Here is a 70,511-nt window from a genome sequence, read left to right as displayed (position 1 = left end):
TGACCAAAAAAAAAAAAAAAAAGAATTTGTAAGCCAGGTACTGGTGGCTCATGCCTGTAATCCTAGTTACTTAGGAGGCTGAGATCTGAGGATCACAGTTTGAAGCCAGCCTGGGCCGAAAAGTTTGTGAGACTCTTATCTCCAATATACTACCCAGAAAAAGACTGAACTGGTGCTGTGGCTCAAGTTGTGGAGTGTAAGCCTTGAGCACAAAGAAGCTCAAGAACAGCACCCAGGCCCTGAGTTTAAGTCCTGGGACCGGAGAAAAAAATGTGCACAATCTCAGTTGTTTCCAAACGACCTTTGATCCAAGAAGGTCTCCAGGAGACCTGGCTTCAAGCTGACTCATTCAGGGTTTTCCTAGATTACTGAGTTAAGACACAGATCACTGGGGCCCCGTTGTAACATTCTCATTCATCATGTTGGGAATGGGCGTGTGGGGCCTGAGAATCTGCATTCCTGGCAAGTTCTGAAGTTGTAAGTCCTCTGCCATAGATGAAGATGGCAGCTTGTCTGTAACCTTGTGCCTGCTGGAGGATTCGCTAGAGGATGTTTATAAAGTGTGTCCAGGGAGCGGGCGGACCCTAAAGGGTTAATGGGAAAGCTGAGCTGGAGCATTGGGTATGGGACCCTCCATGCTGGGGGGTCAGGGGGAGTGATGCTGGAGATTGAGGTTGGGGTCTCTGGTGGTGCCTGTGTTCTTTGAGGCCTCTGCACAGTCCAGAAAGCATGGCTGAGCAGCTGTCTGTGACTGCAGAATGAGTTGAATGCCTAGGCCTGGAGCTGGGACCAAAATGCATTTGGCAAGACAGATGAGGATGTGGGTGGTGGTTGTACTGACACGGACGTGTGTGTGTGTGTGTGTGTGTGTGTGTGTGTATGTGTGTATGTGTGTATGTGTGTATGACAATCACAGCACTCTGACTGTCTGGTAGCTGGGCCACAGGAGCACTGGGCTTCCTTGAACTAGAAGCATCAATTCTGCATTGAAGGGCTCAAAGCACAGCCAAGACTCCTCCAATCCCTGGGATGGTTTGTCCACCAGGCCCTGAGTGCTCTTCAGCCTCTGAGTATTTTTGTTTTATGCTTCTCTTCCTTCCTTTCTTCCTTCCTTCCTTCCTTCCTTCCTTCCTTCCTTCCTTCCTTCCTTCCTTCCTGCCTTCCTTCCTTCCTTCCTTTCTTCCTTCTTTTGTGATATTAATGTGTGAACTCTGGGCCTCAGAGCTCACGCTTGCTGTTATGTGCTCCATGTCTCGAGACATGCCTCAGTCTTTTTGTTGAGACTTTTGCCTTAGAGGCTGGCCTCACACCACGATCCTCCCACTTACAGGAAATCTGTGTGTGTTGGCCAGCCAAAGACCCCCAACCCTGTCCCTGTGCTGAGCTCAATCTCCTCCAGCTTTATCACTGCCCAACTCCAGCGTGGGGTCCTCAAAGGACTGAGCTTGGACAGGTACGTGACTCATACTTGTAATCTCAGCTATTTGGGAGACAGAGATAAGAGGATCATGGTGCTGAGGTCAGGTTGGGTAAAAAACAAAGGGACCTATTGGAAAAATAGCTCTAGCAAAAAGGGCTGGGGCATGGCCCAAGTGCTGGTATTCCTGCCTAGCAAATTCAGGGGCTCTGATATCAAGTCTCAGTGTTGCTCCCCTAAAGTGGGGGGGTCCCAAAATGTTTTGCCTCTGTGGTGTCCCTCTATGACCTTTGAGGATTCCACAGGCTCCCTGAAGTCAGGAGCTTGGCTTATTATGAATTCACGTTTCTATCACTTTTTTTTTTGGGTCGGTTGTGGGGCTTGAACTCTGGGCCTGGGTGCTGTCCCTTAGCTCTTCAGCTCAAGGCAAGCGCTCTACTGAGCCACAGGACCACTTCCGGTTTTCTAGTGGTTCATTGGAGCTAAGAGTCTCACGGACTTTCCTGCCCGGGCTGACTTTGAACCATGATCCTCAGATCTTAGCCTCCTGAGTAGCTAGGATTACAGGCGTGAGCCACTGGCGCCCGGCTCTATCACTTTCAAATACATATTATATATTCATCTATCAGCATCTGGCCCTGTTCCATAATTTGGTGTTGTGATTTCTGCCAGTGCCTCAGACAATCTTCACCCATAGATCAACCCCAACCCAGCTTGAGACTCAAAAGTTGGGTCCACGGTATATGACATAGAGTCAGTCAGCTTGACTAGGCAAAAGTAGAAGCTGCAAGTGACTTCTATGGTTTCTGGGATGCTGAGAAAGTCCACCAGCACCTCTCCCCTCTGAGCATGCTTCCCTTTCTTCCAAAAACCTGGATGATTCCGCGGTGGCTTGTTCCTCAGCTAAGACCCTACCCCCTTCTCACTGAAAAAATTCCTAGAAAGGGTAGCCCTGGCACAGCCCATCTGCAGACTTTGATAGAGATGGGGTCTTCGTCTGTTTTGGGTTACTTCGATGGAGTATCTGACACTGGGTACTTTATAAAGAAAAGGAAGATCTACGTTCTCACATTCCTAAAAGCTAGGAAGCCCACGATCAAGGGCCCAAATCTGGTGAGGATCTTTTCACTATGTCCTAACACAGTAGGAGGTATCACATGGCCACAAGGTACTTTCTACAAGCAAACTCCAGCCTTGTCTGGTGGTGTTTATCTAAAACACCAGCTACTTGGGAAGCAGCAGTAGGAAGATCATAGTCTAAGGCTAGGCCAGACAAAAAGCAAGGGATCTTATTAAAGATGAATGAATGGGTGGGAATGTGGCTTAGTGGTAGAGCACTTACCTAGCATGCTTGAAGCCCTGGGTTCCATTCCTCAGCATCACATAAACAGAAAAAGCTACAAGTGGCACTGTGGCTCAAGTGGTAGAGCACTAGCCTTGAGCAAAAGGAGCTCAGGGACAGCGCCCAGGCCCTGAGTTTAAGCCCCAGGACTAGGAAAACAAAAAAGAGAATTAAACATCAAGGGTAGGGAGGGCATGGCTAAAGCATGAAGCCCTGTGTTCAATTCCAGTTACTGCCAAATAAAATAAAAAGTGGTTTATGAGACTGTAAAGAATAAAAGGGGGGGGGCACTAATTCCATTTGGAAGCCCCACCCCCAGGACCTCATCTAACTTTAATTGCTTTCCAAAGACACCATCTCCACATACCATTAACATAGGAGTCTCCAACACATGATGAATTCCAGTCAAGTGGTATCTGAGTATGGCTCTGGTTTCCTAGAGCAGGTTCTAATAGAGGGTGCAAGGTACTGTGCTCTTGGGCTGCCAAGAAGGAGGTGTGCAAAATAGGAAGCCTGGAGAACTGAAGGAATGTTTATTAACTTGGCCTTGCTGTGTGTTGGCTGTGGCATCTACCAGGTTTGGCTTGAGCAGACCATCCTCTGGCCCTCCTCTCTCTGCGGGACAGGCCACACCCCACTCTACCCCTCACTCCGGCAGGGGTAGTTAAGTCTTTACCAACTATGTATTTATTAGCCAAGGTGAGGCCCTGTGGCTGTCCCAGGACAAGAAACAAGGGGTCCTGTTTAACTTTTCACTGGTCTATTCAGAGCACCTGGCTTTTGCTTGCAGAAAACAGAACAAAAAAACAGGGAAAAAGAAAACCAAAACACTGAACTCTGGATCAACAGGCATCTGTGTCTTTCATCCTCTGGGGAAACCCTTGGCCATCAAGGCTGGATGTGGTCACGTGACTTTCAGATGCTCCAAGAGGACAAAGAGAGCTGCTCTGGCCGGTAGAGTGAGCATGACCTTTGAGGGGAAGGTGAACACTCCATCTTAGCTCATCCTTATCCAAAACTGGTCCACATCGTCCCACAGAGATGCAGCTGTTCCCTCAGGTAGATGGTAAAATGACTCACAACAACTGCTTACTTACACACCACCCAGCCAAAAGGCACAGTTGTCTGAACCAGGATTTGAATTCAGAGTCTCTGATGGTTTGAATGAAAAGGGTCACTAATTGCTTTAGGGATCTGGGAACATGGACTCAGGTTGGTTTTTATCATATTTATTTTCACGTAATTCTGAAGTCCCTTCCCTTTCTGCTCCATTTTCCAGCCCGGGCTGGTCTAGAACTTGCTATTATCTAGCCTCGCTGCTCTGGCCTTACCTCCTGAATTCTGGGATTGGAGGATGACCTTCCATGCCTGGCTCATATTGAGTTTTAATGGACAGACAAGCGGTCCTGGGGCTTGAACTCAGGGCTAGGGTGTGTCCTGAAAGGCTAGCACTCTATCACAAGAGCCATAACTCCACTTCTGGCTTTTTTGGTAGTTTATTAGAGATAAGAGTCTCACAGACTTTCTTGCCCAGGCTGGCTTTGAACCGCAATCCTCAGATCTCAGTCTCCTGAGTGGCTAGGATTACAGGAGTGGGCCACCAGCACCTGTCTATATATATCTATATCTATATACCGATATAGATATATATAGAGAGAGGTTTTGTGGGATTTTTTTTGTTTTTTCAGATGTGGGGCTTGAACTCTAGGCCTGGGCTCTGTCCCTCAACTCTTGAGCTGAAGAGTGCTCTCCACTTGAGCCACAGCGCCACTTCTGGTTTTCTGGTGGTTAACTGGGAGTAAGAGTCTCACAGACTTTCCTGCCTGGGCTGGCTTTGAACCACATCCTCAGATTTTAGCCCCTTAAGTAGCTAAGATTACAGGCATGAGCCATGGGCGCCCAGCTTTTGTGTTTTGTTTCATTTTTTAACCATTCACATATACCCACAGAAAGCTCCTTTCCCAGTGTGTCCTGGGATTCCCTAAGTGTGAAGATTGCACACTCTGCTTGGAAGGCAAATGGAATGAGTGTGGCTCAGTGTGGGAGGCTGGAAAGCTGGTCAGGGCTGGGCAAGCGGGCAGGTGGCAGGGTCAGGCGGTCTACCTTGCTGTTCCCTGGAAGGGTAGGGCCTTGATGACATATCAACCCCAGCTTTTTGTCTGTTTCCCTAGGCAAAAACTTGACTTATAAAAGAAGATGGTGCTACTATGTACCTATGACCATATAAGATGATGCTAAGCGAAATGAACCCCAAAATAGGGACACAAGAAGTTTTTTCTTTGCCACTGTTGTTTTTTAATTTACTGTGTGTGTTTTTTTTTTTTGGTTTCTTTTGTTTGTTCTTCCCCCATGGTATAACCCCTGTTGTCACTGTCTTTGATTCCATGCTCTGCATCTTGTATATATATATTTCTAATTCAGGGAGGGAAGGGAAATAACAAAATGCTGAAACAAGGATACAGGTTGACCCAGTGTAACAATGAGATGTACAAGACACTATGTTGAAAACAAACTTTACAACTTGGAAGGGGGGGAGGAGGAGTTGGGGCTGTGGGGAGAGAAAGGATAGTCAGGGAAAATCAGAGGAGGGAGTAACAATGCTCGATAGGAAATGTACTCATTACTCATGTAACTGTAATCCCTCTGTACAGTATCTTCACAATAAAAAGTATTAAAAAAAAAAAAAAAAGAAGAAGATGGGGCTAGGTGTGGCTGGGAAGGTGGCTCAGTGGTAGAGCGCTTGCCTTGCATGCATGAGGCCCTGGGTTCGATTCCTCAGCACCACATATGCAGAAAAAGCCAGAAGTGGTGCTGTGGCTCAAGTGGTAGAGCGCTAGCCTTGAGCTGAAGAGCCGGACAGTGTCCAGGCCCAGAGTTCAAGCCCAGGACCGGCCATAAAAAAAAGAAAAAAGAAAAAAGAAAGAAGACAGGGCGAAGGACCCAAGGACTCAGCCTAGAAGGTTCCCCCATGTCCTGAGGACACCCACTCATTATCCTGCCAGTTCCTGTCCACATGCTTGGGCACCACGACAGCAAACCACCAGTGCCACAGACCTCCGGCCTGCCAGCCCTGAAGACCCTCCCAGAGACGAGGCCCCAGGCCCTCAGGTGAGGGGCGCAGTGGCTTTGGAACAGCCTAGACCTCGCTTGTATTTTAGAAGCTCTTTTGTTTGAGGCCTCAGATCTGTTTTAATCAGCTCTCAGGAATCTAATTCAAATACTCAAGACTGAAGCAGCTGCCAGGAGGTGGGTTTGGCCCTGATAGGAAAACAGGGAAAAGCTTAAAAGTTAATAAAGCTAGAAGAAAACAGCTTGTGTGTTAGCAGTCCAACTTCCAGAGCTCCCTGGCTGCCTTTAGGTTGTGGATGAGGACAAGACTCTCTTTGAATTGCAGAAGCCTAAGTTTTATAGAGAAAACAGCAAAAGGCACCAGGGGGTTCCTGTGAGATGCTGGAGTGGCTGACTCAGGGGTGGGTCACGTGCTTGTCACGTGCTTGTCACGTGCACTAGGGTAGGAAGGTCATTGTGCACATTATTGAGTCTCTGAACAACTATGGAGTCTGTGCCAGGCAGTGCCCTAGGCTCCAGGGACCAGGCAAGGACAAAGTCTGTTTCTGAACCTCTTATATTCCAAAAGATGATGGGAGCAGTAATAAAATAGATGATGAGTGGAGCTTGTACTAAGTGTCCCCCCCAAAAAACAAAAGGCATTAAGCTGAGAAGCAATCGTCTACCTGGTGCAGCCCTGGTCAAGGCTGATGCTTTACCACTTGAGCCACACCCTCACTTCTTTATTTTGATAAAGTCAGTTCAGAGAAGTGAGATAAAACTCCCTCCATTCCAACATTTTTTTTTTTCTTTTTCTGCAGCACTGGGAATAGAATGTTGGGTCTCTGTCTGTGCACATGTGCACACATACAAATGCATCATTTCATTTCTCTCTGTGTCTGTGTTTCTTTTCTGTGAACATTTTATACTTCATAGTTCTTATCTCTAACACTCAACGTAAGAAATTTGTGTGATCTTAAGTGTGTGTTTTGTTCATTTTTATGGCTTCTGCAATGAAGGTTGCTTTCTCAAGTATTAAGGCATTTTTTTTCCACTGTGAACTTCTATGGGCTGCACACAATCTGTTGAGATCCTGGAGGCCCAGATGATCAGTAATGCTTTCTTCCAGGAAGGATTTCTGTTTTTCTTCTCTCAGGAGCCACAGTCAGAACATGTGAGCTCCCTTCAAAGTGTGAGGATTTAGAGGCGGTGGCTCTGAGTCAGTTTCCTGTCTCAGAGAGCTCTGGGCTTGGTACTGAGTCCCAGGGCCCATCTTCCTTCGTATCCCACTCCACAGTTAATTCAGTATTCTCCTCCCATCCCTCACTGACCTTGGATGTTGTTCTTATTCCTGTAACTTTCCTAAGACCTAGTTATATCATGGCCATGTACCCGGAAGAGGAATTCCATGCGTTTTGTTCTTTGTGTTATATCAAGGTGAAAGTCTAAGTAATTTTTTTTTCAGTCCTAGGGGATGAAACCCAAGACCTTGTGCATGCTAAACAAGTGTCTACCACTGTCTAGAACCCTGGTCTTATTTTTTTATTTTATTATCTATGCCAGTACTTAGCTTGAACTCAGGACCTCACACTGTGTGTGTGTGTGTGTGTGTGTGTGTGTGTGTGTGTGTGTGTGTGTGTGTGTGTGTGTGTGTGTGTGTGTGTGAGAGAGAGAGAGTCATGGGGCTTAAACTCAGGGCCTGGGTGCTGTCCCTGAGCTCTTTCACTCAAGGATAGTGCTCTACCACTTGGGAGCCTCAGCGCCATTCCCTGTTTTTCTAGTGGTTAACTGGAGGTAAGAGTCTCACAGACTTTCCTGCCTGCGGTTGGCTTTGAACAGTGATCCTCAGATCTCAGCCTCCTGAGTAGCTAGGATGACAGGCGTGAGCCACCAGCACCCCGCAGCCTCACACTCTTTCTTGGCTTTTTTACTCAAGGCTGGGGCTATTCGACTTGAGCCACACCTCCACTTCCTGTTTTTGTTTATGTTAGTTGCTTTTCTGCCCATCTTGGGGCCTGAATTCAGGCTCTGGGTCCCCCCCCTCCGCCCCCATCCCTCCAGGTTCTCACACGCCCATCTTGGCGACTCCTCTTATCAGGGCACTTACTCCATCTATCATGGTGCCTCCCTCATTGATGTGGCTCCATCTCATCTCTGATGGAGACCCCGCCCATCGCGGCGGCCCCGCCCATCGCGGCGGCCCCGCCCATCGCGGCGGCCCCGCCCATCGCGGCGGCCCCGCCCATCTTCCTAGCGGCTAAGGAGGTGAATGGAAGAAAGCGCACCCATGCTTCAGGCCCATGCTCCGGCCTTTTGGAAGCAAATTGTTTGCAGGTTGTTGGTCGTCTTTCACACTGTTTATTTTGAGGACCTGGATAAAGCACGGTGGAGGTGAGCTCATTTCCAGAACCTGCTGTGGTCCAGTAACTACCTATTGAGCTTTTCTCTCCTTTTTTAAAGTCAACAGTTATTTTTATTTTGTGTATTTCAACAAACATTTACTGAACAGCCTCTGTGTGGACTTAAGAAGGCTGTGACTGACTGGCTCCCCGCCCACGGCCTCCCCTCCCTCCCCTCCCTCCTCCTCCCCTCTCTTGTGCCAGGAGGGGGGGGGGGCTGAACTTGAGCACATCTGTGGTGTGTGTGTAATTGGAGATAAACGTCTCTTGGACTCTTCTGCACAGGCTGGCTTTGAACCATGATCCTCAGATCTCAGACTCCTAAGCTAGAATTACAGGTGTGAGCCACGGGCACCCAGCTTCCACATCCCTCTTCTGCATCTGCTGTGTGACCCTGGGTGCGGTAAGATGGCCAGGGCTGACCTGCATATCCGTGAAGGGATGGCAAAGGTGCCTGGCACAGAGGGTTCTGCTGATCAAATGTGAGCTCATCTTTGGAGGAATTGGCACGTTGCTCAGTCCACGTTAGGCAACGTTGGAGGAAGAAGAGGAGGGTGGTATTGGCATGGGTCATGTACCATCGACTGCTTCTGGAGACACCAGTCAGCTGTGGCATGAAGTAATGGAACAGAGGGTTGACCGGAGCAAGCATGGTAGAATTAGATCTGTCCCTGGCATATGTTCAAGTGAGGGCAAAGTCTGCGTGCAGAAGGGGCAAAAGGATGATCTGGGCTGGGCAGTTGGGGACATTGCTCAGCCTGCCCAAGGCAGAAGGTCTTGCCTTCACGTGCCTTCTCCTATCATCGCGTATTATTCCCCCAACCCCATTATGACAGGTGACTACATTGTCTACTTCACAGAAGAAATGTTAAGAAGCCTCTAGTGGTTAGGCATAGGTCGCTCACAGCTGTAACTGCAGCTACTTGGGAAGTTGAGAACAGAAAACCACAGTCAAAGGCCAGCAGCCTGGACAGAAAGAGTTCACAAGAATGCACCCTCCCCCCCCCCCAAACAGACACCTGGGTGTGTTGGCACCCTTGCTCTCCAAGCATTGTAGGAGGCTGAGATCAGGAGGATCTCAGTTCCAGGTCAGCCCAGGCAGAAAAGGCCATGACACTACCTCCCCATAAAACAAAGCTGAATATGGTGGTGAATGCCTGTCATCCTTGCTATGACAGGAAACCCCAAACGGGCAGACTGTGGCCTAAGTGCATTGAGCAGGCAGGAATCAAAACACTTACCTCAAAAAGTAACCAGTCAGCAGGGTGCCAGTGGCTCATGCCTGTAATCCTAGCTATTCAGGAGGCGGAGATCTGAGGATTGTGGTTCAAAGCCAGCCCAGGCAGGAAAGTCCATGAGACTCTTATCTCCAATAAACCACTCAGAAAACTGGAAGTGGCACCATGGCTCAAGTGGTAGAGTGCTAGCCTTGAGCCGAAGAGCTGAGGGACAGTGCCAAGCCCAGAGTTCAAGCCCCACAACTAACAACAACAACAAAAAGTAACCAGTCCCAAGGCTGGAAATGTGGCTTAGTGGTAGAGTACTTACCTAGCTGGCATGAAGCTCTGAGTTCGAGTCATAAACAGAAAAAGCCAGAAGTGGTGCTGTGGCTCAAGCGGTAGAGTGCTAGCCTTGAGCATAATAAGGTTCAGGGACAGTGCCCAGGCCCTGAGTTCAAGTCCTAGGGCTGACAATAATAATAATAACCATTGAGTTCAAACCCCTAGTACTGTAATAAACTAATGAATTATAAAATGGAAGTCCTATGTGACCATGCAATTTGTGCCAAATCATTCCATACTTCAATTTCTTTTAAAGCTTTAAAGCTATGCTTTTGTTCTTTTTTAAACTTTTCTAGCATGGTGTATGCAGCTTCCAATATGGCACCCAGAAATCCTTGTCTGATGTCTTTGGGGGGCATATTTTGTGTGTGTGTGTGTGTGTGTGTGTGTGCGCGCATGCGTGTGTGTGTATGTGTGTGTGGTTGACATTGTTGTTAGATGGGAACACAGATGATAAGGTCCTTTCTGAGTTCTCTCTGTCTCTGTCTCTCTCAGAAGCAAATTGCAGACAGGCTGACCATTGGAGTGTACGCAGTTGACCTCCTTGGAGCTCTCGGCGGACCACACCTCTGGTTGGCTCCTAATCCGTACCATCTTGACATCGTACTTCCTTGTCTCCCAGCGAGTCCCCTCCCCAGTTCCCAGTCCTCAGAGTCTGTAAGATGAATAACATGTATTGTTGCTGTGGAAGCTCAGTTTGAATCCTGGCCCCCAACATTCCTTCTCCTAGTTCAGTGGTGAGGAAGTCATTCTCCCTCCATTCTGCCTCTCTAAGCCAGGGCCCCTTCCTTTAGATAATGTCTGCTTTGTAAAGCTGCAAGGAGTAAATGAAATAAAACATGTAAAGAAAACAGGCCAAATATCCCATCACGCACCAGCTACAATGTGAGTTTACCCCATCCTTATAATGAGTTTGTGCTGAAGGAGCTGGGTATGGTGGTGCATGCCTGTAATCTCATTACTCTGGAGGTGGAGATAGGATGATCAAGGTCTGAGGCTGGCCCAAGCAGAAGCTGAAAAGAAAACAAACACAACTAAAAGCAGGACTGGGGCACGGCACAAGGGGCACAGTGCTTGCCTAGAGAACAGGAAGCCATGAGTTCAATCCTCAGGACTTCCAAAATTGCAAATTTGTAATTGTCCTTTGAAAATCATCCTGAATCTTACTCCAAGCAGACCACAAAGTAGGCCCACAGGTGAGCTTGTCAATGCACACAGAAGCTTGTGACTGCATTGGAGGACATTTGGGACAACTTGTTCCTTTGCAGAGAGAGTCCTTTGTCGTTAATTCCTAGGAAGGATGGAGTCTGATTATTTTATCGAGTCCTCCCTAAGGGCTGTCTGTCTGACAGACATTCCGGCACTTGAACGTAAGCATAATGCCCCAGTGTGAAGTTCACTTGGCTAATTTTAAATCTCTGGGCATCCATCATGTATTTAGCTCCAAATTATATGTTGGATCTGGATTTTACTTAGGCCTCATCCCAAGCAGCTGGTAAACAGAACAGCCCTGTGAAGGGACCACCAGACAGGCTGGTAAAGGTTGTGTCTATACTTCCTCGGCCCATCTAGGACAGCTTGTCTTCCAGCTACTGTGCAATTTGGCAGACAAGCTAGGATAAAGAACAGACAGAGTTCGGGGAAGCCACCAGCCCCAGAAGTCTGCCATGTGGCTCGCCCATTCTTGAAGTTAAATCATTCATTGTCAAAACCAGCCTGTTCTTTCTTGAATCCTAGGAAATTAATGGCTTTGGGAGCGGTGGGTGACTTGTTACATTCATCTCTTGGCCACGAGGGGGCAGCAGAAGAACATTTGGCCCCGAGCTGGGACCACGGAGGAGGACAGGAAAGGTTTGGCATCTTTCTTCCTGTCCTCTCTCCCCTCCCCTCCCCTCCCCGCTCTCTCCCCCCTCCCTCCAGGATGACACCCAGAGACAGGACAAATATAGCGTAAACAATACTCAGAGCCTGCAATTTAGGTGCCACCGTCTCAGATGTCAGCGTCTTCTCTTTCTTTCTGTGACTTCTTTTTAAAAACATCTAATGAGAGGGAAAGGCTCCGAGTGTTTAGAAATAGACGTGTCTTACTTTTCTTTTCAGGTCAAGGTCTAGGCTCAGATTTACCCAGTTGGAATTGGGCTGGTTTTTTATTTTTTAAATTTTTTTCCTAACGTGAATGAATAAGTGTAATGTATTCATGCAACTCTGGCATAAATTAATAAGTATATTCATGCATTTGATGAGAATGGTTAAACACATAAAGCCAGGTGCCACTGACTTCATGGGCATCAGGGAGGACTAAGAATTCCCAGTGGAACTGGGGAGGTGGGTGCAGGTGAACTGCAGGGGGTAGGGGTAGGTAAGAGCTCCGGGGGTTAAGACAGTCTAGCTATGTAGCCCAGGCTGGCTTGGTACTCTTGATCCTCCTGTCTCAGCCTCCAGAGTGCTGGGATTACAGGTAGGCACTACCATGCCTGGCTAGAGCTAGAAAATGAGACTAAATCTGGGAGACAAATGTCCCAGATGCAAAGCCGCCTGCCCTTGGCTATGTTCACCTTCAGCTGAGCTGACTGCCCTCTGGCGCTAGAGCCTTTGAGTTGAGCACCGGAGCTTGGGACTGGAGGACAGTGGGAGATTCTGATGGGGAGAGCTGTGCTCCTCTGGGTCCTGGAGTCGCTGAGGGCTCTCCACTGCTGCCTCTAACCCCCACTGCAGTCCACAGCCTTTTGTTTTTTGTCCCTAGCAGGCCCCTGTTGACTCTCAGCAGGGACTGGGTCTGAAATCTGCAAACAGGCCATTTTGAATGTTTAATTCTAATCAATGAATTTGCCTGCATGGAGATTTAAGCTCAGGACCCTGTGCTAGCTGGGCCAGCACCCCCAGCCTGAAATAGAATAGGTCTCATGGGTGCTACACCACCCTGCTTGGCATCTGAAGGGTTTTGCTCTCAGGACAGGTGATGGCCATGGCTAGAACACATGGCTGCCAGTGTTTGTTTGGTCGGTTTTGGGGCTTGAACTCTGGGCCTGGGCGCTGACCCTCAGCTCTTCAGCTCAAGGCAAGCGCTCTACCACTTGAGCCACTGCGCCACTTCCGATTTTCTGGTTGTTTATTGGAGGTAAGAGTCTCACGGACTTTCCTGCTCAGGCTGGCTTTGAACTGTGATCCTCAGATCTCAGCCTCCTGAGTAGCTAAGATTACAGGTGTGAGCCACTGGTGCCAGACATGCCAGCGGTTTTGAGACCAGTGCATGCCAGTATGTGGTAGCGAGTGAGGAGGAAGCAAAGCTCCATTTTCCAAGCCATACCACTAGGCCTTAGCGGCTGCTCAGTTTCCGGGCTTGGGGGCGAGCTTTGATGGTTAGAACTTCTTTAGGACCATATGACTGGGCATTTTTCTTTCGCTCTTCCTTTGCTTTGCTTTTCCTTTCTTCTTCTCTTCCTCCTTCCCTCTCTCTTCCTTCTTCTTCTCTCTTTATCTGTCCCTCTCTAACTCTCATTACAATGTTTGTGTGTGTGTGTGTGCGCGCGCACCAGTCCTGGGGCTTGAACTCAGGGACTGGGCGTTGTCCCTGCCCTCCCGTGGCCTCTCCTCCCAAGTCTCCCCTCCTCCCTTTCTCCTCCTTCCCCTCCTCCTCTCTTTCTCTTGCCCCTGGAGTAGCTAAACAGGCCGGACTCTAACCTCCATTAATCGTGCTCAGCACCCGTGTGCAGGTCCATGCGGGACAGCTCTCCTCCCGTGCCAGCTCTGCCTGTGGGTCCTGGTATAGGGCACAGACCTTCCTGGCAGATGAGCAGTGAAATTCTAGACCAGAACCAGTGGAAACGAATTCCTCTCTGACGTCAGCAATGGATCCCAACCAGAGTCCCAAGGCCAGGAAGAAACAGGTGGAAATTTCTCTCCCTGTCAGAAGTGCAGTCCTAGAGACACCCTAAGGACTGTCCTTCTGTCCATCTGCCCATCCATCCATTTATCCATCTACCCACCCATCCATCCATCCATCCATCCATCCATCCATCCATCCATCCATCCATCCATCCATCCACCCGCCCACCCACCCATCCATCCACCCCTCCATCCACCCATCCATCCATTCAGGAAGGGCTTCTGGTAGCATGATTGAGTGAAGCCAGGCTCCTGGCGGGCAGCATCCTGGACGGAGCCCTGGCAGGGCATCTGGAACACATCTGCTGGGCTGGGCTGTGTGTTGCAGTAGATGAGGTTTCTTCTGACATTTATCCACGGTGGAAATCTTAATTAAGGCTATGGTTTCTGAAACAAATGGCTCAAATTGTATCACGCTGGGGAGTTCAGTTTAAATTATGATGTTGTTTTTGGTGTTCATGGTGCTTGTTCTCCATTTATAGAGACCCAGAAGCCAGAACTGACCCCAGGAGGACAAGGCAGCCTCTTATCAGATTAACTCAAGAAATGTCTACTGAGCCAGGTGCTGATGGCTCATGGCTGTAATCCTAGTTATGCAGGAGGCTGAGATCCAGAAGATGGCTGTTCAAAGCCTGCACAGGCAGAAAAGTCCGTGAGACTCTTATCACAATTAATCAGCTGAAAGCTGAGCTGGGGGTGAGGCTCAAGTGGTAGAGCACCAGCCTTGAGCAAAACAGGTGAGCAAGAGCATGAGGCCCTGAGTTCAAGCACAAGTACCGGCGCAAAATTATAAAAAGGAAGGAAGAAAGGAGAAAGGAAAAAAAGGAAGATCATTACTGACTGACCATTCACTTGGTAACAAGTTGAATCTGAGGTTCACCCAGCAGGACTGACGGAAGAGTAACTGCTGTTGTTTAGGCTCAGACGTTGACCTAAGTACAGGTTTTGTGTGAGCTCACTGTGTCCACCCCAACCCACAGAAGTGTTGTTATCATTCCTGTTTGATCGTGGGTGTGTCTGACTCCTAGACACAAGCCAAGGCACATGGTCCATCACCCAGTACTGTGTTCTGCCCACCAACTGTGCAGGCTTGGTCCATGGTGGTACTGGTAGGAAACTCTCCAGACATAGGGACTAAGGGCTGTGCATGTAGCTTAGCGGTAGAGCACTTGTCTAGCATACATGAGGTCCTAGGTTCCATCCCTGGCACTGTGAAAAAGCAACCATCCGCTCACAAAGCAACCAAATGAATTCAAGTGTGGTAATGTATGCCTGTAATCCCAGCATTTAGAAGACAGAGCCAGAAGGATGGCGAGTTTGAGGTTAGCTGGGCTTCATAGGGAGAACAAGTCTCTAAAAGCAAACACAAAGGAGGGGGGATTTTCACAATAGAAAAACTTAATAATAATAATAAAAGAAGCAGAGCCTAATGAGAGGTCTTTATGTCATTGGGGTCTATACCCTTGGAAAGAACTTGTGGGTTTTATAGGACTCCTGAATTTGTCCCTTTTAAAACTTTTTTATTTTATTGTAAAGATGCCATGCAGAAGGGTGACAGTTGCATGAGTGAGGCAACAAGGACATTTCTTGCCGGGCATTGTTACCCCTTCCCTTGTTGCTCTCCCATTATCCCTTCCCTCCCCCTCATCCTTTTATTTTATTTTTTAAATTTTGTCAGTCCTGGGGCTTGAACTCAGAGCCTGGGTACTGTCCCTGAACCTCTTTTTGTTCAAGGCTAGCATTCTACCACTTTAGCTATAGCACCACTTCCGGCCTTTTCTGAGTAGTTTATTTGGAGATAAAAGTCTTACAGACTGGGGCTGGGAAGGTGGCTCAGTGGTAGAGCGCTTGCCTTGCACGCCTGAGGCCCTGGGTTCGATTCCTCAGCACCACATAAGCCAAAAGAAAAAAAAAAGCCAGAAGTGGTGCTGTGGCTCAAGTGGTAGAGTGCTAGCCTTGAGCTGAAGAGCTGAGGGACAGCGCCCAGGCCCAGAGTTCAGGCCCCACGACTGGACCCCAAAAAAAGAAAAAGTCTTACAGACTTTCCTGCCAGGTTGGCTTTGAACCCCGATCCTCAGATCTCAGCCTCCTGAGTAGCTAGGATTACAGACGTGAGCCACTGGTGCCCCATGACAGTGAGCTTCTTATCTTCCATAAACTTAAAAAAAAAAAAGCCAGAAGTAGAGCAGTGGCTCAAGTGGTAGATGCTGCTAGCCTTAGGCAAAAGAAGCTCAGAGACAGCACCCAGGCCCTGAGTTCAAGTCCCAGGACTGGCAGAAAGAAAAAGAGAAAAAGGAGCGGTTCATTTTGGCTCAAGGCCTCAGAGGTTTGTCTGTGGTTGCTTGGCCCCACCATCTTTAGGTAGCACAAAGGAAGATGTCTGAAACACAAGGAGAGACAGGAAAGGAGCTCTGGTCCCAGGATCCCTTGCAAAGACACGCCTCCAATGGCCTAACTTCCTCCCACTAGGCCCTGCCCCTTAACGGTTCCATGACCTCCCAGTAGTGCTAGGGTGAGAACTACAGCTGTAAGCCATGGCTCTTCAGGGGCCATTCCAGAGGCAAGCAATAGCAAGGCCTGACTCATAACATCACTGCAGTGAGCAGTAAGGGCTTACCACAAAGAGCAGGCAGAGCCGTGCCCATGGTGGAAGCTGCAGCCTTCATCTAAGCTAACATCAGAAGAAGCATAGTGCTAGGTCACAGGGACAGAGCAGGATAAGGTGGGAGGGAACACCACGGTGGAGAAACTAGGAGTGAGGCTCAGCAGGGCCGGTCCTGGAGGCTGGTGCCACAGACAGCCCTGTGGGAGCAGTAGCACCCTTAGGAAATTAAGTTTCAAAGCCAGAGCCTGGACCCACCACCTTGGCTTTCTAGATCCTTCAGGCTTCCAGGGGTTTTTGACAGTTGAGCTCTGCCATCCAGCCTGGGATCCATAGCTGCCTTCCTCTCTCTCTCTCTCTCTTGCCCAGTTGGGTTCTGAGTGTCTGAGCCTTTGTCCTGACCTCCATTCAATCGCTCCAAACTTACAAAACGTGACACGTTTCATCCTCAGGACCTAAGGCCTGAACACCGGAATGTGCGATGCTTTCTTTTGGGAAAGGAACCTTCTAGAAACTGGACCTTTGCTGTCTTTCACTTACTTATGGTTGGGCTTATGGTAAGCTTGGCTTCTTCTGTTAAATGTTCAAACCAGACAACGATGGGGGAGAGGAAAATAGATCAAGTTCAGAGCCACTCAGAGCTGAGTGTGAATGCTCCCTGTGCCATTTCTAGTTCATGAGTATGGGAAAGTTACTTATTTCCCTAACCTTGATTATTGCATTTAAAAAAAAAAAGATGAGATGATAGCTAGCTCACAGATTGTGCTGAAAGCTAAAGTAGATGCCACTTGAAAATATCTAGCCCGGCTCCCCAAAACTAAAAGCTACCCTGTCCGTGGTCATTAACAGAGAAACAATTGTACCACACAGAGAGATGACCAGTCACTTATTTTATGGTTTTTTTTTTTTTTTTAGCTTTTTCAGACTTTTTTTAATATTAGAAAATGGTCAATTGCAGCTCTGAAAGTGATCATATTTAAATGATTACTGCTTCTGTAATAGTTCTTTTTATTACATCCTGAAGTCTGGGCATGTCCCTAGTACCCATTTTTGCAAAGGAAATAATGAGGGGAAAAAATGATCCGGACTATAAAAATTCCAATCCACAGTTTACTTCTCAGGGACTCATCTTGTCCCTGAAGCGAAGGGCAGGTGCATCTTAGGTACATCTGCTCCATTCTGCCCAGGCAATTGATATCATGGGGCAAGGAGAGCTGCCTGGGTAGAGCTATAGTCTGTTAGAAACAATCTCCCCCACATTTCGGGGATTTTCATCTGCAAGATGGTATTCATTAGAGATACATCTTGTTTTCAAAGCGGCCGCTCTCTTTTCTTTCTCCCTCACCCCTTTCTAATGTGCATTGTCATTCTGAGCAGAGGACTTCCTGCCTAACTTCTACACTTCAGAATATTGAAAGTCACCGCAACCCTAGGCAAGTGTCACCCATGGACTGAATAACTAATCAGGAGAGGGAAATGGAATATCTCAATGCAGAACTCGTTTTCTGCTCCAGCAGGGCTGGTGATTACACTAAAGGGAAAGCTCTGATTCACTCTGTGTGTGTGTGTGTGTGTTTTGCATTTGGGGATAGAAGGTAGACCAGATGTCCAGAAGGATCCTTCCATTAAAGCCCAAGAACAAGAGGGGTGATGGACAATTAGGTGTCACTTTCCGTGAGTCATCCCTCCACCTCTACATCCTTTCAGGTGATAGAATCCACCTTCTACTGGGGTTATTTGCTCCCTAAAGAACCGCACAGCTTGGGCCCGGTCCTGATCACTCACGCCTGTAATCCTAGCTATTCAGGAGGCTGAGATCTGAGAATTGAGGTTCGATGCCAGCCTGGGCAGGAAAATCCATGAGACCCTCATCTCTAATGGACCACCAGAAAACCAGAAGTAGCGCTGTGGCTCAAAGTTGTACAGTGCTAGCCTTTGAGCAAAAGAGCTCAGCGACAGTGCCTAGTTCCTGAGTTCAAGCCCCACAACTGACAAAGAAAGAAAGAAAGAAAGATCCACACAGCTGCTGACCTCCTTTTAGACACAGGAGATTTTCCAATTTCAGCCTCTCTAATCTGATTCAAGTGGTCCAGCCTAAATGCATTCCCTCTTAAAGCGTTGCTGATTAAGAGCAGTTTTGTGATGAGCCAGCCTTGCGAAGGGGAGAATTTAGGAACCAAGGATTTCTGCCCATGTCTGCTTCTAGCCTGGTCCGAGACCTTGTGTGCTGATAGCCGGCGCTCCGTACTGACTAGCGAGTAAAATGAGCTCACGTTGCCTAATCCTTTTCTTCCCTTGGACGATTTTAGGTTTGCTCGCATCGTCTCCCCTTTCCTTTCTGCCACCAGGTCCTGTCTGCAGCTGTCTCCATTTTCCCACCCTTGGTCCCCTTCTGTGCACAGACAGGGCTTCTCTTGCGGGCCCTTGCACATCAAAACCGTAAGGCATAAACCTCTGTCCTTTATAAATTACCCCAGCCTTGGGTCCTCTCACACAGCAGCATAGAATGGACGAAAGCAGCGCTCAGCTCCGAGCTCCTGTCCAGTGGGGTGGGTGGGGTTTATTTCATTGGTTGACCCAGTATGACTACTTATTGGAGAAACTATTCACCAGGAAGGGACCTCAGGCCCCATCCAGCCCAAGAGCCTCATTGATGAGATGAGAATGAAGACTGAGAGGTGACCGAGTCGCTCAACATGACAAAACGTGTTAGAGGCAGGACGGGCTCTACAACACAGATCTGCTGGCTCAGAGTTCAGGGTTTGGTCATCTGCCCGGGGCAGGGAGATGCTGACAGGCGGTACAGGACAGAACCTGCTCCTCACAGCCAATCGCGAAACGTCCAGGAATTCTGCAAGTCAACTGGCAAACACAATCATCAAAAGTTAAATCAGGTAGATGTGCAATCAAATAAGTGCTATTAAAATGAAGGTAGCTGGGCTGGGAAGGTGGCTCAGTGGTAGAGCGCTTGCCTTGCATGCATGAGGCCCTGGGTTCGATTCCTCAGCACCACATAAGCAAAAAGAAAAAAAGCCGGAAGTGGTGCTGTGGCTCAAGTGGTAGAGTGCTAGCCTTGAGCTGAAGAGCTGAGGGACAGCGCCCAGGCCCAGAGTTCAGGCCCCACAACAGACCCCCCCCCCAAATAATAATAAAATAAAATAAAATGAAGGTAGCTGGCCCCAGTGGCTCACATCTGTAATTCTAGTTTCTCAGGAGGCTGAAAGCCAAGGATTGCAGTTTGAAGCCAGCTCAGTTAGGAAAGTCAGTAAGGTTCTTTTTTTTTTTTTTCTTTTCAGTTGGATGTGGGGCTTGAACTCTTGGCCTGGGCACTGTCCCTCAGCTCTCCAGCTCAAGGCAAGTGCTCTACCACCACAGCACCACTTCTAGTTTTCTAGTGGTTTATTGGAGATAAGAGTCTCATGGAGTTTTGTTCCCAGGCTGGCTTTGAACCATGATCCTCAGATCTCTGCCTCCTGAGTAGCTAGGATTACAGGCGTGAATCACCGTGGCCTGGCAGTGAGGTTTTTTATTTATCATTAACCACCAAAAAGCTAGAAAGGGAGCTGTGGGTCAAGTGGTAGAATGCCAGCCTTCGGCAAAAAAGCCAGGGACAGCATCCAGGCCCTGAGTTCAATCCCTAGGACTAGTGCACATATGTACACGCATTCATACTCATACATACCCACCAAAGGTTATCAGGTGCCAGGGGCTCAAGCCTATAATCCGAGCTACTCATAAAGCCAAGACTCAAAGGATCAGAGCTCAAAGTCAATACAGTCAGAAAAATCCATAAGACCCTAGCACCAATTAGCCAGCAAAAAGCTGGATTGGGGCATGGCTCAAGTGGTAGAGCACCAGGCCTAAGTGAGTGAGCAGAAGGAGTGAGGTTCTGTACCATTAAGAAACAGAGTATTATAGGCTTTGTGTGCTCTATATCTCCTATAGGAGAAAAAGCTATTTTTGTACCTATGTATGTACATACATGTTTTCCCCATCAAAGAACCAGAAAAGATTCATCTGCACATAGCTGGTAACAATGGCGGCTCAGCCTAAATGGGTAATGTATATCAAAGATTTCCCCCGATGTGCTGGGCCTCATGTGCTGGCCATCCATCAGCATCAAGACTCAGAGGCAATAGGCTGGCTGCACTGAGAGGAAAGGTCGCTGGCACTCGATGCGGAAAGTAGGCTTCATCTATTTCTGTCTGCCAGTGGAGAGGAATTCATTTACCCACTCAGAGGCTTGGCATTCTTCACATCTCTTTGCCTCCCTGAGATCAGTCGGGGGAACTAGATTGTTTGCTGTCTCCACGAACAAACAAAATCCCCCTGGCTCTTTGCTTTAGAGTGTTCGTTGTAGGAGCTCCGCCCGCCGCTCCCCTCACCTCTTTGTTCCCTTGTCAAGGGAAGCGCGGAGCAGGTGGGAGTCTCACAAAAGCACAAAAGCACAGGTGCTGTCCTTTCCCACCTTACCCCCCCCCTCCTTTATTGGGCTATTGTAGGTGGAGTTGAGGCTAGGCTGGGGGGTGTTACAGTTTTCAGAACACCAGTACAAAGGGGGCCTCCATGAGGGAAGCCTTTCAGAATTTCCCAGGAACTTTTCAGGCTATGCCAGCTCATGCTCCTGGCAAATTTGGGAAGTTGTTAGGGAAATAAGCTCCACGAGACGAAGCCACTGGGACTCAAGCAGGGGAGAGGAGGGAACTGGCCGCTGTCGCTCATACCACATTAGGGGAAAACAAAATCACATTTCAACTCCAGCCAGAAGCAGCAACCAATCAAGAACGGGGGTTGGAGGGCGGGGAGACAAAGCAAAACAATACAAAACACTAGAGATGTCTCAGAAAGAATGGTTGGAACTAACAACTTCGCCAGGTGCTGGTGGCTCACAACCTGTAATCCTAGCTCCTCAGGAGGCTGAGATCTGGAGGATCAGGATCTGAGGCTGACCTGGACAGAAAAGTTGGAGAGACTTAGCCAGCAAAATGGCTGGACTGGAGGTATGGCTCTGGTTTAACTTGCTGCAATTCTGTCTGTCTGTCTGTCTGGCTGGCTGGCTGTCTGCCTCTGTGTGTGTCTCTCTCTCCCTATATTCCTCTTTGCCTCCTAGGATGATGATGTGAGGTGATTTCCCACCTAGGCTGAGGTGATGTCTCATCAGGCCACTGTGCACAGAACTTGAACACAACACCCACAGTACTGGGTCGGTCCATCAGGGCTTTCAGTGGCTGTGAAGTGACTACGGGGGATGAGTTTGATCAGCAGAGCCGAACAAAGCAATGATCCCCTTCTGAACACCATGTGAAATGGATGGGTTGTTTACTTCTGGAATTGTCCATTTACACTTTCAGACTGTGGTTGAAGGAGAATCACTGCAACCCCAGAAAACAGGTAAGGCCGATGCTCAGAAGAGAAAGAAAGAAAATGGAGTGTGTGCGGATCAGGGTGGCTGGTATTGGGTGTGGGAGGGAGGATGGGCAACGGGGTAGGGTGGGGGTCTGGGGAGAAATGCCACCCTTGTTCCCCCTGGGGCTGTGAATCAATGGGAAGTGAGAGACCCCATTAGTGACAGAAGACTAGACACTTCTCTAGAATACGGACCTTGGGCCAGGCGCCCATAGAACTGTGGCTCAATTGGCAGAGAACCGGCCTTGAGTGAATTAAGCACCCAGGCCATGAGTTCAAGCCCCAAGACTGGCACATACAAAAAAAAATTACAATAGTGAATACACAAAATAGCTTCATTGGAGGCACAGGAGAGTCTGTGAAGGTCAAGTTCAGGATGTCTGGTGTGGCCAGAGCACCTGGCCACTCAGCCGGACATAAGTTGTCTTTATTTGGTCCAAGTCGCGCCTGAGGCTCTTGTAAACCGAGCGCCGGAGTGTGACTGGGGTCAGCTGAGGACAGTGGGAATGAGCCGATGCCTCCCCTTAAAATACCACCCCCACCTCCCGCTTCTCCATTTCCCTTCTCACTCCCTGACGTCATCCAATAAACAGCCTCCCCTCAGCCCCTTGGCAGAGGCTGGCAGCGCCCCCACCCCACCCCAGCCTCGCTTCCTCCTTGGCTCTCTGCCAAACCCAGTGCCAAGCTGGATAGACAGGTACTGATGGCTCACGCCTGGAATCCCAGCTTCTCAGGAGGCTGAGATCTGAGGATCCTGGTTCAAAGCCAGCCTGGGCAGCAAAGTCTGTGAGATTCTTCATCTCCAAGTGAACCAGCCAGAAGGGAAGGTGTAGGTCAAGGGTGAGAGTGCCAGCCTTGAGTGAAAAAAAAAAGCTCAGGGACAACGCCCAGGCCCTGAGTTCAAGTCCCTGTGCTAGCACAAAACACTAACAACAACACACAAGCAATAAAACTAGACCTGGCCTTGGCCCAGGTGTGGACTAACAGAAAGAAAAAAGCAGAGTGGTGCCCCTCCCGGCCTGGGTGTTAGCATGCTGGCCGGGGCTCCCTCTCCCTGCTCACCCTTTACCCCTTCCGGCTGCTACTGGAAACGTACCCCACCCCACAGCCACAGTCGCCCAGAGCAATGCGGCGGAAGGAACTTGGATTTTCTGCATGTCCAGGGTGGCCCAGGCCTGGGACGCACACCTTGAATTAACCCTTGAGAAAGAAATCCACGTGTGTGTGTGTGTGTGTGTGTGTGTGTGTGTGTGTGTGTGTGTGTGTGTGTGTGTTTGATAGCAGGATTTGAATCCAGAGCCTCAAATTTGCTCAGCAAGCACTCTACCAGGAGAGCCATGACCCCAGTCCTTTGGCTTTTAGTTTGTTTTTCAGATAGGGTCAGGTGCCTTTTCTGCCTGGAACAGCTTCAGATAGGAAGACCGAAATACATCTTCCTATACGTCTCTGCCTTCCAAGGAGCTGGGATTATAGTCGTACACCACTGTGTTTGGCCCAGCTTCCAAGTTCCTGTATAAACTTGGGATCTCTTTGTCATAGCAACCAAACTTTCCTCTAACTAATGCCCATAAAAGCTTTTCGCTCGCTGGGGTGCCCGGCGTCCAGGCTAACAGCTAGATCATAGAGGGTGCTCCGTCAACATTGTGCAGGGAAAAGAGTCTGAGTGACTGCATTTGAGTCATCGACCAGCCCTGTTACCCTACGTTGGGGACTTTAACCCCCATGCCTGGAAAATCACAGCCGGGCCCATCTTTCGGATAACTGAGATTAAATTATATTTAGCCAGGCACTAGTGGCTCATGCCTGTAATCCTAGATATTTAGGAGGCTGAGATCTGAGGCTTGAGTTTTGAAGTCAGCCGAGGTAGAAAAACCCTTGAGATTTGATAATCAAATTAACCAGCAAAATGCTGGAGTGGAGGTGTGGCCTGAGTGACAGAGCACCAGCCTTGAGTGAAAAAGCCAATCGAGGGAGAGAGGGCCTGAATTCAATCCCAATATGAGCACGCACACGCACACACACACACACACACACACACACACACACACACACACACACTTTTACAGCTCCCAGAACAAGAGCTGGCCTTGATGAGGTATCTTAACCCCAGAATTGTGTTTCATGAACTCAGTGTAAGGGCTTTGGGAGTGGCAGGCAAATTTATGCAAATCACATGCTAATTCCACACGTGCCTCAGCCTTTACTAGCACGCATTCCGGCAGCTCTGTGCCGCCCTGTCTTTGAGTATGTCAGGTGTGCAGCTTGCTGGCAGGTAGGCCCGGCACATCTGGAGGGGAGAGGTATGGACGTGGGCACGTGTGCAAACAGAGCCGAAGAGGCCCAGGAGGCGCTCTATGACAGCCGACACACATTCCACTGCCAGGTATTTGTGTCTGATCCAAAACGTTAATTTTAAGATTCTGTTTTCCCTGGCCTTTCCTCCCACCTAACACACGGACGTGGAGTAACCTCCTGACATTGCTGAACACATTCAGGAGACTTGGTCCCCAGTGTCTGATGCCACACGCCTTTGGGACTATCAGCTGCGTCCAGCTGAGCCATCCCTGAGCCATCTGGAATATGTATGGAGGAGGGAAGTGCTCATCAGACCATTCAGCCCCATGATGGAAGACCTGGGCTTCCAGAACTTTCCAAAGCAACCCCAGTCTTCAAGTGGGTTTGTCCAGTTGTACTTCCCAGGGGCCAACTTGTTTGTTCACACAGGTGTGTAAAAGGTGGAGACTGTTAAGCTGGGTGCTGGTGGCTCATGCCTGTAATCCTAGCTACTCAGGAGGCTGAGATCTGAGGACTGCAGTTTGAAGCCAGCACAGGCAGGAAAATCATCCATGAGACTCTTATCTCCAATTAACCAGCCAAAAGCCAGAAGTGGAACTGTGGCTCAAGGGGTAGAACACTGGCCTGGAGCAGAAAAGCTAAGGGACAGCGCCCAGGCCCTGAGTTCAAGCCCCAGGACCAGCAAAAAATGAAAATAAAAAAACAATAAAAACAAACCGTCTGCCACATGTCAGGGACAGTCCCAGAAGCCTGAGCTTGGAGAGCTACAAAGAGGGGAGCTCGGTCTATACCTGGGAAGGTCAAAGCCATGGGGAAAGCAGGAGCAGCAGACTGCCAGGTGGACGGGCAGAAGGAACAGTGTGTGCCAGGGCACAGAAGCATGAAGCCACATGGCCTCGTGCTCCAGCTCTGGTCTGGGAAAGACAGTCAAGCTGTACCTCTGCCCCGTGGTGGCGCCCAGGCCCCCTCTGCAGCCCACAGTACTTGCTTGACATCTGAGGCACGTGTTGAGTCTTTGTGTTGTTTGCGACTCTGCAGTTGTGCACTTCTTTTGTCTTCAAGGAGACTGCCAGAACCGAGGCTCTTTTTATCTTTATCCCATGGGCTCCAACTAAACGCTTCCCTTTGCAATATTAACTAGGAAAGAAAACCAGGCTCCAGTAGCTCATGCTGGTCATCCTAGCTATTCAGAAGGCTGAGATCTGAGGGGCCAGCCAGCCCTGGCAGAAAAGTTCATCTCAGCCAATAGCTGGATGGGATGGTGGTCGCGTGTGGGGCTGTCGCCCCAGCGATTCAGGGAGGCTGAACTGCAAATTGAAGTTCCAGACCCCCCTCCCCTAAAAAAAATCGTGAGACTCCATGTCAACAGGACAAGCTGGGTGTGTGTTCACGTATGCCTGTCATCCCCCCTAAGGTGGGGCAGTGCACACCCGCCTTGAGAAAAACAGAAAACAAAAAGACCCAAACCGAGAGCCTCTCTCAAAAATAACCAGAGCCCGCCCAGGCTACAGGCATAAGTGGTCAGGGCCAGTGGCAGGGTCCAGACGTGTTTATTTCACCAGTGCAGGAGGCAGGTAGTGCCCCCTGGTGGTGGCTGTGGGGAAGTGCAGCAGATGGAGCTTGGGTTTGGTGGTTCAGTGGGAGCCTTCACAGGCCTCCCATCTCTAGGTCAGAGCCGGGCCTGCCCCAGGCAAAGGGCTGGCAGTCCAGGGGAGGCCTCTGATCCGAAATGATTCACACTAGTAACCCAAATGATATCACCAAACACCCAGCCACATTCTTATCATCCAAACCCAGCCTTCCCACTTATGTTCTGACATTCTGACATCATCTCTACCAAGCTGGGCCTGGCGCAGCCTGGCTGATGGATGTGTCAGGGGAAATCCTTTCAGGGCCCAGGCCCTGGACGGCAGGGGGAGGGGAGGCTTCCTGGGGACCCCTGAGTGCCAGGAATTAAGCAAGGAGAGAACAGGATCAGAGCAGAAGTGCTCTGAAGTTGGGGGGGGGGAGGGAAGAGGGGCTCTAGGGGAGGAGAGAGGATTCTGGAAGTTCAGTGTAGGAGAGTTGGGGAAGGATGATATCGGGGTGACGTCAGGCACCTGTCACCCCTGTCCAGAGCCTCTTGCCTAGGAATCACGAGGGTAATGCCTCTGAGAATGCATGCAGAACTCTGGAAGTTGCTCCGGACCCTTTCACCCGGGGTGCTCAAGCTGCAGATGAGTGGGTGACTAGCATAGGAGAAGAGGGCACTCTGTGGCTGACCTGCAGTGTGACCGTGCTGAGGTCATGGCTTTGTGTGTGTGTGTGCGTGTAAGAAATCCAAGGTGACAAAGCTCATCTTTGTCCCAGGAGTGAGAGGACGCTGCATATGGGGGAGTTTGTGTTTTGTTTTGAGTGCCAGCAGTCCTGGGGCTTGAACTCAGGACCTGGATGCTCTGCCTGAGCTTTTTCTGCTCGAGGCTAGTGCTCTACCCCTCAAGCCTCAGCTCCACTTCTGGCTTTTTGGTGGCTAATTGGAGATAAGAGTCTCTCAGACTTTCCAGCTCAGGCTGGCTTTAAGCCACAATCCTCAGATCTCAGCCTCTTAAGTAGCTAGGATCACAGGTATGAGCCTCTGGTGCCCTGATCACATCTGTGGGTTTCCAGATCACATCTTCACATCCTGACGTGTCCTCACCTCCCTTGTACCTGGGTGGGAGGGGGCATTTTCTCCCACATTTGGGGGTTAGGGTCCCTAGGATGGGGGAACCCCTTTCTTGATTTCACTACCAGCCATCATGCCCACCTCCTCACACTGCCCCTATTTTGAAAGCTCTTGTTGGAAATACTCTGAATTTAGTAGGGAGAAACCCAGGGTTTATGTTCATCAGACTCACCCTGATTGCAAGCTGGAGTTTCTGCTCAACAGAGAAGAACCTGTGGGACCCCCAGGTTGGGGATTAGGTGACCCCTGGACCCAGGGTGACCCCCTCCTAGGTTCAAGGCATACTTATCCCCAGACTTGAAAAAAAATGTAAAGTTTGCCAGGTGACTATGGCTCACGCCTAAAATCCTAGCTACTCAGAAGCTGAGATTTGAGGATCATGGTTTGTAGGCAGCCAGAGCAGGGGAATTTCTGAGACTCTTATCTGCAATCAACCACCAAAAAACCCAAAATGGAGATGTGGCTCAAGTAGCAGAGCCCCAGCCTTGAGCAAAAAGGCTTGATGACAGTGGCCAGGCATTGAGTTCAAGTCCTAGGACTAGCATGGGGGGTGGGGTGGGAAGGTGGAGTTATCTTCATCAGACTCTAACTGGGAAGTGCACAGAGAGCCTGAGCGGCCTGTGAAAGATTCGGAGCCACAAACGGTGAGGTTAGCACCAGACCCAGGGTCCTGAGGCCAGTCCTGTGCGCTAACCAGACACTCGAGCTGGGCTGAGATGGCTTGGGGCACATTCAGAGCCACAGGGCAAACCACAGAGTGTGCACATGCGCAGGACACAGCCCAACCTGGAGTGAGGCTCGGGCCTCATGAAACCCCTCCTGGGCGCCCTCTGGGGAAGGAGCCTCTGAGGCCTGGAGCACAAACAGCCCTGGTGAGGAGATCCAGAGAAACCTCCAGAAGGCTCAGAGTAGATGGCCCTGGGCAGTACAGTGAGCAGCCAGCACCAAGGTTGGGAGAGTGCAATACATCACTCTGCGGCAGAGCCAGAGGGCTGGGGTGGGGGGATGTGTTTATTCGGCCACCTGTCTGTGACTCTTCCACTGCGTCACTGTCTCTGGCCTGCCTTGTCCCCTCCCCCCTTGGGGGGAGCACTCCGACCCTCTCTCCTCCTCTACCATGGGGTCTCACCAGAGTATGGACCCCCAAAAATGCTGGGGACCCTGGGAGAGTGACATGCACACAGGGATTTGGGTATCGGTGGGGGAAGAGCTGCACACGTCACAGCTCCCCCTCCCCCTGCCGGCCTCCAAGCTCCAGCCAGCCCCCCCCCCAGTCCTTGGCTGCTACCCAGAGGCTCAGTTGCTTGATCCTGGGGCTCAGAGACATCAACTGCCTGCCTGTATCTTTGGAAAGAGGCCCAGGGAGGAGCAGGGGCTTAGCTTTGGGGGTTTCACAAGTCACAGGCTCCCAACAACCCCCAGCAGGCCGGGGGGCGGGGGTGGGGGGCGCTGGGGGGGGGGCCTGTGGCCCACAGCTGTTCACTAGGTTATTTTGGTCCCAGGGGAGCTGGTCAATTCCAAGGTGTTTGAACCAAAATAGCCAGCAGCAGGAAATCCCTAGGGCCTCTAGGAGGACCCTCCCCAGGAGAAGTTTCTCGAATAAGGTGGTGGTGGGGGGAGGTTTGGCTCTGGAAGATGGTGAGGAGAGAATTGGCCTGCCAACCTCAGCACCCCGCCCCCCCCCACCCCCCCCCCCCCAGCTCTCCTCTTGGGCTGACTAGCTCCCTTGGCCATCAAAGCTGGGGAGTTGCTGGGCCCTGGTGGCTGACACCTGGAATCCTAGCTACTCAGGAGACTCAGAGTGAAGCCAGCCCGGGCAGAAGACATCCCAGAGACCCTTATCTCCAACTAACCAGCAAAAAGCCACAAGTGGAGTTGTGACTCAAGTGGTAGAGGGGCAGGCTGAGGCAAAAATAAAACTAACAAGAATATGATCCCCCCCCCAAAAATATGGAAGGAATTTGATCACTTCTTTTGGGGGGCAGGGGTGGGGGTGGGGACTGTGCTGGGGCTTGAACTCAGGGCCTGGGTGCTGTTCCTGAGCTTTGAGCTTTTTCGATCTAGGCTGGTGCTCTACCACTTAAGCCACAGCTCCACTTCTGGCTTTTTTGGTGGTCAATTGGAAATAAGAGTTGCATGGATGTACCTGCCCTAACTGGCTTGGAACAGCCATCCTCAGATCTTAGACTCCCAGGTAGCTAGGATTACTGGTATGAGCCACTGGTGCCTGGCCCAAACGTTATGTCTTGACCCGGAGTTGGTGAGGCCAATATTATCCCTTCCCCTTTCACAGATGTTTTGAACTAGGATCAGGCCACCCAGCTAGGGTGGTTAGCTCTCTGTGTCAGCCCGGCCGCAGAGTGTCTGGTGTCTGTGGATTTCAGCCCTAAGCTCCAGGTCAGCTTGGACAGGGCTGACTGGCACTGCCAGTCTTGCTCACTCTCCTCCTTGCTGCCACGTGTCAAGCGCAGGAGGGAGATGGCAGGAAGGAGGGCATTTATTCCAGCCACCTTGGAGCCCTACCCAAGATCAGATGGGCAGACGAGAGTGACCCAGGTCCTGCTCCCTTTGGCCACCGGGGTGGCGGGCAGGGGGTGGGGTGGGGGGAGTGTGTGGGCACCAGGCAGGCACCGCGCGGGGCGCATGCCCGGGACAGGACGCGCCCTCTAGAAGCTGCTCTGGGGCTGGATCGCTGCACTTGTCGTCCAGTGCCGCCGGGCTCGAGTGACCGATCCCCCTGGGGCCCGCGTTGGCGACGGTTCCCCCCACACCCCACACCCCGCCCCGCCTCTGCCCCCGGATTTTCCAAGCGGCTTCATTTCCTGTGCGGTCGAATCCCTTCCCAGGCGCGCTCGGCTCCCTCCTCCCGCCCGGGACTCCGCCGCCGCCGTCGCCGCCGCCGCCGCCGCGGTCCCCTCTCCGTGCGCCCAGGGCGCACGACCTCCCCGCCCCCCTCGCCCCCCCCCGCCCCGCTAGGCCAGCCGGGAGATCGGCGTGCGTTCCGCTCGGCCATGCGCCCCCGCGCCCCCGTCGCCGGGGTGTTCGGGCTCTGCTGCTTCCTCCTGCTGCTCCGGCCCGGACACGCGTGCCCCGCGGGCTGCACCTGCAGCGCCCCCCACACCGTGGACTGCCGCGATCGCGGGCTCCCGAGCGTACCCGATCCCTTCCCCCTGGACGTGCGCAAGCTGCTGGTGGCCGGCAACCGCATCCAGCGGATCCCGGAGGACTTCTTCATCTTCTACGGCGACCTGGTGTACCTGGACCTGAGGAACAACTCGCTGCGCGCGCTGGAGGACGGCACGTTCAGCGGCTCCGCCAAGCTCGCCTTCCTGGACCTCAGCTACAACAACCTGACCCAGCTGCGCGCCGGCGCCTTCCGCTCGGCCGGGAGGCTGGTCAAGCTGAGCCTGGCCAACAACCGCCTGGCGGGCGTGCACGAGGCGGCCTTCGAGAGCCTGGAGTCGCTGCAGGTGCTGGAGCTGAACGACAACAATCTACGCAGCCTCAACGTGGCCGCCCTGGACGCGCTGCCCGCGCTGCGCGCCCTGCGCCTGGACGGGAACCCGTGGCTCTGCGACTGCGACTTCGCCCACCTCTTCTCCTGGATCCAGGAGAACACCTCCAAACTGCCCAAAGGTGAGTGGCGGGCTGGACGGGGCAGGAGGACACGATGGGGGCGGGTGCCCCCCCCCCCCGCAGGGAGAGGTCACCGTGGGCCCCGAGTCTAACAGAGCCTGGAAGAGGAGACCAGAGGCTCAACCAGCAACTGTTTGGTGTGAGTGGCTCCGGGTGCGGATGGTTCTCAGTGTGAACGGATCCCCGCTGGGGAAAGGGAATCTGGACGGTGCGTGCAGAATTCTCTGGCCCTGTCTGTGGCCATCCTTTCTCCAATCTTCACTCACTTAATTCTCCCAAGTTAGAGGTCTGTAGGCTCTGCCTCAGCCCACCTGTAGCTCAGCTCAGAAGGGCTTTGGTCCCAGGACAGGTGGGTGCGGGTGTCATTTATGGGTGGAAGGCACCCAGTCCCAGAACCAGGACACAGACACAAGCCAGCCGGTTCTAGGGGTATCCAGAAGCCTGCAAGCCTGAGCTGGCCCCTCAAGCTCCCTGCCTGCTCTTCTGCTGATAGAGACAGGTGAAGAACGTTCTTGACCAGGATAAAGGCAGCCTGCTCACAGTCAGCCATGCAGCAGTGATTTATAGAGTTCAGTGGCTTCTCAGCCCAGATGTGCCTGCGCCTCCCTTGCTCTCCGGTGCCCCCTTGCAGTTGGCAACATGGATGCCCAAGTTGGCAGACAGGTACACCAGGGCACAGGGGGAGCAATGGCCCTAGGAAGGGGCCCGGGAGCAAGCATGCGAAAGTGAGGCTCAGGTATAGCGGGCAAACGCCAGCATCTATACTGATCTCCACCAGGACAGGGCCAAGCGATGCTCTTCTCTTAGAGTGGCTTTTAGCTTTCACTTCGAGCCAGCCCTGGGCTCCTCCCTCGCCCCAAGCTAAGGAGCGTCGCAGAAGATGGAAAGATGCAGCCTGAGCTCCAGTATGTCTTCAATCCATTTTCTGAGAGGGGAGGGATCCGTTCCTCAGTGCGCAGAATCTGCGTGTTCTCCATACTACTCCACAATGTCACCGGCATCGTGCCCTGCCCCCCCCCCCAAGCAGGTCAGATCCCCTCGCTGGCATGTTCACCCCAGCCTGAATTCACCTTGTGAACAGTCCCTGAGAAGATCTAACCTGCAAAGGGAAGAGCCCCCCCCCCCCCCCCCCCCGCTTTGAACTCTGTCCTTCTTGTCCTACCTGACTCCCCTGGGCCTTCGAGAAGAAAGGACTAGCCTTGTGCAGACCTCGCTGGGAGAAGGGGCTTGTCCTCAGTGAGCCCTGCCTTTCAGAACGAATAAACTAATAAGATCCACCACCCGCTCGTGGGTCCCAGAGTCTTCCAGATGTGGGTCGGTAACCGGAGAGTCAGAGGCTCGGAGTCTGCTCTTACTTCTATCCTAGGGGGCTGGGATTCGAACAGGTCCCCGATGGCTTCTGTGCCTCATTTTTCTCATCTTAACTGTACTTGACAACAGTACTGACAACTCCCCAGAGCCCTAGGTGGGCTGGGTGGTGGGGCTGGGTCCTGGCTTAAGATCTAAGAGCTTCAACTTCTCCATGTGGAAAACTGGAACTTGGTGAAGCGATGCTGCGTAGTCTCCTGATGATGAACTCTGACACATGGCAAGTGGAGGGAAATGCAGAGACACGCAAATCCAGGATCTTCTCCATCGCCTGGGGAAGAAAATGGCCTGGCCGCTTCCAGGAGGGAAGATGGACTCACTCAGAGCAGGCAACAGTGTTAGGGCCCTGGGGACAAAATATGGTGGGAAGTTGGTCTCACTCAGCCAGGGAAACATGGAGCCAGACCAGGCACTGGTGGCTCACCAACTCAGGAATCCTAGCGACTCAGGAAGCTGAGATCTGAGAATCTCAGTTCAAAGCCAGCCCTGGCAGGAAAGGTCGTGAGACTCTTGTCTCCAACTAACTAGCAAAAGTTGAAAGTGGCGCTGTGGGTCAGGAGGTAAAGTGTCAGCCTTGAGTGAAGAAGCCCTGAGTTCATGCCCTTAGTACTAGTGCGCTCTGTGCTCAATATGAGGCTGTGAAACCAAAGGTGGGGGAGGGAGGGAGCTGGGCCTGGGTCCCAAGTTCAGACTGACTTAGATTATGATCCTGGGCAAGCAAGTTCTTGACCTCTCCGAGCCTCAGTTTCCTACCTGTGAATGCAGAATGGAATGACGGTGACTCCCAGTGTATTGGCTGAGTTTGAACTTCCACACGAGGGACCCAGGAATGTGGAACACAATGTCCTTCTGCCTGTGTTTTCAATGCTGCTTATACTTAAAAGCTTTTCTGATGGGCTGCGAAGGTGGCTCAGTGTTAGAGCGCTTGCCTCGCATGCCTGAGGTCCTGGGTTCGATTCCTCAGCACCACATAAGCAAAAAGAAAAAAGCCAGAAGTGGCGCTGTGGCTCAAGTGGTAGAATGCTAGCCTTGAGCTGAAGAGCTGAGGGACAGCACCCAGGCCCACAGTTCAGGCCCCACGACCGGACCCCCCCCCAAAAAAAAAAGCTTTTCTGATGTAATTGACTCAATGATTGTACATATTTTGGGGGCACAATGTGTAATGATCAAATAGGGAGGGTAGTTACCATCTTTTAAAATCTCCTTAACCATGTATCATTTCATTGTCCTGGGAACCTTCAGATTCTCAATTATGCAAAGCAGGCTTGCTTCCTCACGGCTGGTGCTCTACCACTTGAGCCATGCGTCCAGCCTAGCTTTTTGCTGATTATTTTGGAGATGCAGTCTCATGAACTTCTCAGTCCAAGATGACTTCACACTTCAGTTCCTCCAGATCTCAGCCTCTGAGTAGCTAGGAGGACGGCATGAGCCATCCACACTGACTCTTCTAGGTGTGTGTGTGTATCTGTGTGTGTGTGTGTGTGTGTGTCTGTGTCCGTGTACTGGTCCTAAGACTTGAATTTAGGGCTTGGGCACTGTCACTGATCTTTTGTACTCAAGGCTAGTGCTCTACAACTCTGCTTTGTTTTTGTTTTTTTTCTTTGCGATTTATTGGAGATAAGAGTCTCGTGGTAAGCTGGGCACCGGTGGCTCACGCTTGTAATCCTAGCTACTCAGGAGGCTGTGATCTGAGGGTCGAGGTTCAAAGCCAGCCCGGGCAGGAAAGTTCATGAGACTCTTATCTCCAATAAACTACTCAGAAAACCGGAAGTGGTGCAGTGGCTCAAGTGGTAGAGCACTAACCTACTGAGCTGAAGAGCTGAGGGACAGCGCCCAGGCCCTGAGTTCAAGTCTCATGGACTTTCCTGCCTGGGCTGGCTTCAAACCGTGGTCCTCAGATCTCAGCTTCCTGAGTAGCTAGGATTGCAGGCGTGAGCCACTAGAGCCTAGCTTAATTTTTTTAAATATGCAATAGATATCTGTACACTCTAGTCCCCTTACGCTGTAGAACACTAGTACTGGCTCCTCCTAATTTTGTTACCCATTGTTTGTCCTCTATTGCCTCCTTCCCTCCCCTCCCCCACCTATGCTTTTCACAGACCCCAGGGCCATGAGCTGAAGACCCAGCTTCAGCACTCGGGTGGTTTTCTTTCCCCTTTCCTCCCTTGCTGAATTGTGGGCTTGAACTCAGAGCCCTGGCATGTACTTAGCGAGCACTCAACTCCTGTGCCCTCCAGCCTGAGTGGCCTTTTGATTCCCCAGTTTTCTCATCTGTAAGTCAGGAGTGTCCCAGTGCCCACTGGATGGGGCAGCGAGGATGGGAAGGGTCTTCTGAACGTAATGGACTTGGAACAGAGGCCGCTTAGGCCTTCAGAGAGGTCCTGTTGTTCTGCCCTAGCTGGAAAGCCAGAGGAGCTAGTGAGAGGCTGGGCCTGGATCAGAGTCAAAAGCAGGGCTGGGGGAGGGGCGCACTGAACCTCTGCGGTCTGGTACCCCTCCACGCTGACCACCACTTCCTGCCCAAGAAAATTGGGCTCCATCCAAGTAGAAGAACGAGGCTTTATTTTTTCTTTTGTGGGGAGTGTTGATCCTGGGGCTTGAACTCTGGGCCTGGGTGCTGTCCCCGAGCTTCTTTTGCTCAAAGTGAGCACTCTACCGCTTGAACCGCAGCACCACTTCCGGCTTTTATGAGTAATTGATTGGAGATAAGAGTCTCATAGACTTTCCTGCCTGGGCTGGCTTTGAACCTCGATCCTCAGATCGCAGCCTCCTGAGTAGCTAGGATGACAGGTGTGAGCCACTGCCAGGCAAGCCTGAGGTTTTCTAGGTGAGCTTGCTGCCTCTTCCCTAGGAAAGAATCAAGGGCAGGAGGACAGAGGGCCTCCTCCCTGCTCCCCATCCTCCTCCTACCTTCCCAGCCTCCTCCTTCCTCCTCAGCTTCCTCCCTCTTCCCTGGCCTCCTCTTCCCCTCCTCCCCAGAGAGGCAGGACTGAGCCAGAGCTGTCTCCTGTGACCTTGACTAGCTCCAGTGCTCGCAGACATGAGTTGTCTGTCCCGTGAATCTCTCCTGCAGCCACAGCACCTACAGCCACAGAGCAAGCCACCAGGGAAAGCCCTGGGGTCCCCTTCTCTCTGCCTCCTTCGCAGGGCCTGAGGTGGAAGAAGGAAACCACCTCTCCCCTCAAACCCCCCGCCCCCAGAGGAGTTTGAAGGACACAAGGACCCCAAGGTTCCATTAGCAACACCTAAACAAAACCACCATGCAAATAACCCCCAGTGTACCCCAGAAGTGCTGGATTTCAGGTCAATAATATGCTAATGTAAATCATACAAAACATCGTATGAGGGGTTGGAGGCCTGGTTCAGTGGGTAGAGCACTAGCTCATGAACAAAAGCAAGTTCTGGTCTTGGACCTTAAAAAAATTATATGATCATACAATTTATGTAACAATATTATACTAAAATATACTTATGAATACGCTCATATTAAATGTTATTTGTCATTTATCTGAAACTTAATATATTTGGGGCATCTTTTGTTTATTTATTTTTTTGTCATTCAAGGGGCTTTAACTTGGGGCCCTGGGTGCTGTCTCTGAGCTCTTTTTGCTCACAGCAAGCACTCTATCACTTTGAGCCACAGCTCACTTCTGGTTTTCTGGTGGTTTATTGGAGATAAGAGTCTTATGGACTTTCCTGACTGTGCTGGCTTTAAACCACAATCCTCAGATCTTAGCCTCCTGAGTAGCTAGGATTACAGCTGTGAACCACTGGTGCCTGGCTTTTTTTTTGTTTTATTGAGATAAAGTCTTGCTGCATAGCTCAGACTGACTTAGAACTTGTGATCCTCCTGTCTCAGTCTCCAGATTCTGGGATTACAGGAATGTACTGCCACACTTAGCTCCGGTGTTGTATATTTCATCTGGCAGCCCTAACGTACTGCCTAAGCCATGTTAGAGCCTCACAAGAGCTGACTCCTTTAACAGCAGCCCTGCCTGGCAGACACCTGTGCCCACTATCAACCCTGCCCAACAAGAAAGAAACAAGGCACTGGAAGCCCATGGCTCACACCTGTCATCCTAGGTACTCAGGAGGCTGAGATCTGAGGATCACTGTTCAAAGGCAGCCTGGGGAGGAAAGTCCGTGTGACTCCTATCTCCAATAAACCACCAGAAAACTGGAAGTGGCGCTGTGGCTCAAGTGGTAGAGCGCTCACCTTGAGCTGAAGAGCTGAGGGACAGCGCCCAGGCCCAGAGTCCAAACCCCACGACCCACCCAAAAGAAAGAAACGAGGTACGAAGAAGTGAAATGGATTGAACATGGCCATCGGTTCTCTGGCGCCTGCTGGGTGTCTAAGCCCATACCCAGATACTCCCCAGCATCCCTGCTATGGCCCTCCAGCTCCCTCCCTTCTGCCCCAGGTTCTGATGGTTCTCCCTGAGAGCAGTCAGGGACAGTGGCTCACAGGGATAATCTCTCTCTAAGTAGGAAGTTCTGGAAGCCAGAGATCTCCAAAGCAGCTCAGGTGACTAGTCAGGGTGGAGAGGGAGAGAGTGTGGAGGGTGCGGGGAGTTCCCTGAGCTATGGAGGTGTTGGCACTGTTGTCATGGCAGGATGAGGTTCACAGCCTCTCAGTGTCACCCTGTCCGTCCATCCATCCATCCATCCATCTTCCCTTTACAGCACCCTAGCAAGGGGACAGAAATGGGGACAGGACGAGGACCAGAGGATGGTGTTTCTCAGAGGGCCATCTGAGAGCCTGTGTGAAGCTGGGGTTCCTGGGCCCTGGCCTCATGAATGAGCTTCTGGGGGGAACTCGGATCCACCCCGTGGGCCCCGCCCCTCCGGGCCCCGCCCACGTGGCCCCGCCCCTCCGGGCCCCGCCCCTCCGGGCCCCGCCCACGCGGCCCCGCCCCTCCGGGCCCCGCCCCCAGGGTGGTGCTCACTCAGGAGCCTGGGGGACCTGTCAGGGCTACCTGCTGTCTCCAGGCTTGAGATGTTCTTGGGTGGGGCCACTGGAGGGCTCGTTCCCACTGGAAAAATCCTGTGGTTTTGACGCTGCCTGGGGTTTGGGTTTGTTTCTCCACTGATTAAAAATTAAAGGACTGGACAGTGTTGAAAGCACACAGAGCAAGTTTATTTGAAGGTAAAAGGAGGTCTGGGAGCGTGGCTTAGTGGTAGAGTGCTGGTCCCGCATCCACCAGGCCCTGGGTTTGATTCCTTGGTACCAAATAAATAAGTAAATACAATTAATTTTAAAGAAAATAAAAGGAGCTGGTGGCTCATGGCTGTAATCCTAGCTATTCAGGAGGCGGAGGTCTAAGGTTCATGGTTCAAAGCCAGCCTAGAAAGGAAAGTCCATGAGACTCTTATCTCCAGTCAGTCACCAGAAAGCCTGAAGTGGAGCTGTGGCTCAAGCTACAGAGTGCTAGAGTTGAGCACCAAAGCTCAGTGACAGCACCTGGGTCTGAGTTCAAGCCCCAGGACCGGCCCCAACTCTCCAACCCCCTTGGCTATGCTTTTGCCTTAAGAACTGGCGGTAGACCGCGTTCAGGTCTCAACACTCCATCCCTGGCTTTCCATATGCTGTCCAAAAGGCTTGCTCTTTAGTAGGTAATGGCTCCTGTGGCGTCAGCCCCGGGTCCGGGGAGCATTTCTTGTGTGTTTATGCAGCTCAGGGAATCGTGTTGGGGACACATGTCCTCTCACCGCCTTTGACGGTACGTCTCCGTCAGGCAATTTGCAGATTGTCTCTTAGAAGTGAGTCGGTGTGGTGTCACCTTTACCAGGGTGGTGTCAGCGTTTCCCGGTGCCACGGGCTGGCGCGTTTCAGCAGACTAACTCTGGGTGACCTCAACAAGCCCTGCCTCACTGGGCACTTTAGAGCCCTCCCCCCCAACAAGTCCTGATACTCTGCCCCTAAATGCTGGGTCTCCTTGAAAACACGGCACCATTGTCTCACGGTGCTGGCCAACTAAAGGGACACCTCACAGCCAGATACCCCGGGGCAGTGGACGGCCAGCCTCTGGGGGCACAGCTGGACTTCTCTCTGGAGGGGACAGTGTCACCTGTCCATCATCAGCCGATTCAGATCTCAAAGAAGGGAGGAGTTCTTTGGGAATCGTGTGTGTGTGTGTGTGTGTGTGTGTGTGTGTGTGTGTGTGTGCTGGTCCTGGGGCTCAAACTCAGGGTATGCACACTGTCTCTTAGCTCTTTTTGCTTAAGTCTGGTGCTCTGCCACTTGAACCACAGCTCCACTTCTGGCTGATTTTTTTGGTGGTTAACTGGAGATAAGAGTTGCATGGGCTTTGAATCACGATCCTCAGATCTCAGCCTCCTGAGTAGCTAGTATTACAGGTGTGAGCCACTGGGGCCTGGCTCGTCTCTGAATCTGGTAGCCACTAGAGTCTCAAGGTGTTGGGGTGCTTGGCAGGTGGGCAGGGGGCCGTCCAGGGGCATCAATTCTTCCACGTCACGGAGGTCATGGTAAAGCCCTCTTTGCTCCAGGCTCTGTGGGCCCGCTGTGTCTTCTACCCTGATCACAGCCCATGCGAGCATCCTGGGCTCTGACGCCTGGTCTCTCCTGTGTTACCATTCCAGGGGTTCATCCTCCCCTTGTCCTCTCTCCCCATTCTTTATGGGGCTTCCCCGTCTGTCCCTGGTTTCTAAGCACCCTGCCCAGGCCCCCAAGTCCGGGTGGAGAGCCTGCTCTGTGTAATATTGGCTCCAGTCCTAACTCAGGACCACAGCGAGTCATCCTAGGCCATGTCTGGGACCCTGTTTGAGGACCCCAAAAACGTGTCTTGTTCTAGTGGCTAGTACCAAACCTACATGGCACGTCTGGAAGACTCTGATGGACTTCACCCTTCTTGAGGACAAGCCCGGCTTCCTCCCACACCCTCTAACCTCCCCCACTCTTCCTCTTCCAGGTCCTTATGCCTTCTTCTGTCCTTGGGACAACTGAGTACCAGTCTCCAGCCAGGGCTACTGAGTTCCTTGAGCCCGCCGGCTGAGACGTCTCCCCAGACGGTCAGATGGCTGTGTCCAGGGAAACTCCTCCTCCCTCAGCCTCCCTGGCCCTCCCTCCTGTCAGCTGTCACTTGTGAGCACACGTCCGTGCCTCCCAGAGAGCGCATGGCCTATCCATAGACTCATCCCACTATAAAGGACACACCAAGACACGCCCGGATCCCTGGGTCCCAGTGGGGCAGTGGGTGAGCCCACAGGTGGACACACACATTCCCGAGCGCCATTCGGAGCAGGCTACTGCTTTTGTCCTTTCCAGAGATTCCCCATCCCAACTCTGGCCAGTAGGGGATGTCCAGCTCACCGGCAGGGGCAGCGAGGGAGGTACCCTGGGAGTACAGGTTTTCTGACTTCTTTCCCCAGGTCTGTGGGATTCTGGTCACATCCCAGGGCCTTCCCAAGCCTCAGGTCTCCCGGGTGACAGGGAACAAGACCAGGAACTCCTGTCCTCAGCCAGAGCAGGGGAAGGAGGCTACAGATACCACTGGAGCTTGTGGTTCCGTTTCCAGGCCCCCGAGGACGGAGATCTCTGTTCCCCCTGCTGAGTTGGACACCTGGGCTGCTCAGCTGATAGAAAAGGGTGTGTGTGTGTACGTGGGAGGTGCCTGCCACTTCTGGCATCAGCTGTGGGGAGGGCCTTAGGGGAGGTCCTTATAGCCGTGCCCCAGAGACTCCTGGACTTGAGAACTGGAGGAGTGGGGACTCACAGGAAACACGGGCCCCCCTTGTCCTCCCTCTCTCCTGTCTTTCGCTCCATGGACAGGTGGGTCTCTCCTTCCGTTTAGAAGAGCCTCCATCTCCCCTGTGCTCATGCATTCCACTAAGAGCCACAGCCAGGCTGGGCGAGTGGGGCTTAGTCTGGGAGGGGTCTGGGCGGGGGCCTGAGAGGGTCTTGGGAGGGGCACTTCCCTCGACCTTATCAGTTTGGAGATGGATGGGATGACACCGTGTATAGTGGTACCAGGAACTGTTTGGGTCACTGTGGGTATGGGGGGGCACAGGGAAGGGGGCTGGGCAGGCCACCACACGGGTCCTTGACCACAGCTGTACCTCCAGGTTCGTCATCTGAAGGCAGGTTCTCCGGGGTTTGGGGAAGTGTGGGATCCGGGCGGAGGGCCGCTGGGGAAGTGTGCTGTGACAATGGAGCGGTTGGTCACAGAGGATGGGCAGGGGTTTGGTGGGTGGTTCCTGAGGTCCGTGGTGTCTGTAATCCCGGGTGCGCATCTGGTACCTGTGCTTGCCCTCTGTGATTTAGATAAAACAAAACAACAGCCAGTAGTCGGAGGCTCACGCTTGTAATCCTAGTTACTCAGGAGATCTGAGATCTGAGGATTGTGGTTCAAAGCCAGCCCCAGCAGGAAAGTCCATGAGACTTTTTTTTTTTTTTCGGTCAGTCATGAGGCCTGAACTCTGGGACTGGGCGCTGTCTCTGTGCTCTTCAGCTCAAGTCAAGTGCTCTACCACTTGAGCCACAGAGCCACTTCCAGCTTTTTTTTCTGCTTATGTGGTGCTGAGGAATCAAACCCAGGGCCTCATGCATGCAAGGCAAGCGCTCTACCACTGAGCCACCTTCCCAGCCCGTCCGTGAGAGTCTTATCTCCAATTAACCATCAGAAAACCAGAAGTGGTGCTGTGGCTCAAGTGGTACAGCACTCACCTTGAGCTGAAGCGCTCAGGTACAGAGCCCAGAGTTCAAGCCCCATGACCGACAAAAACATACACATACAGACAACAACAACAATGCAAAAGAAAACAACACTCTGCACTTTGAGCTTTCTTTCCCCCAGGAACTGGGGATAGAACCCAGGGCTTTGTAGAGTCTAAGCAGGCCCTCTACCACTGAGCCACATCTCCATTCCATGCCCCTCTCCAAACCTGAAGAGTCAAAGCTCCCCGTCCGCCACGCCAAGACAGAAATGCAAGCTGTGCATGCTTCTGGGCTATTTCTGAGCCTCCCTGGCAACCACATCACCCACCAGCAACTGGAATTGGCTTTTAAATGTGCGCCTTGGATGTCCAGCTCCTTCTGCTGCCCTTTGGCCTGGACACTGACCTTCTGTGGCCTTCCCCAGGAGCACCAGGGAGACCAAGGTGGTCTTACTGTCAGGGCCACCCACCGGGCCTGGTCATTCACTGGTAGCTCTCCTCACACTGCTCCATGGCCGGTCACTGAACATCCTGTGTCCAGGCTCCCTGAGCACTGCGCCCTCTCTCTTGGGCTATCGAGTCTGTTTTATTTTTTACTTTATTATTGATTGATTGATTGATTGTTGGTCGTGGGGCTTGAACTCTGGGCCTGGGCGCTGTCCCGGATCTCTTCAGTTCAAGGCAAGCCCTCTACCACTTGAGCCACAGTGCCACTTCTGTTTTTCTGGTGGTTTATTGGAGATAAGTGTCTCACAGACTTTCCTGCCTGGCCTGGCTTTGAATTGAGATCCTCAGATCTCAGCTTCCTGAATCAGCTAGGATTATACGCGTGAGCCACTGGTGCCTTGCTTTACTTTATTTTTTTGTTGGTCGTGGGGCTTGAACTCAGGGCTGGGTGCTTTATTACTTTGAGCCACAGTGCCACTTGCAGCTTTTTAGTGGTTAATTGGGAATAAGAGTCTTGAGGGGGCTTTTCTGCCAGGGATAGCTTTGAACCATGATCCTCAGATCTCAGCCTCCTGAGTAGCTAGGATTACAGGCGTGAGCCACTGGCACCTGGTTGGTGAGTCTATTTCACAACCAGAACAGAACTCAGTCCTGGGCCTTGGGGCCGCAGAGCCCAGCCCTGGAGGTAGCCAACAAAGGTGACTTGTGTCCAGAAGAGAAAACAGATCAGACCAAACACCTGCTGAAAGAAAATTGTCTTTCAGGTACTCTGGACACGATGATAAATATGACAATAGCACCACCATCTTGGCGAGAACATTCTAGAAGATTCTGGAAACGCTTAGACCTTCTCCATTCTCAGATGGGAAACCATGGTTCCCAGAGACCATGTGCCTTGCCCAAAGCCACAGAGCAGAGTAGTGAAAATGCTAGACCAGTGCTTAGCCCTCACCCCCTCTCATTTCTGGGTGAGTACCACTCCCCAGCACTACACACCGGTCAGGAAGGGGGACACAGAGCAAGGGCTGGGGGTCAAGGGGGTCTTTGATCAAGATCCATCACAGCTGAACCCAGCTCCCATGGCAGCTGGCCGTGTGAGCCTGAGGAGATAGCTCTGCCTCCTGTGCCTTAGTTCCCCTCGCCATACACCACGGATGTAGTGTTCATGTCCATCGTGAGGGCCAAGGAGCTAGAGAGCAGAGCAAGCAGGGAACGGGTGCCTCTGTAAGTCTATCAGTGCTGGCATGGCGGAGCAGAGGCCTGAGCCACCGAGTCTCAGCGTGGGGACTCGCAGCCCAGGTGCGCTCGGCCACCTGCTCACCGCGTGCCGCAGAAGACCTGCAATGCCTGGCACCAGGGCCTTCCCTCACCTAGGGCCTGGAATGGCACAAACCTGCTCCGTCATGGTTCTGGAGACTGGACCTCCAGGAGGTGCTGACAGGCTGTCAGGCCAAGGTGGCCACACCCTTCCTCCTTCTGCAGCTTCTAGAGGCCGATTCCATCCTCCACCGCTCCTCGTCCTCCACCTCCCCTCCATCCTCCATCCTCCATCCTCCACCTCCACCTCCCCTCCATCCTCCACCTCCACCTCCCCTCCATCCTCCACCTCCACCTCCCCTCCATCCTCCACCTCCATCCTCCACCTCCACCTCCCCTCCATCCTCCATCCTCCATCCTCCACCTCCACCTCCCCTCCATCCTCCATCCTCCATCCTCCACCTCCACCTCCCCTCCATCCTCCACCTCTCCTCGTCCTCCACCTCCACCCTCCATCCTCCACCTCCCCTCATCCTCCATCCTCCATCCTCCAACTCCATCCTCCATCCTCCACCTCTCCTCATCCTCCACCTCCCCTCCATCCTCCATTCTCCATCCTCCACCTCACCTCCATCCTCCACCTCCATCCTCCATCCTCCATCCTCCACCTCCCCTCCATCCTCCATCCTCCATCCTCCACCTCCACCTCCCCTCCATCCTCCAACTCCACCTCCCCTCCATCCTCCACCTCCACCTCCATCCTCCATCCTCCACCTCTCCTCGTCCTCCACCTCCACCTCCCCTCATCCTCCATCCTCCACCTCCATCCTCCATCCTCCACCTCCCCTCATCCTCCATCCTCCACCTCCATCCTCCATCCTCCACCTCCCCTCATCCTCCATCCTCCATCCTCCAACTCCATCCTCCATCCTCCACCTCTCCTCATCCTCCACCTCCACCTCCCCTCATCCTCCATCCTCCACCTCCATCCTCCATCCTCCACCTCCCCTCATCCTCCATCCTTCATCCTCCAACTCCATCCTCCATCCTCCACCTCTCCTCATCCTCCACCTCCCCTCCATCCTCCATCCTCCATTCTCCACCTCCCCTCCATCCTCCACCTCCATCCTCCATCCTCCACCTCCATCCTCCACCTCCATCCTCCACCTCCATCCTCCATCCTCCACCTCCCCTCCATCCTCCATCCTCCACCTCCATCCTCCATCCTCCACCTCCATCCTCCATCCTCCATCCTCCATCCTCCACCTCCCCTCCATCCTCCACCTCCATCCTCCATCCTCCATCCTCCATCCTCCATCCTCCACCTCCCCTCCATCCTCCATCCTCCATCCTCCATCCTCCACCTCCATCCTCCACCTCCATCCTCCACCTCCATCCTCCATCCTCCACCTCCCCTCCATCCTCCATCCTCCATCCTCCACCTCCATCCTCCACCTCCATCCTCCATCCTCTATCCTCCATCCTCCACCTCCATCCTCCATCCTCCACCTCCATCCTCCATCCTCCATCCTCCACCTCCATCCTCCATCCTCTATCCTCCATCCTCCACCTCCATCCTCCATCCTCTATCCTCCATCCTCCACCTCCATCCTCCATCCTCCATCCTCCATCCTCTATCCTCCATCCTCCACCTCCATCCTCCATCCTCCACCTCCATCCTCCACCTCCACCTCCATCCTCCCCTCCCCTCATCCTCCACCTCCCCTCCATCCTCCACTGCTGTCTCCATTGCTCTGGCTTCTCTTGGGTCATTCCATCTCCTTCTTCACTCTGCCCTGGCTGGTGATGGGAAGGGCAGCCCGTGGAGGGAGCCACGCTGTGTCTGGGCCTCCAGAGGCAGTGTGGACCTGAGTGTCATGATGGCTGTGGGAAGGACTAGAGTCAAGGTTGACTTTAGATTGCCTCACAGTGGTCTTGCTAGAAGGTTCTGTCTAACAAGGTCACCAATAATAGATGCAGGGAAGGTCCCTTCCCAGTGTTTGTTTGGGTTTGGAGATGAGTGTGGTGGAGCTGGTGTAGGTGAGCGTGGTGGAGTTGGTGTAGGAGGTGAGTGTGGTATAGGAGGTGAGTGTGGTGCAGTTGGTGTAGGAGGTGAGTGTGGTGTAGGAGGTGAGTGTGGTGGAGTTGGTGTAGGAGGTGAGCGTGGTGGAGTTGGTGGTGGAGGTGAGTGTGGTGGAGTTGGTGGAGCTGGTGTAGGAGGTGAGCGTGGTGGAGGTGGTGTAGGAGGTGAGCGTGGTGGAGTTGGTGTAGGAGGTGAGTGTGGTGGAGTTGGTGTAGGAGGTGAGCGTGGTGGAGTTGGTGTAGGAGGTGAGCGTGGTGGAGTTGGTGGTGGAGGTGAGTGTGGTGGAGTTGGTGGAGCTGGTGTAGGAGGTGAGCGTGGTGGAGGTGGTGTAGGAGGTGAGCATGGTGGAGTTGGTGGAGCTGGTGTAGGAGGTGAGCGTGGTGGAATTGGTGTAGGAGGTGAGCGTGGTGGAGCTGGTGTAGGAGGTGAGTGTGGTGGAGTTGGTGTAGGAGGTGAGTGTGGTGGAGTTGGTGTAGGAGGTGAGCGTGGTGGAGTTGGTGTAGGAGGTGAGTGTGGTGGAGTTGGTGTAGGAGGTGAGTGTGGTGGAGTTGGTGGAGCTGGTGTAGGAGGTGAGCGTGGTGGAGGTGGTGTAGGAGGTGAGCATGGTGGAGTTGGTGGAGCTGGTGTAGGAGGTGAGTGTGGTGGAGTTGGTGTAGGAGGTGAGTGTGGTGGAGCTGGTGTAGGAGGTGAGTGTGGTGGAGTTGGTGTAGGAGGTGAGCGTGGTGGAGATGGTGTAGGAGGTGAGTGTGGTGGAGTTGGTGTAGGAGGTGAGCATGGTGGAGTTGGTAGAGCTGTTGTAGGAGGTGAGTGTGGTGGAGTTGGTGTAGGAGGTGAGCGTGGTGGAGTTGGTGGAGTTGGTGTAGGAGGTGAGTGTGGTGGAGTTGGTGTAGGAGGTGAGCGTGGTGGAGTTGGTGGAGTTGGTGTAGGAGGTGAGTGTGGTGGAGTTGGTGTAGGAGGTGAGCGTGGTGGAGTTGGTGGAGTTGGTGTAGGAGGTGAGTGTGGTGGAGTTGGTAGAGCTGGTGTAGGAGGTGAGCGTGGTGGAGTTGGTGGAGCTGGTGTAGGAGGTGAGCATGGTGGAGTTGGAGCTGATGTAGGAGGTGAGCGTGGTGGAGTTGGTGTAGGAGGTGAGTGTGGTGGAGCTGTGTAGGGGGTGAGCATGGTGGAGTTGGTGGAGTTGGTGTAGGAGGTGAGCATGGTGGAACTGGTGTAGGAGGTGAGTGTGGTGGAGTTGGTGTAGGAGGTGAGCGTGGTAGAGTTGGTGGAGCTGGTGTAGGAGGTGAGCATGGTGGAGTTGGTGGAGCTGGTGTAGGAGGTGAGTGTGGTGGAGTTGGTGTAGGAGGTGAGCGTGGTGGAGTTGGTGTAGGAGGTGAGTGTGGTGGAGTTGGTGTAGGAGGTGAGTGTGGTGGAGTTGGTGGAGCTGGTGTAGGAGGTGAGCATGGTGGAGTTGGAGCTGGTATAGGAGGTGAGCGTGGTGGAGCTGGTGTAGGAGGTGAGCGTGGTGGAGCTGGTGTAGGAGGTGAGCGTGGTGGAGTTGCTGGAGCTGGTGTAGGAGGTGAGCATGGTGGAGTTGGTGGAGCTGGTGTAGGAGGTGAGCGTGGTGGAGCTGGTGTAGGAGGTGAGCGTGGTGGAGTTGCTGGAGCTGGTGTAGGAGGTGAGCATGGTGGAGTTGGTGGAGCTGGTGTAGGAGGTGAGCATGGTGGAGTTGGAGCTGGTGTAGGAGGTGAGTGTGGTGGAGTTGGTGTAGGAGGTGAGTGTGGTGGAGTTGGTGTAGGAGGTGAGCATGGTGGAGTTGGTGGAGCTGGTGTAGGAGGTGAGCATGGTGGAGTTGGAGCTGGTGTAGGAGGTGAGTGTGGTGGAGTTGGTGTAGGAGGTGAGTGTGGTGGAGTTGGTGTAGGAGGTGAGCATGGTGGAGTTGGAGCTGGTGTAGTAGGAGGTGAGCGTGGTGGAGCTGGTGTAGGAGGTGAGCATGGAGCTGGTCCCACCTAACTGCCTTATAACTGGGAGAAGTGGTGGAGCGAGTGGCGGATGCTCACACAGGGTGAGGGCGGTGGCAGTGATGGACGCGAGGCCAGGCCCTGGGGAGCTTGCCTGTAATCCCAGCTCTCGGGAGGAAGGAAGCGGAAGGATCATGAGGTCAAGTTCAGCCTGGACTAAATGGTGAGACCCTGTCCAAAATGAAAAGGAGGGAAACAGGAAGAAGGAGGGGAAGAGGGGAAGGTGGTGGAGGGAACTGGAGGAAGGAAGGGGAGGAGCAGGAGGAAGGACTCCGACAGGCGTCAGGGCGGGAAGAGGTGGTTGGACACAGGCGGTGGTGGGGATCTTAGTAGCTGCAGTAGAAGCAGCCATGGTGGTGATGGCGGCGGTGATGGCAAGCCCTCGGTGCCGGTCCTCAGAGTCCTCGTGTCCCCTGGGCAATGCCACGCTGGGGACCGGGCCCTGGGATCTGTCCCTTTGCTGCAGGTCTGTGTCCGAGGTTGGGACGGGGGGGGGGGGGGGGTGGTGCAGTGCAGATGCAGACGGGGTCTGGGCCCAGGCTCCTGCACTGCAGAGCCAGCGCCCCCCCCAGCCCTTGACCCCTCGCTACTCAGACGCCTTCTGCGTGCAATCAGCGCATTACTTAATCAGACAAAGTGTCTGCCGGCGGAGACAGGGAGGATGATTGGGAATTTCTTCCCCCTGTGGCGCTCGATGTGGAATGAAAGTGATGATGGAGGACAGAGGTCAGCACTAAAAGAAATGAGAGCCCTTGTTCCCTGGCACCCCTGCCCCGGAGCCACGCGCCTCTCACATGCCTTCCTCTGCAGCACAAAGTGGCTGCAGCAGCGGCCACAGCCATACGCACCTTCTCCAGGTGCTCAGGGGGAGTTAAGAACATGGAAAGAACACCGAGCAAGCCAGTCAAGTTCCATTCCAGACTTTAGACAAATGGTCTGACTTCCTTGAGCGCCTCCTTGAGGGTGAGGAGGGAAGGAGAGGGGGATGTGTTCCATGAGCTTCCAGACTGAGGCTTCTGGGATGTGGGAAGAAATACCACCACGGCTGTAAGTCTGCCTGAGAGCATCCAAGCTCCCCCCCACCCATCCCCACCTTTGCCTGGGCCTTTAACTTTGGGAGTCCCAGGAGAAAGGCAGGAAGGGTGGGGAAGGGTTCACCTTCACAGGCTGAGTCTTGGCTCGGTGTAGAGAAGAGGAAGCAAATGGCAGAAAGGCTTGAGCTCCAGCACAAAGAACACAGGAATCAGTGCCCAGGGATCCCCAGAGACGCTGGAGTAGAGCAGGGGGGCCGGAGGGAGCCAGAGCTCCTGCAGTGGGCAGGCGGGTCACGGAAGGACAAATCCAACAGGCCAATGTGGGGCTGGCCGTTGGAGAAATGCAACAGAAAGCAATGCTTTGCTCTGGCGTGGCTGACAGAGTAGGCGAACAGGAAATGATGACCAAAGCCGTCTGCCACGTGTGGGACCTGTCTTCAGGAAATGAAGGGAAAAAAAGAACAGAACAAAAGACAATACTTGTTTGTTTGTTTTCGATTGTGTTGTTGGTGCCCATCCTGGAGCTAGAACTCACTTGCTGGGTGCTGTCCCTGAGCTCGTTTTGCTCAAGGCTAGTGCTCTCCCACTTGAGCCCCAGCACCACGTCTGGTTTTGGAGATAAGAGTCTCAGGGCTGGGAATGTGGCTTAGTGGTAGAGTGCTTGTCTAGCATGCATGAAGTCCTGGGTTTAGATTCCTCAGTACTACATACATGGAAAAAGAAGTGGCTCTGTGGTTCAAGTGGTAGAGTGCTGGCCTTGAGCACAAAGAGGCTCAAGGACAGTGCCCAGGCCCTGAGTTCAAGTCCCAGGATTGGCCAAAACAAACAAAAGAGTCTCATTGCCAGGCGCTGGTGGCTCACGCCTATAATCCTAGCTACTCAGGAGGCTGAGATCTGAGGATCACGGTTCAAAGCCAGCCCGGGCAGGAGAGACTGTGAGACTCCTATCTCCAATAAACCACCAGAAAACCGGAAGTGGCGCTGTAGCTCAAGTGGTAGAGCGCTCGCCTTGAGCTGAAGAGCTGAGGGACAGCGCCCAGACCCAGAGTTCAAGCCCCACGACTGACAAAAAAAAAAAAAAAAAGAGTCTCCTGGACTTCCCAGGCTGGCTGTGAACCTTGATGCTCAGATCTTAGCTTCCTGAGTACCTAGGATTACAGGCGTGAGCCACTGGCACCTGGTGCAAAAGGTGGTATTTGATGGTCACACTAGAATGGAAGGAAAGGTCCTCGGCAGATTCGTGTGCACACAGATAGACACAGGAAAGCATTTTGAAGAGGACAAACCGGTGTGTTTGCTGTGAGCGAAGGGCTACTTTCGTTCCCTTCCTCTCTTGTTTATTTCTGGTGTCGCGGTGTGCACGCAGGCTGCGCCTATAAACACAATTAGGAAACCCAAATTGTACCTTTAAGCACAAAAGTGCTTACGAGGGCCTTGGCTGGGGGAGCTGGGCAGGCCCCGGGGCCAGCTGAGGGGAAAGGCCTGGACGGGCCCTGGCGGCGGCCTGTTTCCTGGCGGAGGGCCGGGCTGGGCGCAAGAGATTAATCTCAGTCCACCATCTGCTGTGTCACCGTCTATTTCTAGGATGGCAGCGCTTTGCCCGCTCCACTCAGGTGTCAGCTGTGGGGAAAGTCATCCATCAAGGAGAGGGGCCTGCTAGGGGGTGACAGGCAGCCCCAAGCCACCCTCCCCGCCCCCGACTCTGTGTGTGTATGTGTCTGTCTGTCTGTCTGTCTCTTTTTCTCGTGCCAGTCCTGTGGCTCGAACCCAGGGTCTGGGCACTGTACTTGGGCTTTTCTGTTCAAGGCTAACTCTCTCCCATGTGAGCCATAGCTCCATTTCCAGCTGTGTGTGTGGGATGGGAGGGGTTGTTGGGCTTGAACTCTGGGCCTGGGCGCTGTCCCTCAGCTCTTCAGCTCAAGGCGAGCGCTCTATTGCTTGAGCCACGGCGCCACTTCTGGTTTTCTAGTGTTTTATTGGAAATAAGAGTCTCACGGACTTTCCTGCCTGGCTGGCTTTGAACTGTGATCCTCAGATCTCAGCCTCCTGAGTAGCTAGGATTACAGGCGTAAGCCTCTGGCACCCGGCTCTTTTTCTTGTGCTTAATTGGAGATGAGAATCTCATGGACTTTTCTGCCTGGGCTGGCTTCGAACCAGGATCCTCAGATCTGAGGCAGGATTACAGGTGTGAACAGAGTGCCCGGCTCTGTTTCTCTTGAGTGTGCCCCGGGCCCCATTCCAAAGCAACCAGGACCAGATGGAGCTTGCTCATTTGGGAGACAGAGAAAGACCCATCATGGGGTCAAAGGTAGGAAGCTACTTGGCTGCCCATGGGGGTGTTGGCCCAGGATCCCAAAGTCACCCTTACTTCCTCCCAGGATGCTGCTGTGCCCCAGGGTTAGGTGGTCTGCATGGGGGTCCCGCTCACCATTGAACTCTGTTCTGCATATTCCATCAGTGAGACTTAAGCATACATGAGCAGGGCCAGCTCTGCTAACAGACAGAGAATCCATTCATCCCAAGGACGTGACCAGAAGAAGCAGACTTAAAGGAACAAGACAGCTGGGTGTGGTGGTGCACACCTTTAATCCCAGACCTCGGGAGGCTGAGGCAGGAAGGTTCTTTTTCTTGGGGTGGGGGGCTGGTCCTGGGGCTTGACCTCAGGTCCTGGGCACTGTCCTTCAGCCTCTCTAAGCTCAAGGCTAGCACTCTACCACCTGAGCCACAGCACCACTTCCGGCTTTTTCTGTTTATGTGCTACTGAAGACTCGAACCCAGGGCTTCAGGCATGCTAGACAAGCACTCTACTGCTAAGCCACTTTCCCAGCCCCAGGGAGATCTTGAATAGAGACCCTGTGTCAAAACAAATCAGACCAGACCAGAACAAAACAAGCAAGGCGGATCTGAGAGTCTGGGGTTGGAGGCATGGCTAACCATGAGCAAACACATCAGGGACCCAAATTTGAATCCTGGTTGCAACCAAAAGGAAAGAAAGAAGTCTGAGAGTCTAGAGAGAAATGCATGGGAAGTAGATGTGTGGTTCAAGTGATAGAGTGCTAGGTTTGAGTGAACAAGCTAAGCAAGCAAAGCTTCCTGGCGTGGCTGTCTGCTAAGGCTGATTTGTGGGTGCTCCTCCTGTTTTCAAAGGCAGGGTCCCCCCCCCACCCCCGCCCCCTCCCATGGGAGATGGCCTGAGGTAGGCGCTATCTGCTGACCAATTGGGTACCAACGGCTCTGTCCTTCCAGGGAGGGCCATGGGTCCGCACGCACCCTGGGTGGTGGGGACTTCTGTCTGTTGCTGAGATGCATCGTTTGGGAAGCTCTTTGTGGCCACTCATCGAAGCCAAATCCAGGTATTGTTTTAGATCCAAACAGTATTTGCAGATGGGCGCCGGTGGCTCACGCCTGTCATCCTAGCTACTCAGGAGGCTGAGATCTGAGGATCATGGTTCAAAGCCAGCCCAGTCCAGAAAGTGAATCATCCAAAAAGCTGGAAGTGCAGCTGTGGCTCAAAGTGGTAGAGGAATAGCTTTGAGCAAAAAAGCCCAGGGATAGTAGCCAGGCCCTGAGTTCAAGCCCCAGGACCAGCACACACACACACACACACACACACACACACACACACACACACACACACACATGCGCACACACACAGAAAAAATTTAAAAAATAGTGTTTTGGGGAGCTGGGAAGGTGGCTTAGTGGTAGAGTGCCTAGCATGCATGAAGCCCTGGGTTCAATTCCTCAGTACCACACATAGCCAGAAAAAGCTGGAAGTGGTACTGTGGCTCAAGTGATAGAGTACTAGCGTTGAGCAAAAGAAGCTCAGCGACAGTGCCCAGGCCCTGAGTTCAAGCCCCAGGACTGGCAAAAAAAAGTGTTTGCAAGTTTTGTGTAATGGAACAAAGCAGGGAAGAATGACACAACAACAACAAAGTGTCATCTTGTACGCGTAGCATTTGAGCGGGGATGAGCGGGGAAGCAGAAAGTAAATTCCTGCATGGTGTACCTTGGGAAACTGACAAAATCGATCGAGGTGGCGATGGAGAATGATGCTGGAGGAGAGGGTCTGGCTGCTGAGCAGGAGGAACTGTGTGTGCAAAGGTCCTGGGGCAGGGGCTGAGGGTGGTAGAGGGGATGGTGTCGTGCTAGGAGAGTTGGCCTTGGGCAGGTCCCTTGCCCTCCCCATGCCTCAGCTTTAAGGAGAGGACCAGTGGAGGTGCCTCCTGATGGGGTTGGGCTGGGACTGAACCTGGGTGACACACGGAGAGCCCTGAGGACGGAGTCCAGATCCACCCCGGGCAACGTGAGAAGCTTTTGTCTCTCGTCCTCTGGGGTTAACTTGTGGCGCGGATGACTATTTTTCGGTTGACTGATACTAGTGTAGGTTTGAGGGGTACAATGTGACAATGGCTGGGGAGATGGGTGAGGGAAGGAGGGCACACAGTGCCATGTAGGGACCCCCACCACTGCCCTACGCGCCTTCCAGCCCCCACCCTTGCTCAACGGCTTTCCCTGGAGATAGCCTCCTCCCCCTCCCCTCCCTCCCCCTCCCCCCTCTCTTTTGATTTTGAGGCAGATGTCACCATGTAGCCTGGGCTGGTCTCCAACTGGTGGCCACCCTCCTGCCTTAGTTTCCAAAGTGCCGGGATCACAGGCCTGTGCATCATACCTGGCCTCCCAGACCTCTCCTGTGAAAGGCCCTTCTTTTGTTTTGTTCTGGTCCTGAAGCCTGAACTCAGGATCTAGGCATTGTCCCAGGGCGTTTTTGCTCCAAGCTAACGCTCTACCACTTGCGTCCCAACTCTACTTCTGGCTTTTCGGTGGCTAATTGTAGAAAAGAGTCTCATGGACTTCTCTGCCTGAGCTGGCTTCAAACCTTGATCCTCAGGTCTCAGCCTCCTGAATCTCTGGGATGACAGGTGTGAGCCACCAGATCAGCTTATCGTTCGGCTCTTGAGCACCCCGAAGGCCTGTAGGATAAAGGCTTCTCCCGGGAGATGGTGGGCCTGTGCCAGGTCGTAGGGAGATACTGGCCCTCGAAGGGGACCCCGGCCCACTTCCTCTTTCTCTGTGCTCCTGATGGGTGACAGGAGCAGTTTCTGTACCGCATGCTGCCGCCATGAAGCGTTGCCTCCTGGCCACAGGCCCAAGGCACTGGGGTCAAATCAACCATGGACAGAGATCTTCCAAACTAGGGACCAAAGCAGACCTGTCCTCTATCAGGTGATCGTCCAGGGTATTTGTATTTGGTGGTAGTAACGGGAAGCACATGCACTTCAACATGAATTTGGGGAGACACGGATTTGTTTTTTTAGCTTTTGGTCTCTGTTACCCACCATACAATGCCTAAAGTCCTCCAAGTCTCAGCAAGTGTGTGTGTGTGTGTGTGTGTGTGTGTGCGTGCGTGTGTGTGTGTGTGTGTGTGTGTGTGTGTGTGTGTGTGGTGTTGGCTTGCTAGCTGGCTGGCAACGCCTATGTCGTGGGAACCACTCAGCAAATGAATGAAATCCGAGGTTACAGAAACCCCATTCACAGCCCAGCAGACAGAAACAACCTGCAGTTCACAAGGAGCATCTGAAGTGGGGGACCCAGGCCCACCTGTCCCCTCCAGGTAGATGGCGTCCCAGTGTCATTGGGTGAGAGGACACCGCGCTGCCGTCCCCTGTGGAACCGCCCGTCTGTTTGCAGCCGGGAGAAACCCCCACACAATGTGGAGGTCCCAGAATCCCGCGGTGTTGCAAGGCTGAGACAATCTTGTTTTACTACACATTCCTACACATAACCGTCCGTGACAATTCCACTCTTTCTCCATGTTCAACCCCCAGGGGGCTTTGTCCTCCTACCTCGGCAACCTTGACAAATATCTGCAAGAATGTCCCACCCCCATCTCCTGAAGTGAACCAGGCAGAGCGCCCTCCCCGCCTCCTGCCAGGCCTTCTGCCTGGCTGACCTTCTTGGTCCACTTTGTCTTCGTTCTCTGCCCTTTGTGAGCTGCAGAAAGCCAGCCAGGGTGTTAACGATGACTGCACCCAGAACCCCCCCCCCCCCCATCCCCATCCCCGCTTCCTCCACCTATGTTGAAAGGCCAGGTGACATTTCCTAAGATCCCAGCTTTGTAAAGATGCCAGAACTAATCTGCAGGCACAAAGAGCATTGCAGATTGGATTCCAACCACAAGCACTGTGGGGCTTGTGTTGTATCGTGATTGTTGTGGAGGACCAAAATCGCTAGGCAGTGCTCAGCTGAAGAGCTGCATGCAACCTGCTGCCCTGATAGCATTTGTTTTTGTGTGTTTTTGTTCTTCTTGTTTTCAGACCATCTTTGGCCGGGGCAGGCTGTCAAAAGAAGACGGATCAATGGCTTCCCCCACTTTTAAAAATTCCTTTTTTCTTTCACCCAGCTTCCACGGTTTCATTTCAGGAAACCCTCACATGATTGTCCTTTTAAAGCACTCCAGTGTGAGTCGAATGTGTTTAGGTATTTGCATTTATATGTCTTGGCTTTTGCAGTAGACAGGAGTGAACTCAGGGCCTTGCACTTGCTAGGCAGATACTCTACCACTTGAACCACACCCCTCAGTCATCACATGTGTTAAAAATGCTCAAAAGAGCCAGTGGCTCACACCTGTAATCCTAGCTACTCAGGAGGCTGAGATCTAAGGATCGTGGTTCAAAGCCAGCCTCGGCAAGAAAATCTGTGAGACTTACCTCCAATTAACCACCAGAAAACTGGAAGCGGAACTGTGGTTCAAAGTGTTAGAACACTAGCCTCGAGCAGAAAAGCCCAGGCACAGTGTCCAGGTGCTGAGTTCAAGCCCCACCACAGACAAAAAAAAATGCTCAGAAGTAGACAGAAGTTTGACCTCTCTGCCTCTGTCTCTGTCTCTCTTGGTCTCTTTCTCTGTCACTGTGTCTCTCTGTCTCTGTGTATCTCTCCTCTCCTCTCCTCTTCCTTCCTTCGTCTAAGACTGGCACTCAAACGTGGTACTTGCCATTTTCACGGATTGACTGGTACTCTGCCAACTGAGTCATGTATCTATTTCCCTCCCTTTTATCAGTATCTTACTTGAATCCAGGACCTACCTGCTCAACTTGCTTGTTTGCCTGGTACTCTATACTTGAGCCATGCCTCCAGCCTATATTTTGGCCTTTTTTTAAAAAAGAAAAATAAACAGTCAAAAACAGTGGTTAGAGGGGCACTGGTGGCTGAAGCTCATAATCCTAGCTACCAAGAAGAGTGAGCTATGAGGATCTTGAAGACAGAAAAGTTTATGAGACTCTGATTTTTAATTAACCAGCAACAATCCAGAAATAGAGCTGTAACTCAATGGGTAGAGCACTAGCTTTGAGCAGAAAAAGCCAATGGAGATCTTGATATCCTGAGTTCAAGCCTTACTCCTAACACACACACACAAACACACGCACACATGCACACGCACACACACAAACTGTGGCTGAGGACTTTGGCCTGGCTCAAGTGGTAGATACATTGCTTGTGTAGTAAGCATGAGGCCCGAAGTTCACTTTCCAGTGCCACAAACAACAAAAAAGAAGGAGCCCTGTGCTCAAGAGGAAGGAAGTAGAGGGAAGGGACAGGATCAGGATATATATATATATATATATATATAGTGGGTAACTGTATATTCATGATGGAAATATATCAGTGTCAGCGTATATTATATATATATATATATATATATATCAGTATATTCATTATGGATATAGTTCAGTGAATCCCACTGAATTTCACAATTAATAGATGTTAATAGTTATAACAGGCCTGGCAAAAGTGGCTCACGCTTGTAATCCTAGCTACTCAGGAGGCTGAAATCTGAGGATTGCAGTTCAAAGCTGGCCTGGGCAGGAAAGTCCCCGTGAGACTCTTATCTCTAATTAGCCAATTAAAAACCAGAAGCGGTGCTGTGGCTCAAGTGGTAGAGTGCTAGTCTTGAGCACAAAGAGGCTCAGAGACAGAGCCCAAGCCCTGAGTTCAAGCCCCAGAACTGACTCTGACACTCTCTCTCTCTCTCTCTCTCTCTCTCTCTATATATATATATGTATATCACATATATAGTCATTATATATATAATATTTATAACAAAATTAAAACTCTGGTTGCATATAAACAAGAGGAAGATATAGAGCCTCAGCCCACATTAATTCCATAGGTCTCTAACACAGGTTCTGATGGTGGCAGAGGAGAGTGCCCAGTCTGGTTGCTAGGCAACAGCTCCCAGGGGGAGGAAAGCAGCAGCAGGTTGGCTGTGGATGCTGAAGGGATGGTCTAGGATAGAAGGAAGGAGGCAAGTCAATCTTCCTTGTCTCCTGAGCTGGAGAAGAAAGGACGTGAGAGGAGAGCCCAGGCAATTGGCAGGGCTGCTTTTTGTTGGGTAACTGGCTGATAATTTAGCAAGGAATGAGCAAATCAGATAATACAGAAAATGAGCTGAGGTCAATTCTCGGAGGAACTGAGCACTGAAAGGCAAGGTGCTGGTGCCTCGTGCCTGTAATCCTAACTGCTTGGGAGGCTGAGGACCTCAGTTCAAAGCCAGCCTCAGCAGGAAAGTCTGTAAGACTCTTCTCTCCAATTAATTACTGAAAAACTCACGTTGTAGAGCACCAGCTTTGAGCCAAATAGCTAAGGCCAGTGCCCAGGCCCTGACTTAAAGCCTCAGTACTGTCTTCCTCTCCCCCTCCCACAAATGTGCCAGACCTTGAGTCTAAGCCCGAGGCCAAGCACAAATAAAGAGAAGGGAAAGAAAAGAAGGGAAGAGCAGGGAGGAAATAAAAAGGAAGGAAGGAAGGAAGGATTCCTTTCACAATACACCTTCGTATCAATGAAGAAAAAGAAAAACCAGTGCTTCTCTAACTGGGCCTCTGGACCAGCAGGACAATCACCCGGCTACTAAACTCATGGCAGATTCCTGCACCCGGGTCTGCAGGGGTGAGCCTGGAAACCTGCATTGAACAGCATCTTTAGGTGATTGGGCCAGGATTCTGAGTACCAGCTGCCAAGAGAAACCCTTTCAGGGTTACCACCAACCTGGCTGTGCAAATCTTGGTTTCTGTTCCACCTTAAGGACAGGGAAGAGGAGGGCACAGCAGACTGGAGAGTGGCCTGCAGAGGAGATTCCTTCCATGAGGTGGCGCTCTGCCACCCATGGCATCTGCCACCGCCTTCCCTGTCTCCATAGACTGCTGTTGCCTTGGTCTGGATTGAAGTGCGCAGAGGTCCTGACTCCAGACCCAGTATGGTGCCTTCCACGGCCACCCCAGGCATCTCCAAACCAAGATGCACCTGCCAGGCTGGCTTGGTCAGCCCAGCTTTGGGTACTTCTGGGAAGTGATGGGCTATAGGCTAACTCTCTCTCTCTCTCTCTCTCTCTCTCTCTCTCCCCCCTTCCACTGGCCTCTCTGCAGGCCTGGATGCCATCCAGTGCTCCCTGCCCACAGAGAACCGGAGGGTGGCTCTGCGCGAGCTGTCTGAGGCCAGCTTCAGCGAGTGCAAGTTCAGCCTGTCCCTCACGGACCTGTTTATCATTATTTTCTCCGGGGTGGCCGTCTCCATCGCTGCCATCATCTCCAGCTTCTTCCTGGCCACCGTGGTGCAGTGTTTCCAGAGATGCACCCCAAACAAGGACACAGAGGATGAAGATGAGGATGAGGAAGACTGAGCCACCCAACCCAGCCAGCAGCACCTCTCCAGGAGAGAGAAGTGCCAATGAGAGAGAATGATCACCCCAGTCAGGAGCCAGACAGAGAGCTTGGTCCAGGCCTGAATTTCTGAGCAGGTCCAGTAGGATCACCAATCTCGGAATTTGGAATCGGCAGAGCAGAGAAGCCAGGAAGGATGGAAGGAATCACTGCCGAGTGGAGTCGAACTTCCGGACTGACAGCTAAAATGCACTAAAGGTGGCCGGACAATGCGCGTTTCCTGGTTGCAAAGTTTGGCGCGCTGTTCTTGCTCTGAGCTGCCCACAGTGGGAGATCCAAGTTCTCCATGAGAGCAAGAACTCTTCTCTTCTTAGTTGTTCCTGAGAGAACGAAGAAACTTTGCACATGAGACAATGTTTGTGTCCCCCTCCCGGCCCTGTCCCCCCCCCAACCTCCTGCCAGATGAAGCCCCACCCCCAGGGGGATGGCCTTTAGAAAGGGAGGTGCTCAGGAATGTGGATGGGGTCCCACTGCATAGGATTAACGCCCTCAGATTGGAGACCCTCAGTGGAGGACTTTCTCGACCTCCTACTACATGGGGATGGAGGCAGTGAGCAGTTGGGCATGTGTGAACCGGAAGCAGGCCCTCACTGGAACCAGTGGGGCCCATACTTCCAGCCTTCAGACTGGTGAGAAATAAATATCTGTTATTTGTAATTTAAAAAACCCATTCTAATGTATTCTGTTAATAGGAGGCCAAATGAACTAGGACCTCCATGTTCCACTAAAATGGTACCAAAGGCAAAAGCTACGATCTGCGTGTGGGCCAGTCCCGAGGCTTGAACTCAGGCCCTGGCCACTTTTCCTTAGTGTTTTTTTGTTTTGGGATTTTATTTGGTTTTGTTGCTCAAGACTGGCACTCTACCGTTTGAGCCACACCTCTGCTTCTAGCTTTTGGATGTTTTACTGGAGACAAGGGTCTCACAGATTTCCCAGCCAGGCTGACTTCAAAGCAAGACTCTCAGATCTCAGCCTCCTGAGGAGCTAGGATGACAGGTGTGAACCACCGGCGCCTGGCTAAGTGCTATGTTCTTGTAATAGGATTTTAGGAAGCAGGTTGGGTAAACTTCCATGACTTGAACTCTGAACCCAAGCCTCAACTTGCAGAGGAAGGACAGTTGCTCTGTGGAGGGGTGATGGCCTCTTTGCTCAGAATCACGTTTCTCTCTGATGGGTGCAGTCAGGGGGATGGCATCTCCTTCAGCCAGCACATCTTGGCCATTCCCTATGCTGATATAATTTGGGGCTTGCTGTCTTCAAAACTTTTAGTGAACTCTCCAGGGTTCTACTAAGTAGGCTGTATTAAACCAATAAAATGTTCAAAAATTAAAAAAACAAACAAACAGTCCACTGAGACTCGGCTCTGAACCACCCCCATGGGAGGCCTCGGGGTCTATGTGACATTTCTTTGGAGCACTGGCTGTGACAGGCAATGTCTTCGAGGATAGGGACCCAGCGCTTCATTTCAGAGACCAACACATCATGCATCCCAGTGGGTTAATGTAACCTGACTGGCATTGGCAGTGCTGGCTTGGGATGGGGGCTGAGACTTGGACCAGGAGCTCCCAGAAAGCATTGGGGCTATTTTAGGAGAAGGATTCACTTCCCTTTTCTTGCTTATATTGGATCTTACCTTTCTGTCAACCATCACTCCCTTCTGTCTTCTGTAATTATTGAGTGCTTGCTAAGTGCCAGGTCCTGACGTGGGCACCGCAGATGTGTTTTAAACGAGAAAGATAAGGTCTCTGCTCTCTCAGGCAGGCCTTGAAATAAACATTAAATAAAGAAGGGAAATTGTCCTTGCAGGTAGTGACAAGCTCCAGGACGGAAGAAATGAGGTGCTGAGACACAGAACGGAGAGAGGGTCTGTTCCTCAAGGGTTCCCAGAGAAAAAGAGATTCTGGTGGTTCATGCCAAGCTACTCAGAAAACAGATCTGAGGATTGCGGTTCAAAGCCAGCCAGGGCAGGAAAGTCCATGAGACTTTTTTCTTTCCTTTTTTTCTTTCTTTTTTGACTTTTTTCTTTTCTTTTTTTTTTTCTTTCTTTCTTCTTTTTTTTTGGGTCCGGTCGTGGGGCCTGAACTCTGGGCCTGGGCGCTGTCCCTCAGCTCTTCAGCTCAAGGCTAGCACTCTACCACTTGAGCCACAGCACCACTTCCAGTTTTTTTCTTTTTTGCTTCTGTGGTGCTGAGGAATCGAACCCAGGGCCTCAGGCATGCAAGGCAAGCGCTCTGCCACTGAGCCACCTTCCCAGCCTCCATGAGACTTTTATCTCCAATTCACCACCAGAAAACCGGAAGTGGTACTGTGCCTCAAAGTGGTAGAGCGCTAACCTTGAGCGAAAAAGCTCAGGGATAGCGCCCAGACCCTGAGTTCAAGCTCTACAACTGACAAAAACAAGAACTAAACACCAAAACCAAAAACCAAAAAGAAAGAGGTTTGGTAAGACCCTGTTTCAAAAGGGAAGTAGGGAGCTGGGCACTGGTGGCTCACAACTGTCATCCTGGCTACTCAGGAGGCTGAGATCTGAGGATTGAGGTTTAAAGCCAGATCGGCAGGAAAGTCCATGAAACTCTTATCTCCAATAAACCACTCAGAAAAAAAAAGCCAAAGTTGGTGCTGTGGCTCAAGTGGTAGAGCACTAGCCTTGAGAACAAAGAGGCTCAGGAACAGCAGCCCAGGCCATGAATTCAAGCCCCAGGACTAGGAAAAAAAAATAGGGGGAAAGCCAGGGGTGGGGGTGACTAGGAAGGGTATCTTACACCTTTTTAAGGGGTGATCAGGTAGATTGTAGCTGAGGAGCAGCCGAGTCTCCCCTACCCCACCAACCAATCTCAACAAACCAGGTATGGTGGTTTATGTGTATAGTCCAAGATACATGGAAAGTATAGGTAAAGGTATCATGGTCTGAGACCAGGCCAGATACTGTTTAAAAAATAAGTAAAGCAAGGGAGCTGGGTGTGTGACTCAAGGGGTCAAGTTTCTGCCTAGAAAGTGCTAGGGCCCGATTTCAAACACTAGTACTTCTAAAATATAAAGGGAGAGGAGGTAGGAGGGGAAAGGCAGAGAGAGATTCATTGTAAGGAACTGGCCCATCTAACGTTGAAGCTGATGCTCTGCCATGGTCTGTAGTTGGCAGCTGGAGAGAGGAGGACCAATGGTGGTGCCCCAGTCCGAGGTCAGAAGAAGATACATCTCTATAGGACTGGATAATGCCCCCGACTCCGGGAAGAGTCAACTGTGCCACTCGGCCTACCTGTCCAAATGTTAATCACATGCAGAAATACCCTTAACAGACACACCCAGGAAATATCTGGGTACCTTGTGGTCTAGTCAAGTTGACACATAAAATGATCACTTCCCAGAGTGCCTAGCTTCCTCCCTTCCCTCACTTCCTAGCCTCTCTTCTTTTCTACAACTGAGTGTGACCTGACCCTTGGTGCATTTCTATACTAAAAAATGGTTAGTGCAAATTAATTATGTAAAGGGAATCCTTTGTGTGTATACTAATGTATTTTGGCTGCACTGGGATTTGAACTCAGGGCTTTATGCTTGCTAGACAGGGCCTTACCACTTGGCCAGGCTCCTGGACATCAGATAGCACATCTGTTGAGGAATTAATATAAACAAATGGAAACTGATGATCACAGACCTTTAAGGTGTGGCTTGAACTCCTAGCTGAGGGTCTCAGCTATCACTGTCACATTCATGCGATGGAAAGTTCCTAGGGAAGGTTTTTCGATCAGAAGAGAATGCCTCACTGACAGCAGGCCATGGGGGGAGGGGGGGAGAAGATTCCAGAAGAGCCCACAGGGCACTGAAGGGCTCGGTAGCTGGGAGTCTGAGCCATAGTCTTGTGTCGCCATCTCCTCAGCCACCTACTAATCCCAGGCTGGCCCCGAGTTCCACTAAGAGTTATACATGGGGTTGGAATAATTGTCTGCCACCTGCTTCTCACCCCCAGGCCACTCCTATGTGGGCCATTATTGGAGTCCACCACATTCAACTGTTTCTCCCAGAATCCCCGGGGATGGTGCTCAGGCAGCGGAACTGCAGATGCTTCTGGAGGTGGATACTTCGTGACCCAGGACTGTGTCTGCCTCACCTGGGTCAAGTGATTGGCGCTGGCCGGCAGGCTCAGCTGCTTCCTTGGCCAGCCCTGCACAGCACTAGGAGGTGAACCCTTCTTTCTGAACCTCAGTGTGGGCAAAGACATAATTCTGGGGAGCGAAAACAGCTTTTGTATGCTAGTTAACAGTTTCTTGCTGCTTGATATAGAAAGCAGGGCCTGGTGGCTCACGCCTGTCAACCTAGTGTCTCAGGAGGCTAAGAGCTGAGGATTACTTACTCAACACCAGCTGGAGCAGGGAAGTCTGTAAGATTCCTATCTCCAATTAACCAGTAAGAAAAAAAAAAGCCAGAACTGGATCTGTGGTTCAAGTGGTAAAGCACTGGCCTTGAGTAAAAAAGCTAAGAGATAGGACCTAAGCACTTAAGTTCAAGGCCCAGTACTGGCACCAAAATAAAATTCCTTTGAAAACCTGGGAATGTTGGGGTGCATGGAGAGCAAATGGTTCTAGCCAGAAGCTGCACCTTGACGGGGAGACAAGATGCCCTAGCATCACATCAATTAGTGGCACCGATTAGCTGTGACTGCCCTAGGGTTAGCTTGTTATTTTTAACAACCAAGACAATGACATACCCCAAGAGAGGTACTAGGAATGTCCCTCCCTTCCCGCATCTCCCCAGGTGTCCTCTGGGTCTTGTTCGTGTTCCCTCCCAGCACCTCCTGTTGCTTTCTTCCCTCACACATTCTCCTTTGTCTCTGTGGCTGTGGTCTATCTCTCTGCACCATGCCTTGGCCTGCTTGTGTTCCCGGCCGGTGAGTAGGTGGGTGAATGCGTGGGCAGGTAGGTAGATAGGCAGGTGGGTGGCCTGTGGGTGTTTGCTGTGTGGGCAATTGTTAGATGAGTCAATAGTAGGTGAATGGAGAGGTGGACAAATGACAAAGTCAGATGTGTAAGCCATACCTACTGCTTGAAGAACACTCCAGGACTTGAGGACAATAAAGGCAGGCATCTAGGACCGGGGTCCAGCATGTCTGAGCTTCAGAGGTGTTTCCTTCCTCAGCCGTTCCCCCTCCCTGTCATAGATCAGGCCTCTCGTTACAGACATGACCCCTGCAGACCTCACGCTGACAGCCAGGAGAGGAGGCCTGGGTCAGGCCAGGCAAGTCAGCCCCGCCTCCCCCGCCACGCTGGCCTCCACATCGGCCCCTGGGTCCTGAGTGATTTTCATTTGTGACTATCTGAACCCTTAATTACTTCAGCTAATTACGTGCACAAGCTTTCTATGCAGAAAAAGAGCTTAAAACTCAAGGACAAATGAAGGTAACGTGCTTTGTCACCTGTCTCTAGTGGGAGGAGACTTGTGGGGCTCAGGGGTCCCCTTTTCCCCGGGGCCTTGTTCCCTTGCTGATTCTAAGTTAAGACTGAGGTCAGTCTGGGGCTTTAATGGGTTGCTTCAAGGACCTGACCTTGCTGGTGAATCCTGAGTCTTCAAAAGCGGCTGATGGCTCATGGGAAGGGGGCAGGTGTATCAGAAGGAGGGCAGAAGAGAGGGGAGAGAGAGAGGGACATTTGTGCAAGGTGGAATGAACCACTCTGCTATTTGTGGCCCCCTCTGTGAATTCACTTCCAAGCAAAGGCCAGCCTGAAGAGCTGTAAATCCCCTTTTCCCCAACTCTACAATGTATATATCTATATATCTATATCTATATATATATAATACATTATATATCAAATATATAACATATAACATATAATATATATTATATGTATTGTATGTTATATATAGTATATATATAGCATATAGTATATATATGGTATATGTATAGTACATATAGTATATATAATACATAATATATACTTTATATTATATACTATATGTTATATATACTATGCTATAGTATATATTATATATTATACTATGCATACTATATATACTATAATATGTTATAGTATATATAACATATACCATATATACTATGTTATATATTAGAATATAAACTATATTATATTATATACACATATGCTATAGTATATCTTATATGTATAAATTATATGATAGTATATTTAATATGTAATATATAGTCATTATGAAATAAACAAATTAATATGTAATTTATTACAGCTAATATGTCATACATAATATATGTCATATATTACATATATGCTATATAATATAGTATATTGTTACATTTTGTGTTGTATATATACAATACTATGTAATGTATAACATGCAAATTTCTGTATATATGCAAATATGTGTACATATTTGAGACTCTGAAATAGGAGCTGGTGAAGAACTTCGATGCAAAAGGACACAAGAAGCCTGACGGCAGGGGCAGATCTAGAAATCTACCGTCTGATGTGTCTGTCAAATCCTGCAGGATATGATGCTGGAGACACCAAGAGCATGGACATAATGGGATGCCGGGCTTCATTCCTGGGGTGCACACCTCTAGAGGTACCACCGCTGCACCTAGGTCCTGGGTACAGGCCTCTAGAGGGGTCACCACTGTTCACCCCACATAAATCCTTTTCTCCTGGAACGTGACCTCCATCCATTGTCTCCTCCCTCATCCGATGCAAGCCCACAGTGCTGAAGAACCAGCCCCACCCCCATTGGAAGGCAGCCCTAGGGGGAGGAAGTCAGGTGATGAGAGTGGCAGAAGGGGGGGAGAGGGACATCTGTGCCAGGGATGAGCCACTCCTGCTATTTGTGGCCCCTCCTTCCACTCTTCAGCTGCGGGGACACTGGGACACGCTCTGCTCGCTACAGGCTCAAGATGAAGAGACAAATGTCTGACTGTGGCCTGAAGCCTGGGAAGCTCTGAGCAAAAATACTTTCCTCAAGTTGAAAATAAAACAACTTTCTGACACTCTGTGTGTGTGTGTGTGTGTGCGCGCGCGTGTGTGTACATGCTCAGGCCAGTGCTGGTTCTTGGGCTTGAACTCAGGGTTTGGGCACTGTCCCTGAGCTGCTTCTGCTCAAGGCTAGCACTCTACCACTTGAGCCACAGAGCTCGGCGTCCAGCTTTTGCTGTTGTTGTTGAACATGGGACTTGAACTCTGGGCCTAGGCACTGTCCCTGAGCTCTTCAGCACAAGGCAAGCACTCTCGCAGCTGAGCCACAGAGCCCCTTCTGGTTTTCTGGTGGTTTATTGGAGATAAGAGTCTCACGGACTTTCCTGCTTGGGTTGGCTTTGAACTTCAGTCCTCAGATCTCAGCGTCCTGAGTAGCTAGGATGATAGGTGTGAGACTGCAGCACCCAGCCCTCCAGCTTTTTGCCAGTTCCTTGGAGATAAGATCTCATACTTTGCTGGGCAGTCTGACTTCAAAGCATGATCCTCAGATCTCAGCCTCCTAAATAGCTAGGATTACAGGCATGAGCCACTATGACTGGCCTTTTATTCTTTTTTTTTTTTTTTTGGTTGGTTGTGGGCTGAACTCTGGGCCTGGGCGCTGTCCCTCAGCTCTTCAGCTCAAGGCTCTACCACTTGAGCCACAGCACCACTTACAGCTTTTTTCTGCTTGTGTAGTGCTGAGGAATTGAACCCAGGGCCTCATGCATGCGAGGCAAGCACTCTACCACTGAGCCACCTTCCCAGCCTGGCCTTTTATTCTTTGTAAAATGAATTTTTGTGTTGATACTAGGGCTTGAACTCAAGACCCTGTTTTGTTGCTTAGCTTTTTCTGCTTAAGGCTGTCACTCTACCACTGGAGCCTCACCTCTACTTCTAGCTTTTTTTCTGGTTAATTGAAACAAAGGGTCATCATGTCCCAGCAGGGCACCAGCAGGTATCACCCTTAGCCCTCTACAACATCGACCCTGAGCAAGGGATCATTGCAATGTACCAGTGAGTGAAGATGAGTGAGCCCCACACCCTGGTCCACAAAAAACAAGAGTATATGGTGTGACACACTGATCTGTAACCATGGGAACCCGGGAGGTGCACAGGGAGGGCTTCTTAGAGGAGGTGAGGCCTGGGGGGGGGGGGGGTGGAGAGAAGGAGTCAATCCAGTAAAAGAGGGTAGGGCAGGAAACAGCAGAGAGGCTGCCTGTCCATCAGCCTGCAGAACCAAGGTCTAGGCACACAATAGCGGCTGCCACGGAGTGACTTTCCTCCCTTCTGGGTGAGAAAGGCCCCCTCGATGTTGCCCAGAGGCAAGTTAATGTCCCTTGTAAAATGTGCTGCTGTCCAAGGTGACAGCGCTTTGATTTATCTCTCCCTGACACTCCTCTCTGTCCGTGACAAAGCAGTGTCTTCAATAGACCTGAGAGCCTGGGGGACAGGAACCAGCCACCTGCCGGTCCAATTCCAGAGACCCGGAGAATTGCTGAGCCACTGAAAGAGTTGTGCTAAAACCAGCCAGGAAGGGAGTGGAGGGGGCAGGCGAAGGCTGCTGCTGAATTCTCTTTTTATCACACTCACCAGACTTGGCCTTCAAGCAGCCTCAAAAAAATGACGAGAAAAATCCATTTTAAGCCCCTGCAAATAGAACACAACAAAGCATCATGAGCTACGTTATGCCAGAATAAACACAAACCTCCATGGTGTGTGAAAGAGGCAAAAGGGAGTTAAAAAACAACAAGCCAGAGGCTGGGAAGTGGCTCAGTGGTAGAGTGCTTGCCTCACATGCATGAGGCCCTGGGTTCGATTCCTCAGCACCACATAAGCAGAAAAAGCCTGAAGTGGCGCTGTGGCTCAAGTGGTAGAGCGCTCGCCTTAAGCTGAAGAGCTGAGGGACAGTGCCCAGGCCCAGAGTTCAGGCCCCATGACCAGCAAAAAAAACACAAAAAACCACCACCAACGACAACAAAAACCCCAAACCAAAAACAAAACAAGCCGGCTCTGGTGGCTCACGACACCTGTAATCCCAGCTACTCAAGAGGCTGAGATTTGAGAATCGAGCAAGGTTCAAAGCCAGCCTGGGCAGGAAAGTGTATGAGACTCTTTTCTCCAATAAACCACCAGAAAACCCGAAGTGGTCCTGTGGCTCAAGTGGTAGAGAGCTCGCCTTGCATGCATGAGGCCCTGGGTTCAATTCCTCAGCACCTCATAAGCAGAAAAAAGCTGTAAGTGGTGCTGTGACTCAAGTGGTAGAGCACTCGCCTTGAGCTGAAGAGCTGAGGGACAGCGCCTAATACCAGAGTTCAAGCCCCACGACTGACAACAACAACAAAAACAACAATAATGAAACAACAACAACAAAAACTAGCCAGATTCCCACGACTCATGCCTATAATATTACTTACTCAGGAGGCTGAGGTCTGAGGATCCAGGTTCAAAGCCAACCCATGAAAAAATGTCAAAGAAACTCACCTGCAATTAACCACCCAAAGGCCAGAAGTGGAGCTGTGGCTCAGGTGGACAGCACCCAGACCCTGAGTTCAACCCCTAGTACCAACACATGCACACACACACACACACACACACACACACACACACACACACACACACACAATTAGATTCTGCTCTTTGCTTTCAGTGGATTAAAAAGAATTCAAGTCTCCCTTGCTAAAAGAAAGAGCAAAGGAGGGGAAACTGGGGTTGGGTCTTTAAAACGCCTTTTTTTTGGTGTGTCAGTACTGGGGCTTGAACTCAAGTTCTCACCCTTGCACTTGGCTTCTTCCCTGTAGGTTGGCACTCTGCCACTGGAGCCACAACACTGGTTAATTGGAGAGAAGAGTCATGAACTTTTCCTGCCTGGGCTTGCTTCAAACTGGAATTCTCAGATCTCAGCCTCCTGAGCAACTAGAATTACAGGCATGAGCCATGTGTCTATTTTTTTCCAGTCTTCTCTCTCTCTCTCCCCCCCCCCAATATAATGGGTTTCAGAAAGTTGAAAACATTTCAGAAAATCACAGTAGGCAGAAAGGAACTATTCACTAAAGTCCACTAGGAAGACTCAGTCACTTTGTCTCTCCAGAAATAAAAGGGATTTGAGTTCTCAAAGAGGCCAAACCCTCTCTCTGAAACCCTATCAAAGTAGGTCACAAATCTCTCCCAGATTTCCCTGTCAGCCAGGAAGCTGGCACCAGGCCTGGCCTGTGATGGAAAGTTAATAGAATCCTCCTCACCCTCAAGGCTTCGGGATGTGAGTGCAGGCTGGAATGAGAAGTCACTCGGCAATATTAAGTGGAAGAAAAACAAATACCATGTCTTGACAGCCAGTTAACTTTGAGACAACCTCTCCCCATACCCTCTCATGAATATGTATGCGTTTAGGACAGACTGCATGGCACAGTTTCCTTAAAATATCTTTTTGTTGATTTGGTTTATGAGGTGCTGGAGCTTCGTCACAGAGCCTCATGTTTCGTTAGGCCAGTGCTCTACCACTGAAGCCACACCTCCACGTCTGGCTTTTCGCTGGTGAATTGGAGAGAAGTGTCTTTCAGATTTGTCCAAACCTTTCCAGAGAGGCCTCTTCTCCCTAACTGCCTCCATGAGCATGTGTCGGCTGGGGACTCCACACATGTGATCATAAAATGAAAGGTTTCAAGTGAGGTCAGATGCACCCTCTGTGGCCACCCATCCTTCAGAGCGATGTAGCCACATTATTGAAAAGGGGAAGAGATTTATGGCCATTTGAAATTGAATCAGGAATGCTAACTTGTCTTAATTTTGCAAAAACCAATGTCATTACATAAGGGAAATAAGAGTGAAAATGACATCATCCTCTCAATTGGTAAAGTATTATTGGAGCATGCTGTCTGTAATATTCATGAGGCATGAGGTCAACACATTTAGGGTTCTGTAGGGTAGAAGCAGCTGCTTCTGACAGGGAGAGAAGACTGTGGAAAAGCTAGGCATCCCACAATCCCCTTGGAGAGTGAGCAACCAATGACTTAAGACCTCCCAGTGGGCCTCCTCACACAAGATTCCACTGGCCCCCAATAGTCTAGCCTAGGCACCAGGGCTGACCACCTCACCCCCATCCTGTCAATGTGTCTTAGCATGCTCTCGTGTGCAGTACAAGCTACACTGACAGTGCCTGGACAAGAAGGCAGAGATCCCAGATGCTTGAACGCTCCAAGTGACATTGGCAAAGCAGAAATGACAATAGCGAAGAGGCAAGCAGGAGTTTGTTTTTCTTTCTGGACTGATTCTATGGATCCCAGGGCCTGGGAAAACTTGAGAGAACAGAGTCATCTTTTGTAAAATTGAACTGATGGATTATGGAATTGTAGACCCCAAGTGGTTTGAATGAGATCCCATCTCCTATGTCCTGTGTGCAATGGGAAGGATGCAGGGTGGACACTAAGGGAAGGCCAGTTCAAGAAGGAAGGGAAAGCCAAGAACTCAAGGCTGAAGAGGTGGGTTGGAAGGGAGATTGTGATGGGAGGAGGTTTAAGAGATCAGGAAGGTTTCTTTGGTCTGGGTTATGTAATTTTCCACTGAGGATGGGGTCCCGCATTGCCCAATGGGAGTATGCGACCCACAAGTAAAATTCACCCTGTTATGTTTGCTGGACCTTAATACTAGCCCAGCATCGCCAGTGTGGCATCTCGCCTGTAAGTCCAGCTTCCTTTTCTATTTTGGTTGAGTCAGCATCTTACAGCTCGCAATCCTCTGGAACTTGGCTCACACATGACTTGTTTTTCAAACCAGTACTGAAGTTTAACTCAGATGCATGCATGCTTGCTTGGCTGGCCCTGTAGGACTTAAGCAGTTCCTCCAGCCTACCATTCTTCTGGTTAATTGGAGATAGTTTCAGAGACTTTTTGGCCTTAGCTGGTATTGAATCTTCACCCACCAGCCTCCTCAGTGATCCTGAATTCAAACCCAAGGAACACACACAGAGGACCCCTCCCCTCCCCCCCCCCCCACTCCACCCCACAAATATCTAATTAAATCCCTCTGGAAAAGGCTTAATGTCAAGCAGGAATAATAGTGTGAAGATTTGGGACTGGAACACAGATTGTAGGTGAAAGGAGAGGTAGGATGAAAGATAAATAAAAACTCCTGGGAAAACGATCGGAAGCGCGTGGCTTGCTGTACACCTGCCAGCCTTCTCCAAACCAGCGGGGTGCTCCATGAGGACTCCTCGGGCTGGCTGCCCCGCCAGGTGGTGTGAGATGGTAACTCCTACGTAGCCCAGGACACCGGGAAGCACTGCCTTTTATCCGTGGTTTCCAGGGAACCGATGTAAGGCTTTGATTTTGCCTCAAAATCCACCTGTGCCTTCATCCGAACTGTTGGTAAGATTCCTTCCTGCTTTAGTTTATAGCATGTCCTTTTTTTTTTTTCTGATGCAGAAGAAACACGGTGTGTAGTAGGCAGGAGACACATGTCCAGCCAGCCCTGACCACGTCTAACTTTAACTAATTAATTACCGAGTCTCCGGAGGCTGAAGACCGAAGCCAGAGCCTCCTGCTTGCCAAGCGAACTTGCAACCCCCCTTGCCGTTTTTGGACCGGTCAGGAGACAAAAGAGCACGTGGTTAGACTCCTGGTCTCAAAGGGGCGCTCGCTAGACACTGAGGAAGATGAGGCAGTGGGCGGGGCCGGAGGGGCGGGGCTGGGCATGCAGGGGCGTGGCCGGGTGGGAGGGGTGTGCCTGGGGCGTGGCCAGGGGCGCGGGGGTGGGATGGGAGGGCCGGGGCCGGGGCCGGAGCTCTGGCCTCCCTGCAGGACTGAGCGAATCAGTCTGGTGGTGGCCGGACGGGCGTGGCGTGGCCGGGGGGTGTGGCCGGGTGGGAGGGGTGTGCCTGGGGCGTGACCAGGGGCACCGGGGTGGGACGGGAGGGGCGGGGCCGGGGGCGGGGCCGGAGCTCTGGCCTCCATGCAGGACCCAGCTGTGGCCCCTGCGCCCGTCACCTTGTGATCTGAGCGAATCAGTCTGGTGGTGGCGAGGCGTGGCCGGGGGTGTGGCCGGGTGCGCGGGGGGGGCGGGGCGTGGCCGGGGCGTGGCCGGGTGCGCGGGGGCGGGGCGGGGCGGGGGCGGGGCCGGGGTGTGGCCGGATGCGCAGGGGCGGGGCCGGGCTCCGGCCTCCCTGCAGGACCCGGCTGTGGCCCCTCCGCACCGTCACCTTGTGATCTGAGCGAATCAGTCTAGACTGATGGTGGCCGGACGGGCGGCTGCACCGCCGGAGAAGCGCGGACCACCGCGACCCCCGGCGACCACCGGTGGCTCTAGGACCGCAGCGTGCGCCACTGACCAGCTTCTCTCCCAATGTGTCTAGATTTTTTCCCTCCACGTACCAATGGCGGACGGACACTGCTGTTCTAGACCTTTCCTGAAGCTTCCCTAATATTTTCTCCGGGGCGGCGGGGCGGGGCGGGCCGGGGTCTGCGGGGCCTCAGGCACCCCCCCCCCCCCCCCCCCCCCCCCCGCCCCCGTTGTCTCCACCCGGCCTCGGGGCCTGGACTCCACTCAAGATGGCGGCATGGCGGACGTCACCACAGGGCCACACAGAAGCTTCTAGAACAGGGCTGGCAGGAGGGAAGCTGGCAGAACCCTTTGGCTCGCTCCTCCCTCCTTGCCCCTCCCCTTCCTGACAGCCCCGCCCCGCCCCGCCCCTCTCTGTGCCCCCGAGCGGAGCCGAGGCTGCGCGCGGCGCCCCCTGGCGGCGGG

At 51.9% G+C, this 70,511-nt stretch overlaps 1 protein-coding gene across 1 annotated transcript; it reads left to right on the top strand.

The window, feature by feature from the left end:
- The first annotated feature begins 29,671 nt into the window (after positions 1 to 29,671).
- Lrrc38 (leucine rich repeat containing 38) lies at positions 29,672 to 56,828 on the top strand. Its single transcript, XM_042695783.1, has 2 exons — positions 29,672 to 30,296; positions 56,575 to 56,828. The coding sequence occupies exons 1-2, from the start codon at positions 29,672 to 29,674 to the stop codon at positions 56,826 to 56,828; spliced, it is 879 nt and encodes a 292-aa protein (XP_042551717.1).
- The last annotated feature ends 13,683 nt before the right edge of the window (positions 56,829 to 70,511 follow it).

Source organism: Dipodomys spectabilis, unplaced genomic scaffold (genome assembly GCF_019054845.1).
Source record: "Dipodomys spectabilis isolate Male_0828 unplaced genomic scaffold, ASM1905484v1 ptg000188l, whole genome shotgun sequence".
Taxonomy (NCBI): Eukaryota; Metazoa; Chordata; class Mammalia; order Rodentia; family Heteromyidae; genus Dipodomys; species Dipodomys spectabilis.
The sequence above is the reverse complement of the archived record's forward strand: the minus strand, read 5'-3'. Positions and strand labels throughout refer to the sequence as shown.

Coding starts and splice junctions, on each gene's coding strand:
- Lrrc38 (XM_042695783.1), top strand. CDS start 29,672: ATGCGCCCCCGCGCCCCCGTCGCCGGGGTGTTCGGGCTCTGCTGCTTC. Junction 30,297..56,574: donor CACCTCCAAACTGCCCAAAG/GTGAGTGGCGGG, acceptor GCCTCTCTGCAG/GCCTGGATGCCATCCAGTGC.